Below are 72089 nucleotides of genomic sequence, written 5' to 3' on the forward strand. Positions count from 1 at the left end.
ACTCGTCCACTCTTGGCATTGGGTATGCATCAAATTTTGATACGTCATTTAACTTCTGGAAGTCATTACAGAAGTGCAGAGAGCCATCAGTTTTTGGTATCAGCATGATCGGGCTGGACCATTCACTTTTCGACTCTTCAATTACCCCGAGGTCTAGCATTTTCTTGACCTCCTCAGAAATGGCTCGTCTGTGGGCTTCTGGAATCCTGTACGGTTTCAAATGCACCTTTACCTCTGGCTCAGTTACAATGTTGAGTTTTATGACGCCAGTACGCCCTGGTATATCGCAGAACACGTCCGAATTATGTTGGATCAATTCCCTAGGCTCTTGCTGTTGAGATTTAGACAGGGACCCTGATACACACACCTCTGGGACCCCGCCATGGGGGGCGCTCACTGCAGTCAGGGTTTCTCTGTCCTTCCATGGCTTAATTAGATTTGCATGGTACAACTGTTCTGGCTTCCACCTGCCCGGCTGGTACACCTTATAGTTTACCTCTCCGACTTTCTCGATTATTTCATAGGGCCCTTGCCATTTCACTAGGAATTTACTTTCTAGGGTGAGCACCAACACTAGTACCCGATCCCCAGGGTTGAAGCTTCTCACCTTGGCGGACCTGTTATATACCCCGCTTTGGGCTTCTTGAGCCTGCTGTAAATGTAACAATGGGCATGACCGCCACAATTCGATGTTGCATGAGTGAGATGTGTTCAATAACACTCCAGTATGGAGTGGATTCGTGCTCCAAGGTCTCCTTGGCTATATCAAGGAGCCCCCGTGGATGTCTACCATAAACTAACTCAAAGGGAGAGAACCCAGTGGAGGATTGTGGGACTTCCCGGATTGAAAACATTAAATATGGCAGCAGACAGTCCCAATCCTTCCCATCCCTATTGACTACCCTTTTTAGCATGCTTTTTAGGGTCTTATTGAATCTCTCAACAAGACCATCTGTCTGTGGGTGGTACACAGATGTCCGTAAGTGCTTAATATTCAGCAGCTTACACAGTTCCTTCATGACCTTTGACATAAAGGGGGTTCCTTGGTCCGTCAGGATCTCTTTTGGTATACCCGTGCGGGAGAACATATGAAGTAGTTCCTTTGCAATACCCTTTGATGAAGTATTGCGCAAAGGAACTGCTTCGGGGTAGCGGGTGGCATAATCTACAACCACTAACATATGTTGGTGACCCCGGGCAGACCTCACCAAGGGACCGACTAGGTCCATAGAGATCTGCTCAGACGGCACCTTTATAATGGGCAGGGGCACTAAGGGACTCTGGTAATGGGGCATAGGAGCTGTTATTTGACACTCCTGGCATGACTCGCAGTAACATTTTACATCCCCATCTACCCCGGGCCAGTAAAACCGCTGAAGGACGCGTTCCCTAGTTTTTTCGCTCCCGAGATGACCTCCTAGCACATGCTTGTGCGCCAGGTCTAAGACCATCCTACGATAAGACTGAGGTACCACCAGCTGTTCTACCATCTCCCCACGGACCTTGTCAACCTGATACAACAAGTCTTGATTGACTGCAACGTGTGGGAACTCTGCCTCAGCCCCTGGGAATTGAGGCTCCCCATTGATCACTTTAACACTTTCCCTGGCTTTTACTAAGGTGGGGTCTCGGAGCTGCTCCGTTCCGAAATTGGCACGTGAGACCTCTAAGTCAGGCATGGCAACCACTTCGTCCTGCACCTCCGTCTCACCTGCCAGTACCGTTAAGGGAAAGTTATCCCCATTCTCTTGGGTTACCGCGACTGCCGGAACCGTACCCTCAGGGTCAAATGGTTCGGGACATACATCATACATATTTGCATCATCATGAACCTTACTTGTAGACGACCCTTGGCTTTGCCACAAGTCCCAAAATAGGGGAAAGTCTCTCCCGAGGATCACGGTGTGCATTAAGGACCTTACGACGCCCACCTCATGAGTGGCAAGTCCACACGGAATCTCAAGTCTTACAGGGGCAATAGGATACTCCTTGGTGTCCCAATGCACACACACAATGCCCATGCGATGGCCGGTGACGGTTGTGGGATCGACCAAGCTGGAGTGCACCAGCGTAACCAAGCTCCCCGAGTCCAGTAGAGTTGTTCACCTTTAAGTGGCATAAGGGGCGATCAATCTCTGACACCGTTCCTGCAGAGCATACTGGCCGTGCGAACATCGACCTCCGCCGGGCAGAGTCACAGTCCATTGGCTCCACGGTGAGTGGACAGTTGGCGGCAATATGCCCGGGCTCATGACAGCGCCAACACAGTATGGGGGCTCGGTCACCTTGGGGTTCTATCCGGGACCAGACTGTCCATTTGGGACTCCTCTTTTGTCCCAAACGATCCCCCCTCTGAGCCGCCTCCCCTGCGACACTTTTGACACCCTTTACATAGGGAACAGTCTTACCAGGTGCTCCGGTCGACTTGCTGTTCCCAGGGTTGGAGCTTCCAGGAGGCACGGCTTGCAATAAGTCCTCTGTGGCTTTATACCTCTCGATGAGGCTCACAAGTTGTTCCACGTCCTGGGGGCCCCCTTGTCCCACCCAGCGCTGAATGGCGGGGGGCAACGAGCGGATAAATTTGTCCAGAACCACTTTTTGCATGATCTCTGCCGGGGTCGACTCCTCCGGTTGCAGCCACTTTCTCACCAGGTGGAACAGGTTGTACATCTGGGAGCGAACTGGCAGGTTGTCAGCGAAAGTCCAGGCGTGTACGCGTCGGGCCCGCTCATTGGTGTCCACGCCCAAGCGTGCCAGGATCTCACCCTTGAGCTTAGTATAGTCCTTGGCATCCTGCTCACCGAGGTCAAAATAGGCCTTTTGGGGTTCCCCCGTCAGGAAAGGCGCTACTACCTCAGCCCACTGATGCGCCGGTAACTTCTCCCTTTCTGCCACTCTTTCAAGGACAGGCCTCAATGTCATCGGTGGGCGTCATCTTTTGTAAGGACGCCTGTACCACGGTACGGGTGGTGGAGAGTGAACCAGACGACCTCTGCACACTTTGTGCCACCGCCAGGACTTGCTCTTACAGCTGCTGGTTAACCCGCTGTTGCTCCTGCAAGGCTAAATGATTGGCTTCCGCCAGGAGAGCATTAGTTTCGGCCTGAGCTCTCATGGCCTCCTCATGGACCTTTTGCTGGGTCGCCGTCATCAGCGTCAACTGTTTCATTAGGTCCTCCATCTTGGCCGTATCTGCTTGCTGCACCATGCAGCTTTCACCCAGGACATGGGGGGTTACAGCACTCTCCAGTAAATCCCTTGGGCAGTTGCCCTTAGCAACGGTTCTCCAGCTGCTGCAGCATAACGTCCATTAATAGGTGTATGTCTCTTTAAGACCGTTTGTCCGCATCCAAACACCATATGTGAGGGCTTAGAATTAGGATAGGTAGCGATCTGGGCGTTGACAGTCAGAGACAGTGACACTCTGGATAAAGTTCGTAGTCCAGGCTTCGCCTGGGTTTATTTCAGCACAAAACAAAGAAAAACAGGCCTTACCACCAGGCCAACATAAAGTAACTCCTGCTCGTCTGAGCACTTACTAGACATAGACCGACCCTGACTACTCACTTGCAAAAACAAACGCTTGCTGCCCACAGCCAGCCTGGCTCTCAGAGCTGCAGAGGTCTCAGCACACCTCTCCTAGGACCGGCAGGTCCAGGCTTTATAAGGCCTGGTACTAGCCTCACCTGGTACATGGGAGTGGCCATCCCACCCTTCACTTTGACCACTCCAGGAAAAGCCGGCCAGGATTATGCGGCTTGGAGCCACTTACCAACTACAACGTGTCAGTAACTTAAAGGGGTTGTCCCGCGCCGAAACGGGTTTTTTTTTCTTCAACCCCCCCCCCGTTCGGCGCGAGACAACCCCGATGCAGGGGTTAAAAAAGAACACCGCACAGCGCTTACCTGAATCCCCGCGCTCCGGTGACTTCTTACTTACCTGCTGAAGATGGCCGCCGGGATCTTCTCCCTTGGTGGACCGCAGGGCTTCTGTGCGGTCCATTGCCGATTCCAGCCTCCTGATTGGCTGGAATCGGCATGTGACGGGGCGGAGCTACACGGAGCCGGCATCCTGCACGAGCGGCCCCATTGAGAAAAGAAGAAGACCCGGACTGCGCAAGCGCGTCTAATTTGGCCATTAGACGCCGAAAATTAGTCGGCTCCATGGAAACGAGGACGCTAGCAATGGAGCAGGTAAGTGAAAAACTTCTTATAACTTCTGTATGGCTCATAATTAATGCACAATGTACATTACAAAGTGCATTAATATGGCCATACAGAAGTGTATAGACCCACTTGCTGCCGCAGGACAACCCCTTTAATGCTACTGACACACAACTGCCGGCTTCCTACACTGAGCCCAGCCTGCTCGGTGGCACGTATCTGCCCACGTACTCCCTAAAACCTCAGGCCAGAACCACGGCCAGGGAGAGGAGACACAGTTCAGGTGCAGGTTGCCTTGTTAGAGTGCCCTGGGTGGCACCATTATGCCTGAGCTTTAATGAGGCACCCCCAGTGATGATGCAGGCAGTGATGCCCAGTAGTTTCAGCCCCAACGATAGGGGATGTGAAGAGGGCTACCCCTCTACTTGCCCAGAGAGCTTAGGAAATGATTCAGCGTGCCTAACATTCTTTCATGTGAACTTTTCTATAGGAACATATTGGTTCCTATTAGAAGACTAATAGCGCGAAAACAGCACTCGTCTGAACGAGTTCTAAGGGAAAAGTACCATGGCAGTTCGTTAGCTGTGATCAAGAAAGAAATGTCTTTTGAAACATGTATGAAGGTAGACATGGTGTTTCACGGTACCTACCATTTGTGATTTATAGATTTTTTAAGTCGGCTTTTCTTGTAGAACAGTCTTACGGTCTCATTCCCATAAACTTATAGCTTGGGTACCAGGTCTTTTTCAGAGTCTCTGATGGAAGGGTTTGGCCTACCTGCAATGGACAATCTTCCCCCCTGAACGATTAAGGGAAACTGGGGTGAACCTACGGAGTTGACCAACTCTGATCTTTATGCAGTAGTAGTACAGCAACAACTTCTGCTATGCCCGTAAGGCAATCGGACCTTCCTTGCAGAGCCGCTCCGCATACGTCTCACTCTCTCAACAACCTTGCTCACTCTGCCCACTTTCCAAATTCTGGTCCATGGTTGCAGGCCGGAACAGCCATTGCTTGGGTCTCCGTGACTCTTAAGGATACAGGAACAAACATAACATGTAAAAGCAAAAACATTGCCCTGACTGGCTACCCTTTACATGAATATTATTGCAGACCAAGTATGTGACCTCCATTTGCAACCTTTGGACTGCCTATGAATCCTGTACAGTTGCTTTTTTTAATGGACTACAAGTTTACTGAGGAACTACTCAGATAGTCATTGGTTGTGCCATGTAGATATACCCCTGTATGTTGTGTGGAACAGCAAGTTGGCTGGATGACAGGCCTAGTGCCCTGCATTGTCATAGTATATATTGTGCTTTAGCTGGACTAGGAATGAGAGCCTTCTGAGGACCAGTTACATGAGAGGCATGGAGGAATCACTAAGCTAGGGGATAAGTATCTGATTGGTGGGGGTCCGATCACTTGGACCCCCACCGATCATAAGAACAGTGATCCTATGTACCTACAAATGACTGTAGTGGCAGTCTAGTATATGTGCTGCCCCCTATTAATTTAAATTAGACTACTGGAGTTAGAATGGGCTGAATATGTCTAGAGATTTTAGCTCTTCCAGACACACCCATGCAGCTATCCCTGCTGATTAGCATTCAGTATACAGATGGCCTGTTTACAGCCCCCTTCAGGTCATTCTATGCACAATCTTGCCAATTTCTCTTCCCAAACTCTAAATGGATAAAAATGAGTTCATCATCTTTCCCTACATTGCTCCCTGTCCTTCAAACCATACTTACAAGCTATCACCACTTCCTGCCGCCTCCAACTCAAAAACATCTCTTGGATGTGATTAGAGATGAGCGAGCACACTCATCTGAGCTTGATGCTCGATCGAGTATTAGGCTACTCAAGATGCTCGCTACTCGAGTCAAGCACAACGCAGTACTCAAATACATTTCATTTCCCCTCCCAGCATGTTTACTGCCATTTTGTAGCCACTAAGCATGCAGGGAAGGCATTACCACTTCCTGCTGTGATGTGCCAACCCTGTGCACGTCTACAGCAGTGAGTGGCTAGCGAGATTAGGTGACCACGAAATACTTAAAATGGTGCCGCCAGCGGCTCGCCTCAGACGCATGCTCGCAGAGGTTAGGGAAAGAGCTGCTGAGATAGGGAAAGTGTTGGTGTAGTCCTTCTTAGGACTACTCCTCATTTAGTGAATTATCATTTTAGCTGGCTGGGACCAGTAGTGCATCAATTTTTTTTTCAAGCATCCCGGCTGTATTCTGCCCACTGGTAGAGGTTTTATGCAGTGTACTGCCAGGGGTGTACACACAGAACATAGGAATTTACCATTTTTAATTTACATTTTTTCTGGCCTTGCTCAGAGTCTATAAAAGCTAACAGTCTCTGTGTGCAGAGAATTAGCCATAGTTCTCATTGCTAAACAGTGGGTTCATTTTTCTGGCCTTGCTCACAGTCTGAAAAAGCTAACAGTCTCTGCATGCGGTGAATTAGCCGAAGTTCTCATCACTATACAGTGAGTTGATTTTTTCTGGCCTTGCTCACAGTCAATAAAAGCTAAGAGTCTCTGTGTGCGGTAAATTAGCCATAGTTCTCATCGCTATACAGTGGATTAATTTTTTCTGGCCCTGTGCAGAGTCTGTCACATGTACCATTCTCTGTATGCAGTGAATTAGCCGTAGTTTTCATCGCTATACAGTGGGTTAATTTTTTCTGGCCTTGCTCACAGTCTATAAAAGCTACCATTCCCTGTTTGCGGTAAATTAGCCGTAGTTCTCATCACTATACAGTGGGTTAAAGGAGATGTCTCGAGGAAGCAGTGAATTTTTTTTTTTGCCCAGTCCCCCCCATTAAGTACACATTACTAAGCCCTCCTGTAAATGACATTTCTAGCTGGTTCGTACTTACCGTTCCAGCAACTTATAAAAGTTTCCCCAAGATGTCCGCCAGCTCTTTTCCCGTCGCTCGCTGCAACCCGACGTGCGCGCTCCCGAGACGCTGCCAGCTGTGTCTCCATGGCAACCAGACGCCCCGCAGCCGCCGACCGGACCCACCGCAGCCGCCGACCAGTCACCCACCGCCAGGCAGCAGGTAACCGGCGCAGCCCCCCCGGCGCAGCGGCAGCCCCCCCGGCCCATGACTTACCAGGACAGCTGGGCGGATTCTCCGGACAGCTTGGCAGCTCTGCACCTTCCTCTAACAGAGGAAGGTAGAGAATGGCCGCTCCAGCGCGCTCCCGAGCAGTGACAGCTCGTCTGCGCATGCGCAGAAGAGCTGTAGCGGGGAGCACACTGAAGCGGCTCGTGCTGAATGGAGAAGACCGGACTGCGCAAGCGCGTCTAAAAAAGCAAGCTGCCGGCGAATTTAGACGGAACCATGGAGACAAGGACGCTAGCAACGGAGCAGGTAAGTGGAATAACTTCTGTATGGCTCATATTTAATGCACGATGTATATTACAAAGTGCATTAATATGGCCATACGGAAGTGTATAACCCCACTTTGTTTCGCGAGACCACCCCTTTAATTTTTTCTGGCCTTGCTCAGAGTCTATAAAAGCGACCATTTTCTCTGTGCGGTGAATTAGCCGTAGTTTTCATCACTATACAGTGGGTTAATTTTTTCTGGCCTTGCTCAGAGTCTATAAAAGCGACCATTTTCTCTGTGCGGTGAATTAGCCGTAGTTTTCATCACTATACAGTGGGTTAATTTTTTCTGGCCTTGCTCAGAGTCTATAAAAGCGACCATTTTCTCTGTGCGGTGAATTAGCCATAGTTCTCATCGCTATACAGTGGGTTAATTTTTTCTGGCCTTGCTCAGAGTCTCTCAAATCTACCAGTCTCTGTGGGCGGTGATTTAGGCCTAGGTCTCAGCGTTATACACTGGTTAAATTTATTCTGGCCCTGATCAGAGTCTCTCAAATCTACCAGTCTCTGTAGACGGTGAATTAGCCCCAGGGATCAGCGGTATCCACTGGTGAAATTTTTTCTGGCCCTGCTCTATGCTTTATCCTTCATGATGAAGAATAGGGGTAAGGGTCGAGGCCGAGGACGTGGGCCTCCCAATGAGCGTGTGGGCAGAGACCGAGGTCCTTGGCAGGGTGAAACAGTGCACTGCTGCAGAGAGATTAGTAGAGCACCGCGTATCTCCACTCCCCAGCTTCATGTCACATTTTGCAGGTCCGCGTGGTAGACCATTCATTATTAAAAGCAAACACAGCAGTGCAATCAGCTGCTGACGTGGATAGCGGATAACACCTCCACTACTTTATCCAACACCCAGTCTTCCACGCAGTCCACTCACGCCACCCAAGGGAATGCATCTCTGAATCCTCAGGCTGCTCCTTCTTCCGCCCAGCCTGGTCACTCTAGGAAAAGGAGAGATTATGATGAACAGGCATACACCCAAGAACTCTTCTCGGGTCCCTGCCCTGAGTGTAAAAAAATGGTTCAACAGCCACGTGAGGAGTTTTCCATGACCGATGCCGAAAATGTGGAACTTTCATAGACTCAGGGTGATGAGGGTGGGGACTTCGAATTACTTTCTCAAGATCTATTCGTGGATGATGAGGATGAGACACAGTTGTCTGTCAGCGAGGTGGTTGTTAGGGTAGTAAGTCTAAGGGAGGAGCAGACTGAGGAGTCAGAGGAAGAGCTGGTGGACGATGAGGTGACTGACCCCACCTGGCTTGCAAAGCTTCCTGAAGATAGGGCTTCAGAGGGGGAGGCAAGTGCTGCAACAGAACAGGTTGGAAGAGGCAGTGGGGTGGCCAGGGGGAGAAGCAGGGCCAGAGCAAATATTCCACCAACTGTTTCCCACAGCAATCCCTCGCGGCAAGCCTCCGTGCAGAGGGCTAGGTGTTCGAAGGTCTGGTGGTTTATTAGTGAGAACACGGAAGACCGACAAACAGTGTTGTGCAACTTGTGCCGCACCAAGATCAGCCGGGGAGCCACCACTACCAGCTTCACCACCACCAGCATGCACAGGCATATGATGGCTAAGCACCCCATGAGGTGGAACGAAAGCCATTCACCGCCTGCGGGTCACACCACTGCCTCTTCCCCCGTGTCACAACCTGGAACAGAGGTACATTCCCCCTCCCAGGATGCAGGCACGAGCGCCTCCCAGCCTACACCCACACCCTTACCTCTACGGTCCTCCACTGCCTCTACCAATGTGTCCCAGCACAGCGTTCCACTGTCGCTAACCCAATCGTTGGAACAAAAGCGGAAATACACGGCCACCAACCCGCAAGCACAATCTTTAAACGTGCATATCGCTAAACTACTCAGCCTGGAGATGCTGACATACAGGCTATTACAAATGGAGGCTTTCCGCAACATGATGGCGGCAGCTGTCCCTCGGTACTCGATCCCCAGTTGCCACTATTTTTCCCGGAGTACTGTCCCTGCCCTACACCAGCACGTCTCACGCAACATAAACCGTTTCATCACCTATGTGGTTACAGGGAAGGTCCACTTAACAATGGACACGTGGACAAGTGCTGGCGGGCAGGGACACTACATCTCCCTGACTGCACATTGGGTGAACTTGGTGGAGGCTGGGACCGAGTCTGACCCTGGGTCTGCTCACAAGCTACCCACACCGAGGATTGCGGGTTCTACCTCGGTGAAGGTTTCACCGGAGAATTATGCCACCTCCTCCAAACACCCTCCCTCCTCCTCCACACCCTCCACCTTTCTATTACCACGTGTGAGCACGTCGCCGGCAGTCGGTGTAGCACCACGTCGCCGGCTGTAGCACTGCGGTGGGCAAGCGTCAGCAGGCCATGCTGAAACTACTCAGCTTGGGAGAGAAGAGGCACACCGCCCAAGAGCTGTTGCAGGGTTTGACAGAGCAGACCGAGCAGTGGCTTTCGCCGCTGAACCTCCAACCAGGCATGGTCGTGTGTGATAATGGGCGTAACCTGGTGGCAGCTCTGCATCTTGGCAGGCTAACACACGTGCCATGCCTGGCCCACATGTTCTATCTGGTGGTTCACTTTCTGAAAAACTACCCCCATTTGTCTGACCTGCTCACCAAGGTGCGTTGTGTGTGCGCCCATTTCAGGAAGTCCACCACAGGTGCTGCCACCCTCAGGACACTGCAAAAGCGCTTCCAGCTGACAGTGCACTGACTGCTGTGCGACGTGCCCACGCACTGGAATTCTACATTGCACATGTTGGCCAGGCTGTACGAGCAGTGTAAAGCCATTGTAGAATACCAGCTGCAACATGGCCAGCGAAGTGGTAGTCAGCCTCCACAGTTCTTCACAGAGGAGTGAGTATAGATAGCAGACATCTGTCAGGTCCTAGGAAACTTTGAGGAGTCTACACAAATGGTGAGTGATGACGCGGCCATTATCTGCATAACCGTCCCGCTGCTTTGCCTGCTGAGAAGTTTGCTGCTAAGGATAAAGGCTGACGCTTTGCAGTTAGAATAGGAGATGGGGATGACAGTATGTCGCTTCATAGCCAGACCACCTCCACGCCTGTTTCTCAGTGTGTATGGGAAGAGGAGGAGGGGGATGAGGAGGAGGAGGGGGAAGAGACTGCTTCCCACACTGCAAAGGGTACCCATACTACTTCCCTCACATTTGTTTAGCGTGTATGGGCTGAAGAGGAGGAGGATTATGAAAGTCATCCTCCTAGTGAGGACAGCGATGTGTTGCATACTGGGACTCTGGCACACATTGCTAACTTCATGTTAAGCTGCCTTTCCCCTGACCCTCACGTTAGACGCATTCTGGTTAACAAGGATTACTGGGTGTTGATCCTTCTCAACCCATGGTATAAGGAGAACCTTTCCACTCTCATTCCCGAAGAGGAAAGGAGTATGAAAGTGATGCAATACCACAAGGCCCTGGTGGGAAAGCTGATGCTAAGGTTCCCATCTGACAACGCTGACAACGCTAGCGGTACAGGACGTACATCAGTGGGCCAACTAGCAGGGCACACGCAGGAATCAGGCAGCATGTCCAGCGCAGGCAAGGGAACACTCTCCAAGGCCTTTGCCAGTTTTATGGCTCCCCAGCCAGACTGTGTCATCACTCCCCAGTCTAGGCTGAGTCGGAGGGAACAGTGTAAAAAGATGGTGAGGGAGTATATAGCCTACCGTACCAACGTCCTCCGTAATCACTCTGCTCCGTACAATTATTGGGTGTCAAAGCTGGACACGTGGCACGAACTTGCGCTGTATGCCTTGGAGGTGCTAGCCTGCCCTGTCACTAGCGTCTTATCAGAGAGGGTGTTTAGTGCTGCTGGGGGGATCATCACGGATAAGCGTACCCGCCTGTCAACTGTCAGCGCCGACAGGCTTACACTTATTAAGATGAACAAAGGCTGGATTTCCCCAGACTTCTCTTCTCCACCGGTGGAATGCAGCGGAACATGAAGGTTCTTTCAGCTGGAACAAGAGAACCATTCATCCTATATCACCCAAAAAAGGGGAGAAGTTGCTTGGTCTATCCCTCTCTGATCTTCCTCCTCCTTTCTTAAACCAGCATGTCATCACGCTGAACAGCCAATTTTTCTGAGGGCCAAAAGGCTCCGTTAAAACAATTTTTTTTCCGAGGGCTGCCTCCAGGTATTGTTAGCAGATTAAGCAACTATGAGTTGTATCTTTAAAATATGTTTCTGGGTTTCACCTGCACCGTGGGTAAACCAATTTTTCAGGGGTACACCTGTACTCTTGGTACACACATTTTTACGTGCTTCGTCTATACTCAGAGCAAAACAATTTTTTCTGGGCTTTGTCCAAACTCATAGCAAACTAATTTTTCAGGCCTTCGCCTATACTCATAGCAAACCAACTTTTCCGGGCTTCGCCTATAATGTTAGTAAATAAATGTTGGAGGTGTTTGCCTATACTCTTGGTACAACAATTCTTCAGGGGTTCACCTATACTCTTGGTACAGGAATTTTTCCGGGCTTCGTCCAAACTCATAGCAAACTAATTGTTCTGGGCTTCGCCTATACTCACAGCAAACCAATTTTTTAGGCCTTCGCCTATACCCTTAGTAAATAAATGTTTGAGGCGTTTGCCTATACTCTTGGTACATCAATTTTAGAGGGGTTCACCTATACTCTTGCTACACCAATTTTTCCGGGAGTCAGCTATACTCTTTGTACAGAAATGTTTCAGGGGCTCGCCTATACTCTTGGTACAGAAAGGTTTCAGGGGTTTGCCTTTAATCTTGCTACTGAAAGGTTTCAGGGGTTCACCTATACTCTTGGTACAGAAATGTTTCAGAGGGTCACCTATACTCTTGCTATGGAAATGTTTCAAGGGTTCGCCTATCCTCTTGCAACAGAAAGGTTGCAGTGGTACGCCTACACTCTTTCTACAGAAATGTTTCAGGGGTTCGCCTATACTCTTGCTTCAGAAGGGTTTCAGGGGTTTGCCAATACTCTTGCTACAGAAAAGTTTCAGGGGTTTGCCTATACTCTTGCTACAGAAAGGTTTCAGGGGTTCGCCTATGCTCTTGCTACAGAAAGGTTTCAGGGGTTTGCCTATACTCTTGCTACAGAAAGGTTTCAGGGGTTCGCCTATACTCTTGCTACAGAAATATTTCAGGGGTTTGCCTATACTCTTGCTTCAGAAAGGTTCAGGGGTTCGCCTATACTCTTGCTACAGAAAGGTTTCAGGAGTTCGTCTATACTCTTGCTACAGAAATGTTTTAGGGGTTTGCCTATACTCTTGCTACAGAAAGGTTTCAGGGGTTCACCTATACTCTTGCTACAGAAAGGTTTCAGGGGTTCGCCTATACTCTTGCTACAGAAAGGTTTCAGGGGTTCGTCTATACTGTGGTTACACAAGGGTTTCCCATAGCAGTGTTCAACTATCTGACACATACACAGAATAAATTGTGTGGGTACACAAGGGTTTCCCATTGCTGTGTTCAGCTATCTGACACATACACAGAATGAATTGTGTGGGTGCACAAGGGTTTTCCACTGCAGTGTTCAGCTATCTGACGCACACACAGAGTGAATTGTGTGGGTACACAAGGGTTTCCCAGCGCGGTGTTCAGCTATCTGACACATACACAGAATTAATTGTGTGGGTACAGAAGGGTTTCCCATTGAGTGTTCAGCTATGGGACACATACACAGAATGAATTGTGTGGGTACACACGGGTTTTCCATTACAGTGTTCAGCTATCTGACACATACACAGAATGAATTGTGTGCGTACACAAGGGTTTTCCATAGTGGTGTTCAGCTATCTGACACATACACAGAATGAATTGTGTGGGTACACAAGGGTTTCCTAGCGCGGTGTTCAGCTATCTGACACATACACAGAATGAATTGCCCTGCTTTGTCCACGCCAACTTCTTCACGGTTCATACAGTCTTTGGAGCGATCAAAGGAACCCTAATTGATTTAATGAGACTTTTACAGGGTCACTGTATTGCTGTGGTGACAACTTTGGAATACCTCCTGCCTAAAAGAAATCTTCCATTTTCGAAAGGATTGCTGAATTTTGCTGATGCTTGGAAGTACTAGCATTCGAGTCAGCTTTATGTCCACGATTGTTGGAGATGTGGGCAGAGGCCGAGGTCCTGGGTGAGGTACAACTGTGCCAGGTGTGGCCAGTGGAATTTCTTTGTGGTTGATCCAGTCTTTGGAGCAATGAAAGGAACCGTAACTGATTTAATGAGACATTCACAGCAGTACTAGCATCCGAGTCCGCTTTATGCCCACGATTGTTGAGTATGTGGGCAGAGGCCGAGGTCCTGGGGCGGTGGGGGTGAAACTGTGCCAGGTTTGGCCAGTGGAATTTCTTGGTGGTTTATCCAGTCTTTGGAGCGATGAAAGGAACCGTAACTGACGGCACATTGGGTCAACCAGGTGGAGGCTGGGACCAAGTCTGACCCTGGGCCTGCTCACATGCTTCTCACACAGAGGATTGCGGGTCCTACCTCGGTCACAGTTTCTCGGGCTTATTATGCAACCTCCTCCTCCAGCTTGGGGTCTGGGGATTAGCGCTGGTCGACATGTATTTGCCCTCGTGTTACCACAGTTATCCGAGACACTGGTTTGGACCAATCAAAAGAAGCGTATCTGAATTAATGAGATGTTCACAGCAGTACTATCATCCGAGTTTGCTTCATGCCCACGCTTGTTGTGTCTAGTAGTGCGCACTAGGCTTTTGCAAGCATTCCGGCTGTTTAACAGGTCAACTCATTGTACATTGCCTGTCCCTGACAAGCCTGTTTTTGGGTGTCCGCTGACGTATAATGCCATGAGTTGTAAACTGCCGGATTGGTTTAGGTGTGATAAACGCACGCATCCCTAGGAGTCAGCATTGGTCGGCATGTATTATCTCTCGTGTTACAACTTACCACAGTTATCTGAGATACTGGATTGGAGCGTTCACAGGAAGCGTAACTGATTTAACCCTTTGCAATCCAATTTTGGATTCAGGGTTTCCTAGGGGGCTTTCTCTTTTTGCCATTATACAATGGCACCATCTGCTGGCTAAAGCCAGTACTGCGGTATGGGACATGCTGGAGAGGCCCCCGACAACAGAGTGGCCAGTAATATACAGTAAGAATACACTGCCGGATGTCTTTTGACATCGGAGCTGTACAGCCTTCAATCAGAATGTCTTCAGACATCAGACATTGGATTGGAAAGGGGTAATGAGACTTTCACAGGGTCACAGTATACCTGTGGTGGCTATTTTTGTGACACCTCCTGCTTCAAACCAATCTTTGGTCTTAGTATGCGCTGCTGCAGTGTGATGTGTAGAAGTACTGGCATCTGAGTCCCCTTTATGCCCACGTTTGCGGCTCCTGACAATTTTGTGATGGAGGTGGCACGGGATTGAAATTATGATTGTACGTTCATTTATTATCAGTTCTCATCAGCATTGTGGGCTATCGCCCACAATTTCAAAGAGGGTCGCTGCCAGGCACTGCCAACCCTCTGCAGTGTGTGTCTCCGGTTTCTCCTCATCCAAGACGCACTTATAAATAGACATGAGGGTAGTGTGGCTATCAAGCGAGCATGTGGCATGAGGCTGAGCCCTGGCTGTTGAAGGCAGGTGAGTATCATTTTTTTATTTTTTAAACTGTTCTTCATGGTTTTTCAGGGAAGGGCTTATATTTAAAACCCTTCACTGAAAAACCATCAACTGCCGGGGCTCAGCCACGTCTTAGCCGCGTTGACCCCAGCTCTGTAGCGCCGTTGATCTTTCAGCAGGTGGGGATTCAAAATCCCCGCCTGCTGATAGATCAGGACTACAGAGCTGGGGACAGGGTGGAGAAGATGTGGCTGAGCCCCAGCAGCTGAAGGGAGGTGAGTATCATTTAAAGCCCTTCCCTGAAATCCAATAACGGATGCAGGCAGCAGAATCCTCTACCGCAGCTGTCATGTGTGACAGCTGTGGTAGGGAATTGAAGAATTCATCTGCTGCATCTGTCACAGATGTGGCAGATATAGCAGCAGGGAATTGTTCTTACTAGCAGGGATGAAGGAAACATCTGATGCATGCGATAGATGTGTTCTTCATCCCAGCGGGGGACGCGGCGGCGGGTTCGTTTTTTAAATTTTTTTTCTCTTTTTACACTAAAACTATTGCTTTTCAGGGAAGGGCTTATATGAAAATCCCTTCCGTGAAAAACAATTTAGGGGTGCCAGCAGAGCATTGTTTTCAATGGAGCCACTGGCAGCAGCCGCGGCTCCATTGAAAACAATGCACGCTCCGCCCGGATCATCAGTCACCCTGAAAAGTGCTTGACTCTCTCATTGACTTCAATGGGGTTCGTTACTCGAAACGAGCTCTCGAGCATTACAAAAAGCTTGTCTCGAGTAACAAGCACCCGAGCATTTTGGTGCTCACTCATCTCTACCCAGGTGTAATAGCATCCAACACAGTAACTCAGTAGTAATAGTGACCCCCACAGTTTCCCCAGTAGTAATATTATCCCCCACAGTTGTCGCAGTACTAACAATGACCCCCTCATTAGACTCAATAGTAATAGTGTTCCTTCACAGTAGTATCAGTTGCAATAGTGACACCCACAGTGGCCCCAGTAGTAATAGTATCCCCTACAGTTGCATCAGTTGTAAGAATGACCCGCACATTGGCCTCAAAAGCAAAAGTGTCCCCCACAGTAGCCTCAGTAGCAATAATGACACCCACAGTGGCCCCAGTAGTAATAGTATCCCCAACAGTTCCCTTAGTAGTAATAGTGACCCCCACAGTGGCCTCAAAAGCAATAGTAACTCCCACAGTGGCCCCAGTAGCAATAGTGACCCGAAAGTAGACACAGTAGCGAGTGTCGCCCACAGTGGCCCCAGTAGCAATCGTGTCCCCCACAGTAGCCTCAGTAGCAATAATGACACCCACAGTGGCCCCAGTAGTAATAGTATCCCCAACAGTTCCCTTAGTAGTAATAGTGACCCCCACAGTGGCCTCAAAAGCAATAGTAACTCCCACAGTGGCCTCAGTAGCAATAGTGACCCCAAAGTAGACACAGTAGCAAGTGTCCCCCACAGTGGCCCCAGTAGCAATTGTGACCCACACAGTAGACCCAGTAGTAATAGTATCCCCCAGAGTTGCCTCAATAGTAATAGTGACCCCCACAATAGCCTCAGTAGTAATAGTGACACCACATATCAGCCCCAGTAGTAATAGTATCCCCTATATCAACCCCAGAAGTAATAGTGCCCCTACAGTGGCCTCATTAGCAATAGTGTCCCCCACAGTGGCCTCAGTAGTAATAGTGACCCCCACAGTAGCCTAAATAGTAGTAGTGACCTCCTATAATGGCTCTAGTAATAATAGTGTCCCTTATATCGACTGCAGTAGTAATAGTGACTCCCCACAGTTGCCTCAGCAATAGTGACTCCCACAGTGGCCTCAGTAATATTAGTGACTCCATATATCGACCCCAGTAGTAACAGTGACCCCCAAAGTGGCCATAGTAGCAATAGTGTCCCCCACAGTTGCATCAGTAGTAATCGTGACCCCCCCATAGTAGCCTCAGCAATAGTGACTCCCACAGTGGCCCTCAGTAGTAATAGTGACCTCCACAGTGGCCTCAGTAGTAATAGTTACCTCCACAGTACCCTCAGTAGTAATAATGAACCCCTATACCGATCCCAGTAGTAATAGTGAGCCTCACAGTGGCTACAGTAGCAATAGTGGCTCCCACAGTGGCCCCAGTAGTATTAGGGACCCCCACAGTGGCCTCAGTAGAAATAGTGACACCCACAGTAGCCTCAGTAGTAATAGTGACCCCCTATATTGACCATAGTAGTAATAGTGCCCCCTATATTGACCATAGTAGTAATAGTGACCTCCACAGTGGCCTTAGTAAAAATAGTGAGTCTCACGGTGGCCCTAATAGTGACTCCAACAGTGGCTCCAGTAGTAATAGTGTCCTGCAGTAGCCCCAGTAGCAATAGTGACCCCCGCAGTGGACCTAGTAATAATAGTGTCCCCTACAGTGGCCTCAGTAGTAATAGTGACCCCAACAGTTGCCTCAGTGGTAATAGTGACCCCCCACACTGGCCTCAGATGCAAAAGGGACTCACACAGTGGCCCCAGTAGCAATAGTGAGCCTCACAGTAGACCCAGTAGTCATAGTGCCCCCACAGTGGCCCCAGTAGTAATAGCAACCCACACAGTAGCGTTTCAGTAATAATATCTGCCACAGTGGTCTCATTAGCAATTGTGACCCTCACAGTTGCCACAGTAGTAATATTATCCCCCACAGTTGTTGCAGTAGTAATAATGACCTTCATGATAGCCTCAAAAGCAGTAGTGTCCCCACAGTGGCCCTAGTAGCAATAGTGACCCCTACAGTAGACCCAGTAGTAATAGTGTCCTCTACATTGGCCCCAGTAGTAATAGTGACCCCCGCAGTGGCCTCAAAAGCAAAAGCAACTCTCACAGTTGCCCCAGTAGTAATAGTGTCCCCCAGAGTGACTCTAGTATCAATCGTGTACCCCGTAGCAGACGCAGGTGTAATAGGGTCCACCACAGTGGCCCCAGTAGTAATAGTATCCCCCACAGTTGCCTCAATAATAATACTTACCTCCACAGTAGCCTCTGTAGTAATAGTGACCCCCTATATCAGCCCCAGTAGTAATAGTGTCCCTAATATTGACCCCAGTAGTAATAATGTTCCCCACAATGGCCCTAGTAGCAATAGTGACTCCCCCCCACAGTACACTCAGTAGCAAGTGTCCCCAACAGTGGCCCCAGTACTAATGGTGACCCCCACAGTAGACGCAGTAGTAATAGTGACCCCCACAGTGGCCTCAAAAGCAATAGTGACTCTTACAGTGGACCCAGTAGTAATAGTGTCCCCCGAAGTGACCCTAGAAGCAATAGTGATGCCCACAGTAGACCAAGGTGTAGTAGAGTCCACTACAGTGGCCTCAGCAGCAATAGTGATCCCCACATTGGCCCCAGTAATAATAATATGCCCACAGTTGCCTCAGCCTTAATAGTGACCCCATATATTGGCCTCAGTAGTAATAGTGTCCACTATATCGATCCCAGAAGTAATCGTGACCCCCACAGTGGCGTCAGTAGCAATAGTGTCCCCCACAGTGGCCTCAGTAGTAATAGTGACCCCCACAGTAGCCACGGTAGTAATAGTGACCTCCTATATCAGCCCCAGTAGTAATAGTGTCCCCTATATCAACCTCAGTAATAATAGTGACCCCCACAGTGGCCTCAGCAATAGTGACTCCTACAGTGATCCCAGTAGTAATAGTGTCTCTTACAGTGGCTTAGTAGTAATAGTGATCCACACATTAGCCCTAGTAATAACCTCCTCAGTAGCAATATTAACCCGAAAGTAGCCACAGTTATAAAAATAACCCCCTAAGTAGTATTAACTCCACGTTAGCATCAGTAGTAATATGAACCCCTCGCAGTAGCCCCCCCCCCAGTAATAGTAGTAACACCACAGTACATTGTTACGCCTGTCAGCTCATAGTTTATTTTGCCAGCACACCTCGTTCTGTCCAGACAAGCCAGGGTTAACATCTCCCGTGCCTCCCAGTCAGGTTAATTATCCTGCTATGTGTCTGAGAAGTGTGCTGGTGATTGACAGGTCTATTTACCTATCGGCTCCTCTCGCCTTCCTATAAGATCCAGCTCATGCTGCCTGGAAGTTGCCAATTATTGTTCTGTTGTTCTAATTTTCTTGTCTGTTGGACCTTGCTATTGTCTGCTTTACTTTCTGTTATCTGCCAGGCCTGTCTGCTAGACCTTGCTTTTATTTTCAGTTTTCAGTGTCTGCTGTGTAGTTCAGCTACTCTGACCTGCTGGTAATCTGGCCCTGGTACTTTGTGTCCTTCCCTCAGTCTGCTTGCTAGTCTGCCTCGTTTTGGTATCCTGCTTCCGTCACCTTGTCCGCTAGACCTCACTGTTATCAGCCACTGTTTTCCAGTCCACCTCTGTTTGTATCTTGCTTCTGTCAGTTTGTCTGCTAAGCCTCGCTGTTATCAGCCACACCTTACCATCTGCCTTTCCTGTCGGTGCTAGTGGGTAGTAGTCTCTTGCATAGGTACTGCGGTCCCTGTCTGTCCCCCCTAGTAAGCGTAGGGTTAGAGTTGGCGGCCTGGACGAGTTCACCATAAGGACTATCTCCAGGAAGGGACAGTGGCGTGAGTGTAGGTCAGGGAGCCCCGCGCCTTGCGTACCTAAGCACCCCACTAGTACCGTAACATACATTGAGTAATAGTAACCCCCTCAGCAACCCAAGTAATAATATTACCCCTTCCAGTAGCCCCAGTAATTAACTCCCTCAGTAGTAATATTATTTCCCACTGTAGCCCCAGTATTAATAGTACTCACCTAACCCATATACTTACCTCCTCCTTACAGTCAGCGCCGCTTCTTCTCTTCGAGAAGTAACAGCCGGCTCCCACTGTGGGATAGTGTTGGCTCAGCTTCTGAACCACGCCATGCACAGGACTTAATTTATGTCCTGTTCCGTTAAGTATATGACAGCTAGGACATAAACTTACGTACTCTAGAGTTAAGAGGTTAAAGGGCCATTCCAGTGATTTTTTTCCCATTCATTATATAGCTGTCTCTCCAGTATATAAAAGTGAGCTAGTGTAAGTTGATCAGATTTTTCCAAGGGTCAAACCAGGACAAAGGGGTGTGGTCAGGGGGTGGGGCTTATCCGATGTATGATTCTCATCACAATTGTTACAAAACGTACAGGGCCCCCACAGTAGCCCCAGTAGTAATAGCGACCCCCACAGTGGCCTCAAAATCAATAGTGACTCCCAAAGTGGCCCCAGTAGATAAAGTGTCCCCCACTGGCCCCAGTAGTAATAGTGACCCCCACAGCAGACCCAGTAGTAATAGTGACGCCAAAATCAATAGTAACTCCCACAGTGGCCCCAGTGGATAAAGTGTCCCCCACTGGCCCCAGTAATAATAGTGACCCCACAGTAGACCCAGTAGTAATAGCGACTCCCACAATGGCCCCAGTAGTAATGGGGTCCCCTATATCGGCCCCAGTAGTAATAGCGACCCACACAGTAGCCGTAGCAGTAATAGTGTCCCCCACAGTGGCCTCAGTAGTAATAGTGACCCCCACAGTTGCCCCAGTAGTAATATTATCCCCACAGTTGTCATAGTAGTAATCGTGACCCCCACAGTATCCTCAGTAGCAATAGTGACACCCATAGTGGCCCCAATAGTAATAGTATCCCCCACAGTGGCCTCAAATGCAATAGTGTCCCCACAGTAGCCTCAGTAGTAACAGTGACACCCATAGTGGTGCCAATAGTAATAGTATCCCCACAGTTGCCTAAGTAGTAATAATGTGCCCCACAGTGGCCTCCAAAGCAGTAGTGACTCCCACAGTGGCCATAGTAGTAGTAGTGTCTCCCACAGTGGCCCTAGTAGCAAGTGACCCCCACAGTGGCCCAAGTAGTAATAGTGACCCCCACAGTAGAACCAGTGGTAATAGTGACCCCCACACTTGCCTCAGTAGTAATAGTGACCCCCTATACCGATCCCAGTAGTAATAGTGAGCCTCACAGTGGCCTCAGTAGCAATAGTGGCTCCCACGGTGGCCCCAGTAGTATTAGGGACCCCCACAGTGGCCCCAGTGGTAATAGCATCCCCCACACTTGCCTCAGTAGTAATAGTTACCTCCACGGTAGCCTCAGTAGTAATAATGACCCCCTATACCGATCCCAGTAGTAATAATGACCCCCACAGTGGCCTCAGTAGCAATAGTGGCTCCCACGGTCGCCCCAGTAGTATTAGGGACCCCCACAGTGGCCCCAGTGGTAATAGTGTCCCCCACAGTTGCCTTAGTAGAAACAGTGACACCCACAGTAGCCTCAGTAGTAATAGTGACCCCCTATATTGACCATAGTAGTAATAGTGCCCCCTATATTGACCATAGTAGTAATAGTGACCTCCACAGTGGCCTTAGTAAAAATAGTGAGTCTCACAGTGGCCTTAGTAGAAATAGTGTCCACCTTAGTATCATCAGTAGTAATAGTGTCCCCTATATCGGCCCCGGTAGTAATGTCTCTGATATTGGCCCTAATAGTAATAATGTCTCCCACAGTGGCCCTTATAGCAATAGTGATCCCCACAGTACACCCAGTAGTAATAATGACCCCCCCACAGTGGCCTCAAAAGCAATAGTGACTCCCACAGTGGCCCCACTAGTAATAGTGTCCCCCACAGTGACCTGAGTAGCAATAGTGATTCCCAGAGTAGACCCATGTGTAATAGAGTCCACCACAGTGACCTCAGAAGCAATATTAACCCCCACAGTGGCCCAAGTAGTAATAGTATCGCGCACAGTTGCCTAAGTAGTAATAGTTACCTCTACAGTAGCCTCAGTAGTAATAGCGAACCCCTATATCGGTCCCAGTAGTTATAGTCCCCCCAACGCATATACTTACCTCCTCCTTGCAGTCAGCGCAGCTCCTCCTCTTCTTGGCGCTGATCCCGGGTACACACTGACAGCAGTGCAAGTGCCCGGAACATTTTTTCCCTTGTCCTCTCCTGCGGAATGAAGGAGAGGACTTAGGGGAGGAGGATCCCAGATGCACACGTTTACATCAGAACATGCGCCATGATCAGTGCTGCCAGCGGCACAACTATGAAGGGCTCTGCATGCCACCTCTAGCACGCGTGACCTACCCACTGACCTAGGTGTGTGTGAAGACTTATAAGACGATCGATACTCTTTTGGAAATATGCAAAAAGGGAACATGGAACAATACCTCTGCAGCACCACCTATTGGAAGACAACATTCATGCAAGTCATTGTTATAAAGACTTACATAAAGAGTCAGACAATGCCTTGCAGGAATGCTGGTCTCCTCACTGGCCTTCTAGGTTATAACTTATAACCTTAAGGAGAAACGATACACTTTCTGAGGGTGCCTTCCCACTTGCAAACGCGATATTGCTGCATTTTTTTAATGCGAATGTCAATGGGACTTTGTAATGTTAAAAATGCATCGCACAAAAATCCCAAGTTTATGCTTTGTGATTTTTGTGCAATGCCTTAACATTAGAAAGTCCCGTTGATATGCACGTTAAGAAAGCGCAGCTATATCGCGATCGCAAGTGTGAAGGCACCCTGACCGCCATTCCTATATAAAACACTGAGTGGGGAGTGTTTAAATCCACCGAGAAGTGAGCGAGCCAACGATGATTATTGTGCTGGCTGAAACTGAACAATGAACGATAGGTTAGTCGTTGGCTCGCATTTAAACTGAGCGATTTGTTCACTTTCATTAGGCTTAACAATTGTTTGAAGGATAATCGTTGCGTCTTAACGCACCTTTAAGCGTACAAGGAGAGCGGTGTGCAATGCATATTCTAACATTTCCTCCATTATGAAACAAAACTGCTAATATTCCTTGTTAATAGATTTTATTACTCTTTTGTATAGTTATAAAACACCTAGAAAAAAATTAAAGAAAGAAACCCCAATACATTTAGGTCAGTTTCACGCGACCAAGAAACTCACATGAGATTTGTGCGTTGCACACAAATCCCGCATGAATATGATCCCTATTCTTTGGAGTCATACGCATAAGCAATGTAAAACGCGCTGCATGTTCTATCTTTTCACGTTCCTTGGAACGCATTGCCATTGTTTCCAGTTGGACAGTAAACCACAGTGCACTTGTCGATCCTCCGACACGGCTGAAAGCTGCGCCGGAGGATCGCTTCTTTACTGAAGTGATTTGAGGCATTTTTGCCGTGGATATCGCGTTCGCCCCTGTGTATAGGTAGCCTCACTGATTAGCTATAAAATTAATTAAAATGAAAAGTCCACTGGAGCTCTGTTTAATAAATCTATCTATTTCACCACAGAGGGCTCTGTTACTTCCTAGTACATCCTACGGACCTCACCAGTCCACACACCTACACATGTCCATCCCTAGGCAGTCACATTTGGCACTATACGGGTCACCCTGAGCGCAGGAGTCATCCTCTTTTTCTCTTTACTTAACCCCTTAGTGACCAAGCCTGTTTGCGTCTTAATGACCAGGCCAAATTTTGCAAATCTGACATGTGTCACTTTAACATGGAAAAACACCAGAAAGGTTTTGCATATCCAAGCGATTCTGACATTGCTTTTTCGCCACATGTTGTACTTCATTTAGGCGGAAAAAAAAGACCGATAGAATTTGTGTTTATTTATTAAAAGCGCCAAAATTGGGAAAATTTTGAAAAAATCATCATTTTTTCAGATTTCCAACTGCAATATCTCAAATAATCTGCAAACATTATCCAGAAATTTTTGCTGAGATATATATTTCCACCCGTTTACTTTATTTTGAGCGCACATTGGAAAAACTTTTGTTTTTTTAACCATTTAGGAGACGTATAAATTTAACATTACTTTTCAGTATTTTGAGGAACACAAAGCCAAGATTGGAAAGGCTCATAGGAGTCAAAATGATAGATACCCCCACAAGTGACCCCATTTTAAAAACAACACCCCTTAACGTATTCACTGAGGGGTGTCATGAGTATTTTAACCCCACAGTTTTTTCTCACGAGTCAATGCAATTTAGAAGAGAAAAACTAAAATTTTTTATATTTTTGCAAATATGTTATTTTAAAGACAGGACTAAGGATGAGCGAGTATACTCGCTAAGGCACTACTCGTCCGAGTAATGTGCCTTAGACGAGTATCTCCCTGCTCGTCCATAAAGATTCGGGGACCACTGCGGCTGACAGGTGAGTCGCGGCGGGGAGCAGGGGAGAGCGGGCGGGAGAGAGAGATCTCCCCTTCGTTCCTCCCCGCTCTCCCCCGCAGCTCCCCGCTCCGCGGTGGCCCCCGAATCTTTAAGGACGAGCAGGGAGATACTCGTCTACGGCACATTACTCGGACGAGTAGTGCCTTAGCGAGTATACTCGCTCATCCTTAGACAGGACGTTTTTCTATAGTACACATGAAAATGAGGATTTGCACCCCAGAATGGATACCCCTGTTTGTCCCGTGCTCAGAAACATACCCATTGTGGCCCTAGTATTACGTCTGTATGCACAATGGGGCCCAAAATGAAAGGAGCAACCGGTGGCTTTCGGAACAGAAATTTTGCTTGAAGGAGATTTAGTCCCCATTGCACACTTGTAGAGCCCTTGATTGACCAAAACGTTGGAGAACCCGCACAAGTGACCCCATTTTGAAAAGTAGACCCCTTAACGAATTTATCTAGGGGTACGATGATTTTTTTGACTTCACAGTTTTTGAATGAATCTAAGCCAAGCAGAAGGAAAAAATTATGATTTTCATTTTTTTGGCAATTGTGTCAATTTAAAAACAGGTTTTTTTTGTACAGTGTACATAGGAATGAAGACGTTCACCCCAAAAATGGATACCCCTGTTTGTCCCGTGTTCAGAAATATACCCATTGTGGCCCTAATCTACTTAAAGGAAACATAGCTAGGCCTATAATGGAAGGAGCACCTGTTGGATTTCAGGGTACAACTGAATAAATTCCAGGCCCCATTGCCCACTTGTAGAGACATTGAGCGGCCAAAACATTAGAGAACCCCCACAAATGACCCCATTTTGAAAACTAGACCCCTTAACGAATTTATCTAGGGGTGTACTGCGTATTTTGACCCCACGGTATTTGAATGAATTTAAGCAAAGCAGAAGGAAAAAATTACGATTTTCATTTTTTTGGCAATTTAGTCAATTTAAAAATGGGGTTTTTTTGTACAGTGTACATAGGAATGAAGACGGTCACCCCAAAATGGATACCCCCATTTGTCCCGTGTTCAGAAACATACCCATTGTGGCCCTAATCTACTTACAGGACACATGGCTAGGCCCATAATGGAGGGAATGCCCGCTGGATTTCAGGGTACAACTGAATAAATTCAAGGCTCCATTGCCCACTTATACGGAAAAAAAATTGACTTCCTAAAAATAATCCCCCCCGCCATCGCCATTTTTTTGGCATTCCCTAAATATTAGATAAAAGTAATAATATAAACTGCGTTTTATGTCCAAAGACAGGGGTAATTACGGTGGCTGGTTGGGATGGGCACATGGGGCAAGAAAACCGGGTATCCCCCCTTCTCTCTCGGGGGTATTTCGTGACCTCAGCGGCAGGGATAGGGGTGTAAAAAGTGGCGCTCTGTGAAGCTTCGTAAGCTTGCTGCGGTGCGGCGGTCTCACACAGAAGGTGCTCAATAAGCTGCTCCTGGAACTGCAGGTAGGCGAGCGTTCCCGGGGCTTCTTGTAAATTACGGATTACAGGTAGCGATCTGAATAACGCCGGGCTCTCACGGCCATATGCAGAATCCGCTTGCGGAGGCCCGCAGCGGATCCCAGCTGTGCGCCCGGACGTGACCCTGCGTATGGCTGCGTAATGTACTGCGCATAACTGCCTACTCACACAGGCGGTCATGCGCAGTACACCGTTTTTTGTTTATATTTCCCGTGCTGTTGCTTAGAGATGACCCGGGTACCCGCAGCCCGTACACAATGTATTTGCACATGGGCTGCGAGTATATCCGCGGTCATAGAGCACAATGGGCTCTAGGTCACGGATATCCACGGTAAAATATAGCATGCAGTGTTCTGTTTCTGCGAGTGGATTACGTAATTCCGACCCGCTAATTGGGGGGAATTGTGTAGTCCAATGCATGTGATTCCTCTCCAGTCATGCGTGACCGGCCTGTTATATCGCTAATTTATCACGTGACCGGGGACCGCTCAACGAGGCCTCCGATCACTGCTGCAAGCACTCAGCGACCAACGCAAGGAGATTTAAAATTTCCTGGGCTCCCCGGCTCCTGTGAATGTGTCCGGCATTTTGCCGGCGGGTGCATACCCAGTAGCCGGCAGGATCCATGGAGGATAATCGCATCTGGATTCAAATGCGGAAGCCTCCGAGAAGATGTTTCATCTCCTCTCACCGATCGCATTGGTGAGGGAAGATGAAACTTCCACTTTAAGAACTTTTACGTGATCGCCATTATGCATTGGATAACGGCGATCACGTGATCAGTAACCGCATACCGCAGCTCCCCGTGACATCTCCAGGCTCTTGGCTACGTTTGGTAGCCAGGAGCAGGGAGATTTTAAATTTCTGGGGCAATCTTTCACTTTTGCGCATGCATCCGCCATCATGCTGACGGGCGCATGCGCCGAAGCGGGGGTAAGGTCCGCGGATCAACATCCCACCAGGGAACAAATCCGGGGATCTTGGGTACGTAATTTCATCCCCCCTTACAGCTATGATCCGTAAGCGGAGATGAAACTTTAACTTTATAAACTTTTAACTTTTTTTAAAAAACTTTTTAACGTTATATGATCACCGTTATACGATTGATAACGGTGATCATATGACTAGAAACCGCATACAGCGGTCCCCAGTCCTATCTCCCTGCACTCGGCTATCTGTGACAGCCGGGTGCAGGGAGATTTTGAATTTGACGGGCTCACCGGCCTTCTGCGCATGCGCGCCACATCGGCGCGTGCGCAGAAGCCAGCGGAGGGTCCCGAGACTGACCGGAGGACATGGAGAAAGCAGGGTGAGTATTTTCACCTTCCCTCATGGATCCGATCCATGAGGGGAGGTGAAGCTTTTCTTTTTTTTACATCTTACTTCACTTTTCCGCGATCGCCGTTATCCATTGGATAATGGCGATCGCGGTACCGGGGACCGCTCACCGCGGTCCCCGCAGACATCTCCTGCCTCCCGACGACCTACAAGAGTCGGGAGCCAGGAGATTTTAAATTTCCCGGGCCGCCGGGGCATGCGGCTGACGTAAAGCCGCCTGGCGCGCATGCGCAGAAGGCCGGCTTCAGGGCCCGGAGGACCAGGAGAGCGGGGAGCAGTGCGGCGGACTCAGGTGAGTAATTTCAGCTGCCCTAATAGATCCGATCCATCAGGGCAGCTGAATCTTTAACTTTTTAAAAACTTTTTTTTAACTTTAATGCCGATCGCATTGCCGGGGGGGAGGGGGGTCCCTGCAGCCCAGGATGACAGCTCCATGCTGTCGGCTACCTGCGGACACCGACAGCATGGAGCTGTCACGTCCAGAGCCCGAGGGGCTTTATTCTCTGCAGGACACGTTTTTACGTCCTCAGAGAATAAAGCCCACTTAGGCAGGACGTAAAAACACTATGGGCTGGTCGTTAAGGGGTTAAAATTAAAACCTGTCACACGTGAAGTGTGACGTGAAAAACATTTTCTTGTTATAATCTCACCTGTCAAGGGGTGGGATATATTAGCCCCTTAAGGACATGACCTATTTGGGGTTTAGAGACGCAACGATTTTCTGGGGATTTTCGTTTCTGCTTTTCAAGAGACATAATTTTTTTTATTTTTCCATCGACACGGCCAAATAAGGGCTTGTTTTTTGCATGGCGAACTGTAGTTTTTATTGGTATCTTTTTGGGTGCATATAATATATTGTAAAACTTTTATAATGTTTTTTGAGAGCAGGGAGAGAAAACATCAATTCTGCCATTCTTTTTTAATTCTCATCAAACAGCATAAATGACACAATATATATTTTTTGCGAAACAGTACGATTACAACAATACCGAAAACATAATTTTTTAATGTTTTCCACTTTTGCATAATAAAACCCTTTTTTGGAATTGATGATTATTTTTGCATAATTGCATTCAAAGTCGCATAACTTTTTTATTTTTCCATGGACGGAGCTCTGTGAGGGCTTGTTTTTTGCGTCACAAGCTGTAGTGCTTTATATACCATTTTGGGGTACATATGGCTTTTTTGGAGGTAAAGGCCGCCTGCAGACAGGCGGAAATTCTGCGGCGGGATTATTGCCGCTGGAAGCCTGCATAGGATTGCGTTAACAAACGCAATCCTATGCAGACGGCCGCAGTTAGGCTTTGTGAAATCTCGCGAGGCAAACAAACCGCGGCATGTTCTATTTCTGCGAGCCCCGCACAGAAACGTCACTCACCCGCTGCTGGCTCCGGTCTGCGCATGCGCCAGCTGCCGGTACATGAAAGATCCGGAGCTGCGGGGCATGGGTGAGTATGCGCTGCTCTCTGCAGGCGCTCGGGTCGGGTCCCGCGGCGAGAATTCTCACTGCCGGATCTGATCCAGCCGTCTGCAGGCGACCAAAATAAATAAAATAAGCATTTTGCCTCCATTTTTTTTACCATTTTTTGCTGTGCAGGATAATTAGTGTGCTCAAATTGGTGCTCAAACAGGTCATTAAAGACACGAGGATACCACATTTGCGTTTTTTTTTCTATAGAAATAGGGAAAAATGAGCAAGAAAGGGTTTTCTTTCTTTCTGTATTTTTTTACACCATGCCTTTTGTTTTTTACACTGTTTATGTCCCTGAAGGGGACCTCATTCATAACAGCTATGATAGGGCATTGCAGGACTGCTATGGCTTTTCGCTGGTTTTAGCGAACATAGGCAATGGCAAAGCAGGATGCCTGTATCTGGCGTCCTGTTGCCACGACAACCCGACGGTCCTCGCAATTACATTGCGTGGGTCCAGTAATGTCCAGAGGCAGCGCACTCCCTCTGTGAACCCTTTAAACGCAGCGATCTACATAGATTGCAGCATGTAAAGGGTTAACAGCGGGGATCACTGTCCCAATGCACCCCCGCTGTTGCAGGCTATCAGTATAAGCCAGCTCCTGCTGCCAGATGGCGCAGGATTGTTTTAGATCCCGCGAGATCCACATGACGTAAGGTCATGTAATGTTGCCTTAAGTACCACCCTGCCATGACATAACTCTATGTCCTATGGCGGGAAGGGGTTAAAGGTGTTGTACCAGGATATAAAGTTATTCCCCTATCCACAATATATGATTGGTTAGGGTCCTAGTGGTTGGACCCTGACCAATCGCAAAAATGGGGGTCCCAATGGTCTCCACGTGAATGGAGCAAAGGACACACGAGCATGCCACAGCTACGTTTATTTCAATGACAGTGCCTGAAATTGTCGAGTATGAGCGCCAGAGATTGCTGAGCGCTGTCACTGAAGTTAATGGAGCTGCAGCACGCATCACACTCATCCTCACATCCAGCCATGAGGGGTCCATCGGAACACCCATTATTGTAATCGGTGGTCGGATCATAATGTTATTCCCTATCCTGTAGGCAGGGGAATAACTTTATATCTTGGTACAACCCTTCAAGCATCAAGTGAAGAGTCAGCTCTTGGTGTGTTGGAAGCAGGTAAAATGGGCAAGTGTAGGAAACTGAGTAACTTTGGCGAAATAGTAATGACTAGACGACTGGAACAGAGCCCTCCAGAATACCAGGGAGGGCGGTTCCCAAGATGCAATGGTTAGTACCTACCAAAAGCGGTTCGAAGAAGGACAACTAGTGACAGGGTCATGGGCACCATAGGCTCATGTATGCATGTTGAGAGAGACTTTTGTTAAATGTAAATGAGCAAATTAAAGAAGTATAGGGATCATCGCACTGTAAGAGGTCATTAGATACCTCTACACCCTGGACAGTGGATTTCTAAATTACACTTTAGTTTTTTCTTGCTGGTACAACATTACATCTTTCCTCACAATTAAAACACTAATAAAAATGTAACTACAAAACTCATCTTTATTTTAGAAAATAAAAACATTTAGCAAAAATGTAACATTATACACAAGTTTTCACTGTATACAAATCTGAAAACAATCGTCCCTGTTCATTCCCAGTGAAGGTACAATGGTAAACGGCTTTATGGGTCGGGATAGTCACAAATGGTAGAAGACTTCAACGTGTAGCGATTTGTAGACTCATTCTATGGAGCGGCAACGACTGCAGTATAAGATGCTGGTTTTAGAAGAACAACTGAAGACATGGTAGAGGATGTTGAGCCCTGGTAGTACCTTCTCATGCTTGCACATAACAGTTTAATCGTTTAGTATGGTCCGGCTCAGGGGTGGAAGTGGGCTAGGGGTCATCTGCTTCCAACTCTTCCACTAATCCGGCCAACTTCTCCATCCGGGATACTTGTTGATCTGAAAAGATTAGACCTAAACAAATGTTACTGCAATTAGAACAGGATTCTCTCCAGTCTCTCCAGGTTGCTCCATGATGTCGGGTAATCACTGAGAAGGATCATAAGAAATCACTGCTTTTGACAGGAACATAGTCTTATCACAGTGTACATTGACACTTACAAGGTGCTCTCAAGCTGGTGACAGACTGTCTGAGCAGTTAGAAGACTTAGAAGGTTCTTTAGGGATGCTTCTTTACCCAATTAGTGTAGGCACAGGTTAGACTGTTCATATCTGTGCAAGCGTCTTCGGCACACAGCTGACATAGATTCCCGAGCAGCCTGGCGGAAGCCCGGAGGACACCATGCTAGTCAACTGGGTCCTATGGACATCATTCATGTCAGTTAAGCATGGGGTCCAGCACTTCCAATGTTTAGCTCCTATGATGGAGCCAAACAATGGAAATAATAGTGCAAATGTGAATCCAGCCTAGTTTTTGGCTGTGGATGGAGGGTTTATTATACTATCAGGATCAAATATGGCTGGATATTCAGAGGAAGTGGATAGTTTGATTGAGAAAAGAGGTCCATCCAAGTGTAAAATACCCCATTTTTAATTTTGCATAAAATGCCTTTATCAAAAATACAAATAGTGGGTGCCTTACTTGACTTATGGTCAGTAAATTACGGTGTAGCATAAGCAGAGGCAGTGAACGATAGCAAAGTACAACTCAAATGGTGCATTTCCTTGAAAGCCAACAAAATCTTGGAGATTTTCTACAGTATAATTGGCTGTGAAAATCAAGACTTCTAGACCAGCTTTTCTCAACTCCAGTCCTCAGAGACCCCCGACAGGTCATATAGGGGGGTCCCTGAGGACTAGAGTTGAGAAACACTGTTCTAGACCAGTCAACGCTTTGATGGGCTGCGCCAGCTGTCTTGGCAATGCTGATTGGAGGACCGTCTCTGACTGATGCATATCCCAAGATATGGTGCATATTTCAAAATGTTGGTGCAGAAAATGAACATGGCATGGGGTGGAGGGGGAAGGGGAAGGAAATATCATACTGCAAATGTGCTGATAATGTAAGCCTTTAAAAAGCTAAGTTGATATTTCTGTTGCCAAATTTTGTGCCTTCTGAAGTGTCTCTCGTTTTGATTGGAAAAATAGCTCTGCATACAACGCTGTTTTTCTAGTCAGAATTAGTGATGAAGGCTCCAAATGTAGCCCAACCTTTGCAGAAGTCCTTACCACCTCATGACATTAGCACAGTCTAGTCTTATAGTTTTCTTAAATCATAAGTCATAGGAGTACAAAAGTAACCAGTCATTTGTAGTAACTCATACCTCTTGTTATAGTTGTATATCTCAAGATCTGTAAGTTATAGCATTAACCTCTTCAGTGGCACGCCCGGAAATTTTCCAGGACTAGCTGCGCTGCCCATAGTGACATAGCCCAGAAGATTTCCTGGCTATGTTTCACTATAGGACCATGCAGAACACAATGCCATAAGCTGTGGCATTGTGCTCTGCCTGCATAGTCCCACAAAGAACCAGTGCAGGACTTTAAAAAAAGAAGCGGGAAGATATAACCGATCTACCGGCAACTTTCCGATTCTTCCCTGCACTGTTTACATCTGGCCACGGAAACCATCGGCTTTTCAGACGCCGGCTGATGGTCCGCGTGCAGGGAGAGCTGGTGACCAACTGTCAGATGATAGCCGGGCACCAGCTCTTACAGCAGAGAACAAAGAAAACCTCCAATCTCCGCTGTTTAACCCTTTACATACCGCAATCTCTGTGACCGCAGCATGTAAAGTGCTGACAGCTGAGAACGGAGAAAACCTCTGATCTCCGCTGTTTAACCCTTTAACATGTTGTGGTCTGTGCGACTGCAGCATGTAAAGGGCTGACAGAAGCAGAGGGCTCCCTCTGTCACCATTGGACAGCTCTCCCTGCCACGTGGACCATCGGCTCGTCAGAAGCCGGCCAATGGTCTCCATGGCAGGGAGAGCTGGTGATCGGCTGTCAAATGAAAGCCGTGTCACCATCAGAACCCTCGCAATGTGATCAGGCGGTTCTGAAGGGTCTCAGTTGCATCCGGAGGCTTGAATATAGCCTCCGGGTTTGCCAGCTAAATTAGGCTATGGCGCTAAGACTCTGAGCTTCATAGCCTGTCTAATACCCTACTATGCCTCAGCATTCCAGAGTATTAGAAGAATAAAAAAAAGGATTATGCAAGTTCCCTAAAAAAGACAAAAATGTAAAAAAAATGAAAAAGTTAAAAAATTATAAAAAAAAACAACAATAAAAATGCCAAAACCCCACCATTCTCCCTTTAGGGCTTATTTAGACGGGCATATATCGGTCAGGTTTTCACGCCCGGCTGATATACGCTGCCCCTTTCTGCAAGGGGAGGAGCTAGTGCATTGAACTCCCGCCCCCTCTCTGCCTCTTGCTACTGTTTGCAATGGAGGGTTGGGTCAGGGGCGGAGCTATGTTCCATCCTGTTATGCCCCCTCCATTGCAAGCAATGGCGAGGGTCAGAGAGGGGACGGGATCTCAGTTCACCAGCTCCCCGTCCCATCTCACCTGTTTCTGGGCTGGTGCACTGAGCTGATTTCTGCAGGAAGCAGACAGCTCCATAATCACTGCAGTGGCAGGGCTCGGTATTGCATCAAATTTTCCATTCATTTCAATGACTGCAATGCCAGGGCTGGCCACCGCACTGAGAAGGAAGCTGTCTGCTTCCTGCAGATTTAAACTTAGTGCATTGGCCCTACAAACAGCTGATCGGTGGGGTTCCTGGTAACGGACTTCCACCAAGCTACTATTGATGATCTATCTTCAGGATAGGTCACCAATAGTTTACAAACTCTTTAATTCACTTCCCTCAGCCATAAAACAGGCATGCATTACTTAATACAGTTTGATAGAAGAGAAATCTGTAGGATGAGTTTCTGTTTGCTGGTGTAGACTGGATTATGGTCATGATTTGCACTCGTTACTTACCATGTTTCACCTGCTTCAGCGCTGATGCGACTTGATAACTGAACACGGATTCACAAATGAAAAATCCCTCTGAGCCATCTGCAAACAGAAGGATAGAAAAACGCATGAGCAACGTTCTTGACCAGACTGCACTATTGTATGTCCTGCCTACAAGTTGTAGAACATCTACTGACACTGGCCAGGATTCCAATCATTTCCACCTACTTTTACTGACATGTGCATGTTATGGCCCCCCGTGCACGCTTATGGACTACTAGCGCCAAACACATGTCTAGGTTAAATGGCCGTTGATGAAACTGTCCCGCATCTGCAGGCGCATGTAGTGTGTGTTTGCGGTAGAAACATTACATTGTGAGCGTTACCGGCGACCATGACAGATATTAGGGACGACAATCTCTGTACATTGCTGCAGAATATGTTGGAGCTATAGAGGTAACAAGAAAATGAAGACCAGCACAAGTAACCATTTCTCCGCATTCACATGGGCGCTTGCGTATTTCGGTCTGTAAATACGCTGTTGCCTTGCGCTTTGCGGCGTATTGGTATTCTTTTACTTCACATAAATATGCAGCGTATTTCCGCATGTAATAGAAACGTGCAAAATCTTCTTGATTTTGTGGGTAAATACGTAGCGATTACGCAGGTTTCCTGTGTATTTTGTGTGCATTTGCGCATGCACATTGATTTCAATAGGCTTCTACAGTGCGTAATAGACGCTAAGATACCGTGCTTCCTTAAAAAGAAGACCCTGTCTTATATTAACCCCTTAAGGACACGGCCTATTTTGGGCTTAAGAATGCAGCTATTTTTGGCAGGGTTTTATATCCATTTTTCAAAAGCCACTTTTTGTCGCCACGGCCATATAAGGGCTTATTTTTTGCATGGCGAACTATAGTTTTTATCGGTGCCATTTTTTTTTACTCTAAATCATCACTGTTATCTATTGGATAACAGTGATCACGTCCCCGGTGACATCTCTCTGCACATGTTACCCAGGAGCAGAGGGATTTAAAATTTCCCGGGGCACGAGCCCCTCTGCGCAGAAGGATACTTCAGGTCCCAGAAGATTGGGACATCGCGGAGGACCCGAGTGAGTATTTTCACCTCTCCTTATGGATCCGATCCATGAGAGGAGATGGAACAAACTTCTTTCCAACCTTTTAAAACTTTTTCGTGATCGCCGCTTTCCATTGAATAGTGGCAATCACGTGCACAGGGGACCGGTCACCTCGGTCTCCAGTGACATCTCCTGGTTCCCGGCTACCTTCAGGAGTCGGCATCCAGGAGACTTTAAATTTGCCGGGGCTCCTGGCCTTCTGCGCATGCGCATGACGTCATACATCTGGCACACATATGCAGAAGAGCGGTGACGGGTCCCAGAGAACCAATTCCCCGTGGGAGACCACGGACAAGGCGGTGAGTAATCTCAGCTGCCCTGATGGATCGGATCCATCAGGGCAGCTGAATCTTAATCTTTTTTTAACTATTTATTCATTTAATTGCGATCGGCGCTATACACCGGATCACATTGCCGGGGGGGGGGGGGGGGCAATAGGGCTTTAATTCTAAGAGGATGCATGTTTTTATGTCCTCCAGGATTAAAGCCTGCTTAGCTAGGACGTAAAAAGGCAATGGGGCCGTCACTAAGAGGTTAAAGTTGAAAGTGTAAATTGTTACAGATGCCCATAATCCCACTGACAGATGATGTCACAGGAAATCAGGTGACCGCTGCAGCCAATGAGAAGCTGCAGTGTCACCATCCATTCTCCTGGCATCGGCGCTCAGACCCTGATAGCCGCGATGCCAGGAGTTCAAGAACATGATGCTGCATTTATCATTGGCTACAGAGGTCATGTGACTTCCTATGCCCCTCCCCCTGAGTCTGCAGCAGGCTGCAGTGCTGAGTCCTGGGGTACGCGTGTATCTCTGTATATTATTTTCACACAGGGCGTCCTACTGAAAAGGGGTTGTCCGGTAACCGGAGAGTCCTTAAACATAGACATATACCTTATATTTACCATCTACAATGCAGTAACAATAAAGCAATATGACCGTTGTTCTCAAACAGCTGAGCGATCTCTCCGAATATAAGTGCGAGATTTACTAAACTGAATAAGGCAAAATTCTGGCTCAATCTTAGGCTGAAGCGGTGCGCCCCCTGTGTACGTATGATGTAACTACACGCTATGCCTCACACTCACTCATCATCACCATAGCATCTGCAGGGTGGTCCACGGAAAAGAAGGACGGCAGCCCACACTGTCTATAAGAAAGTCTATCAATGTTGTCCATAGCAACCAATCACAGCGCAGCTTTCATTTCTTATACTGCTGAGGTAAATGAAAGCTGCGCTGTGATTGGTTGCTATGGCAACAAAGATTTTCTTTTAGACAGCTTTGATGAGAGTGTGGTGACGGGCTAATATTCCGTGGCCCATCCTGTACAAGAAGCTTCATTAGAATATTGCTTACTGGGAAATATTGTAATTAGATGCGCCAAGAATATAACAAAAGTCTGGAAGCTGCTGAACAGTTCCGCCCGTGGCTACAGAAATATGGCGGAGGGGGCATGCAGAGGGACCTCCATGTTGGTTCACCCCGAGTACTTTGTGGATTAGGAACAGAGGACGCCTTTACATTATAACTATTATTCCTAAGGGCTCGTGTCCTCGGGTGGTCTTTCACCGCCTATTACACATGCGTTGCACGGCCACGTAAAGCGTGCTGAATGGAGCTAATGAGAGTAAATGGACCTTCATTAGTCCTTGCACATGAGCGTATAGACACTGCATGTAGATACCAGCGAGAACTAGATCGCAGCATGCTCTATTCTCCGGCGTACCACGCAGAGTGAGCCGTATACGTTTGTATAAGCAGCGTATGCAAACCTGTCCATACACAATACATTATGTACGGGCGGCGATTCATACGCAACGCAGATACGACACAGCGGGGGATTAAAAAAAAGACAGCCACACTGCGCATGACCGCCGCCGTGAGATACGCAGATATGCGCAGTACACTCGCTGCCCGTACGCGGTATCACAAACACTGGTAAAACGCTGCGAGGGCACCTGTGGACATGAGCCCTAAGGCCGCTGAGTAATTCTCCTGAGCATGGAGATATGTATATAGATTGCAGTCGCCGTCGGGACGGGCTTCCCAATAATACACCATATCCCTGCAGCACATCATATATTCTGTCACACAAGTACCACGTCCGCTGCCGGATATCCATACTAATACCGTGTTTCCCCGAAAGTAAGACAGTGTCTTACTTTCTTTTTATTCCCAAAAGCCAGACTATGTCTTACTTTCGGGGTATGTCTTATAATAAAAAAAAATCATTACTCACCTCCCCCGGCGTTCTGTCGCGCTCCGGCAGGATGTCGCTCGCTCCTCGTCCTCGGCGCAGCATTGCTTTCTGAATGCGGGGGCTTGAAATCCCCGCCTCCAGAAAGCTAATACACACGCCGTCAGCCAGTTACAGAATGGCTGTGATTGGCTGAAGGCGCACGTGGCTTCAGCCAATCACACTATTCAATGACATCATTGAATGGGTGTGATTGGCTGAAGCAACGTGCGCCTTCAGCCAATCACAGCCATTCAATGATGTCATTGAATAGTGTGATTGGCTGAAGCCACGTGCGCCTTCAGCCAATCACAGCCATTCTGTAACTGGCTGACGGCGTGTGTATTAGCTTTCTGGAGGCGGGGATTTCAAGCCCCCGCATTCAGAAAGCAATGCTGCGCCGGGGAGCGAGCGACATCCTGCCGGAGCGCGACAGAACGCCGGGGGAGGTGAGTAATGATTTTTTTTTTTCTACGGTATGTCTTACTTTCGGGGTACGGCTTACATTGGCCGACCCCCCTGACACCCCCGATACGTCTTACAATCGGGGGTGTCTTACTATCGGGGAAACACGGTAGTATACATGCTAAAGTAAGGCCCAATGTCCACAGGCGGATTCGATTTGTGGAACCAGCGCTGGAGAACCGCAAATCAAGCCGTCCATAGGGATGCATGGATGTCCGCAAAGCAATGACAAGCATGCAGATGTGATTTTTCCCACACACCGCATACAGGGCTCAGGCAGGCAGATCAGCCGGAAGGTCAGTTTCTTACTTTGATATCTGATGTTCAAAGCAGCTTTCAAAGATGGCGCCGTTGTGCTGACTTCCCACAATGCCCTGCGCTCTCCCCCCTCTGTGTGCGAGCTCCCAATGACTGGCCTCGCTCAGCTCCCGTCCTGGCCACGCCCACCTCTAGTGAACTCATCTAAGTCTCTTCCTGCCCAGGCCCCGCCCCCTCTAGGTCCCTCCACAGGACAGCATGTTCTCCTGCTGTACAGTGTACTTAGAGGGGGCGGGGTCAGGAGAGACTGTCTATACTCACAGGATAAAATCCTGAACGACGAGAGTTCAGTGTAAACAGCAGCCGTTCAGTACTGAACGTCCGCTGTGCAAAGTGAATGGAGAGGGGCGGGGAGAGAAATCTCCTGCAGCCGCCCACTGTGAAACAAGGATACCCGCTTGACAGGCACCTCCCCCCCCGACCGTGACAAGTTACGGTGACAGCCCCCTCCCACCGTGCAACAAGTTATAGCAATAGCCCCTTCCCCCCTGCGACAAGTTATGGTGAGAACACCCCTCCGCCTCTCCCAGTGCGACAAGTTATAGCGACAGCTCCCCTCCTCCCGACAAGTTATGGTGACAGCCCCCCTCCCGTGCGACAAGTTACGGAGACAGTCCTCCCGCGCGACAAGTACACTGACAGCCCCCTTTCCCCCCACATGACAAGTAACACTGACAGCCCCCCCTCTTCCCCGCGGCGACAAGTTGTCAGCACCCCAACTCCCGCGGCGACTAGTTGTCAGCACCCGAACCCCCGCGGCGACAAGATGTCAGCACCCAAACCCCGCGGCGACAAGATGTCAGCACCCAAACCCCATGGCGACAAGTTGTCAGCACCCCAACCCTCGAGGCAACTAGTTGTCAGCATCCCAACCCCCGCGGCGACAAGTTATCAGCACCCCAACCCCCGCGGCGACTAGTTGTCAGCACCCCAACCCCCGCGGCAACAAGATGTCAGCACCCAAACCCCCATGGCGATAAGTTTTCAGCACCCCAAACCCCACAGCGACTAGTTGTCAGCATCCCAACCCCCGCGGCAACTAGTTGTCAGCACCCCAACCCCCGCGTCGACAAGTTGTCAGCCTTCCAACTCCCGCGGCGACTAGTTGTCAACACCCCAACCCCCGCGGCAACAAGATGTCAGCACCCAAACCCCCATGGCGATAAGTTGTCAGCACCCCAAACCGACTAGTTGTCAGCATCCCAACCCCCGCGGCAACTAGTTGTCAGCACCCCAACCCCTGTGTCGACAAGTTGTCAGCCCCCCAACTCCCGCGGCGACTAGTTGTCAGCACCCCAACCCCCGCGGCAACAAGATGTCAGCACCCAAACCCCCACGGCGACTAGTTGTCAGCACCCCAACCCCCGAGGCAACTAGTTGTCAGCATCCCAACCCCCGCGGCAACTAGTTGTCAGCACCCCAACCCCCGCGTCGACAAGTTGTCAGCCCCCCAACTCCGGCGGCGACAAGATGTCAGCACCCAAACCCCATGGCGACAAGTTGTCAGCACCCCAACCCCTGCGGCGACTAGTTGTCAGCACCCAAACCCCTGAGGCAACTAGTTGTCAGCACCCCAACCCCCGCGGCGACTAGTTGTCAGCACCCTAACTCCTGCGGCGACTAGTTGTCAGCTTTTAACCCGCGCGGGGACTAGTTGTCACCCCCCAACTCCTGCGTCCACTATTTGTCACCACCCCAACTCCTGTGTCGAAAAGTTGTCAGCACCTGAACCCCCGCGGCGACAAGTTGTCAGCACCCCAACTCTTGCGGCAACTAGTTGTCAGCACCCCAACTCCCGCGTCGACAAGTTGTCAGCACCCTAACCCACACAGCAACTAGTTGTCCGCACCTCAACCATTCAAAATAGTCATGGCTCTCCTCCCTGCACAAACAGGATTACACTGAGATGAGACACATCTGTATAGATAACACAGGACCACTATTCACAATACTCACAGCTCACCTCCTCTCCTCCCTGCACATACAGGATTACAGTGAGAGGTGACACCTATTTGTAGAGAACACAGGACCCACCATTAACAATAGTCACAGCTCACCTCTCCTCTCCTCCCTGCACAGACAGGATTACACTGAGAGGTGGCACCTATATATAGATAACACAGGACCACCATTCACAATAGTCACAGCTCACCTCCTCTCCTCCCTGCACAGACAGGATTATACTGAGAGGTGACACCTATATATAGATAACACAGGACCACCATTCACAATAGTCACAGCTCACCTCTCCTCTCCCTGCACAGACAGGATTATACTGAGAGGTGACACCTATATATAGATAACACAGGACCACCATTCACAATAGTCACAGCTCACCTCTCCTCTCCCTGCACAGACAGGATTACACTGAGAGGTGGCACCTACATATAGATAACACAGGACCACCATTCACAATAGTCACAGCTCACCTCCTCTCCTCCCTGCACAGGCAGGATTATAGTGGGTGGGTTGGTGGCTCGCTGGGCAGGTCGGTGGCAGGGGCAGTTATACAACCCACTCCCCTCCCCCCCTGCAATAAGTTATGGCAGCCCCCTCCCCCACTCCCATGAGAGAAGTTATGACAGCCCCCGCTCCCAGTAGTAATACTTACCCTTCAGCTGATGACCGGTGGACACTCCTGTCCGTCTCTAGTACGGACTGCGCATGCGCGAATAATCTGACGCGTGTTCCTGAGCCGGTAGGCGCTGCTGCGCATGCGCAAAAAAACAGGCGCGCACCCCTGGCCCGAGGACGTGTGTTTACGGCCCGACAAGAGGAGAAGACTGAAGATAGGGAGCACTCCTGTAGGTAAGTATATATCTTCTGTATGGCTGATTTACAAAGCACAAAGTATATTACAAAGTGCTTTGTAATGGCCATACAGAAGTGCATACATACATTTGTCAGGGCCAGACAACGCCATAAAGTGCGGTGGAGCGGAGTGCACATCATAAGCTAGGCCTCCACAAACGGGCAGACACCTGAGGGCAGACGTCGTTGCTGCACGTATGTGATTATTAGGCTAGCAGGGGTACCAGCGTTGCCCCGGATTAAGGGTGGGTTCACACAGGGCGGATTCCCGTCGGAAATCTCGCGGTTTGGCCACAGCAAAAACCGCGAGATTTCCGCCGGGAGAACCGCCGCGGTTTAAGCTGCGGCGGCTTTGAAGCAGCTCGGCGGCATGCTTTTCCGTTGCAGCTGGTGCTCCCATAGAGGAGAGCGCGGCCGCGGTTTCAACCGGATTTACTGCAGCGGATTAGCCGTCCCGTGTGGACGAGGTTTCTGAGAAATCTCATCCACATGGCTGGCTAATCCCGAGATTAGCGGCCGCGGGCGGATCTGCTGCGGCAAATCCGCCCTGTGTGAACCCAGCCTAAAACTTGAATGAATGCCACATTAACATGGATTGAGATTTTAAAGAAAATCTGGGTTTCCCATAGCAACCAATCACAGCGCAGCTTTTATTTTACCTCAGTAGTATAAGAAATACCAACCAATCACAGCGCAGCTTTTATTTTACCTCAGTAGTATAATATATACCAACCAATCACAGCACAGCTTTTACTTTACGTCAGTAGTATAATACATACCAACCAATCACAGCACAGCTTTTACTTTACGTCAGTAGTATAATACATACCAACCAATCACAGCACAGCTTTTACTTTACGTCAGTAGTATAATACATACCAACCAATCACAGCACAGCTTTTATTTTACCCTAGCTGTGTAAGAAATGATTTTGACAATTGTATTTCCCATCCATTTTTTGCTCTTCCTGTAATTCGCCTCACAAGGACAAGTCAATCACAGAACATGGCCGTTACTTACTGAGTGAGGAGTGCATATAGACAAGTCAGCTCTAGCGCATCTGATGACCAGAGCATTTGTAATGACCATCAATAAGGCTCAAGGGCAAACACTGAGGCCCAATGTCCCCAACCGAAAGATACACAAAGGGAAACATGGCCGTCCGCAATGAAATAAAGCATGTGGATTTGATTTGCGGACCTTTCGGTCTAGAAACAAGTTGCAGCATGCTCCATTTCAGTGCGGATCCCTCATGGACGACTTCCATTGCAGTCAATGGAAGCAGTCTGACCCGCGGCCCACGCGTATCTAACTGTGCCGCCGGGCAGCGGATCCCGCGGGAAAGCAAGAGACTTGAAAAAAATCCTCCACTGCGCATGTACGGCGGCACGCCAGCCGGCACTGCCGCACACATACGTAGTGAAGAAAATAGAAGACCCGGACGGGTAAGCAGTGTCCTCGGCCACGGACAGAGTGGGAATCCACTGCGGGCTACTGCCACGGAATCCGACCCGCCCGTGGACATGAGACCTTATGGTAGGTGGTGTACATTTTCTCATGGGCACCTATGCGCCGCGCTCACATGTATACAGGCCACAAAACCTTTATATCCTAGCAAAAGATGACAAGACCAGAAACGTACAGAACTGCGCTGACAGCAGATCGCGGCTACATTCCTTTCACTATTTCATAAAAAACACAAATTCCACGCAGATGGAAATATGCTATAGCCCCCCCTTGGCTCATGTGCTGGGATAGCGCTGCCGCCGCACACGGCTGGGGTCAGGGGTTGGCCACGGCAGTCATGTGTGTATATGAAAATGTCACCCCAGCAGCATGTCAACAAAAGCCAGCGAAGAAGCCTGGAGCAGTGGAGAAGACTAACCACTTTACCCCTCATCCGCTCCATCCATGGCAGGGCGGCTGTCTCTGACAGCTGACACCCGCCTGTAACAGCCGCCATCAGCGTTCACATTGATCGCAGCTGTTAATCCTTTAAATCGATCTGACAGCGGCATTTAAATGCCCCAATCGGCATTTAGTGGTCCAAAACAGCCCCCTCGCGATGAGATTGCAAGGTGCGGTTTGGTTGTCATGACACCCTGGGCCTCCTGAAGATTCCCAAGGCTACCATGAAGAGACTGACTGTCAGCATACAGCATAATGCAATACTATGGTACTGCATTACACAGTATGGCCTCATGCCCATGGCCGGGTCCATTTCCACCTGTGAAATATCGCAGCAGAATCAGACCTGGCGTCCCCCAGACACCCTATAGCAGTGATGACGAACCTTTTAGAGACCGAGTGCCCAAACTGAAACCCAAAACCCACTTATTTATCGCCCCAGCGGTAATAGTGACTGCGCACAGCGACCTCAGTGTTCATAGTGACATCCCACAGCGGATTTATTTAGCTTCACAATACATTATATGGTGCATTAAAGAGAACCATAAAAAACTACAATTCGCCCCACAAGAAGCAACAAGCCCTCAGACAGCTGCGTTATCGGAAAAATAAAACGGTTCGGATTTTCTGAATGTGGGGAAGAGAAACGAATCTTATATAAAACCGCCTGCAGGCTTTTCTTGCACCGCACTTTGACCCCTTTGTGTGACCTTGGGTGGATGATTTTGGTGTCATTAGATTTGTGACATCGTCACCACCGCCGTAAAATCATGAAATTAGAGTTTGATGCATTGAGTGACTCTCAGGCCGGGTCAAAGATCTTATGTTAAGTCTAGCGGCGCTGTTGTGCTTCACCCATTGATTATGAGCGCTATAACCAGCGATAAGGTATTGCTGTACAGAAGTCATGCAATGCCTTACCATAGCAATCACTGCTGCTATGGAGCAGGTCCGCTTCAGGGCTTATTCACACCTGTCCGATATACGGTGTCCCTTTCTGCAGGTGGAGGAGGTGGGCTGGTCCAGGAGCAGTGCACTGAGCTCCCGCCCCATCTCTGCCCCTCGCCACTATATGCAAGCGGAGGGGGCAGGATGAGGCGGAACTTATCTCTGCCATCCCCACCCTCCTGCCCCTCCCATTGTAAACAGTGGTGAAGGGCGTAGAGGGGGCATGAGCTCAGTGCACTGCTCCCGGCCCGCCTCCTCCCCCTGCAGAAAGGGACACCGTATATTGGGCGGGTGTAAAAACCAGGACAATATACGGACGTCTGAATAAGCCCTCAGGGAAATAAACAGTGTAAATAAACTAAAGAAATAATGTAAAGAAATAAAATAAAATACCTTGGTTTTTTACTTGTTTACCGCTATTTGCAAGAAAAAAAATTACTAATTTCAGAAAAACCTCACATATGTGGTATCATTGTGTCCGTAATGAGCACACGAATTATCCTGCGCAGCAAATATCTCCTAAAAAGAGCAATAAAGGCAATCCAAAGAGCCATATGTACCCCGAAATGGTACAAATAAAAACTACAGTTCGTGACGCAAAAAACAAGCCCTGACAAAGCTCTGTCCATGAAAAAATCAAAAACGTTATGTGACTTTGAATGTGATGAAGTGGAAAAACCTAAAAAAAATTATGTTTTTGGCATTGTTGTAAACGTATCGAACCGCAGAAAAAATGAATTGCGTCATTTATACTGTTAGGCCTCATGTCCACGCGCTTAGAATCCGCAGCGTTTCTCCTGCACGCGGATCCGCGCCTCATAGGGATGCATTGCACACCCGCAGGTAGTTAAATACCTTTGGATGTCATTTCCCGCGTCAGGCGCGGATCCGCGTGCGGGAAACAAAATGGACATGCTCCATTTTCGTGCGGGTCTCCCGCGGGGACGGCTCCCGCAGGCTTCTATTGAGGCCTATCGAAGCCGTCCGGATCCGCGGGAGACCCGTACCAGAATTAAACTCACCTGCTCCGGACGATGCGGTTCTTCCCTTCTTCGCGGCCGGATCTTCTTTCTTTGGCCCGGCAGATGTGCCCGGCACGCCGCCGGCGTGTCGAGCACATCCGCCGGGTCGGAGAATGAAGATCCGTCCGCGAAGGAAGGAAGATCCGCATCCTCCGGAGCAGGTGAGTTTATTCTGATTTTTAGGCATCATGTCCGCGAGGCAGGAGGGACCCGCTGCGGGATTCTACATGAAGAATCCGCGGCGGGCCTGATTTTCCCCGTGGACATGAGGCCTTAGATTGTCGCTGTAAAAAAAAAAAAAAATTAAAAACAATGGCAGAGTTAATTAATAAAAACTATAGTTGACCACGCAAAACATAAGACCTTATACGACTGTCGACTGGAAAATTAAAAGTTGTGGCTCTTGAAAACTGTAAATGAAAATCCCTCAGAAATCGTTGCGTTCTTAAGCCCAAAATAGGCCATGTCCATAAGGAGTTAACCGCTTAACATCACAGGACCACAGATCGCGGTATGATGTAATGCTATACATTAGATCATACTGTAGGAGCGATCAACGCATCACAAGTTGTTGTCCCCTCTGGGGACTAACAAAAAAGGTAAAATTGCATTTTTACTGATTATTAAATTAAAAAAGCTAATAAAAGTAAAACAAAACCCTTTTGCCATATTTATAATAAAGGGATCTAAATAGTAATACAAAAATACATATTTAGTATCGCAGCGTCCGTAAAAGTCTGATCTATCAAAGTAATGCATTATTTACCCTGCATGGCGAACATCATCAGAACTAGAGATGAGCGAGCCTACTCGGCCAAGCCCCTTTTTTGCCTGAGTACCGCGATTTTCGAGTACTTCCGTACTCGGGCGAAAAGATACGGGGGGCGCCGTGGGTGAGTGGGGGGTTGCAGCGGGGAGTGGGGGGGAGAGGGAGAGAGAGAGGGCTCCCCCCTGTTCCCCGCTGCTACCCCCGCTCCGCCACGCCGCCCCCCCCGAATCTTTTCACCCGAGTACAGAAGTACTCGAAAATCGCGGTGCTCGATTGAGTAATTACTCGAAACGAGTAGGTTCGCTCATCTCAGAACATAAAAATAAAGAACACCAGAATTGTGCTTTTTTGGTCACCCCTATATCCAAGAAAAAATGTAATAAAAAATGATCAAAAAGCCGTATGTACGCCAGAATGGTAGCAATGGAAACAATGGGGCGTCCCGCACAAAATGAGATGTCGTACAACTATGTCGAAAAAATGAAAAAGTTATAGTCGTCAGACGATGGAAGCAGGAAATAATTTTTAAAAATTACATATCTTCGAAAAACAAAAAAAGGAGTACAGCCCCAAAAAAACCTATATAACTTTGGTATTATAAGTATTCGTACTGACCCATAGAATAAAGTGATCAGGTCATTCTTGTTGCAGTCTGTACGCCGTAAAAACAAGACACACCCAAGATGGTGGAATTTAGTTTTTTTCCCATTTCACTCCACTGAGAAGTTTTTCCTTACATTATATAGTACATTATATAGTACCACTGAAAAACACAACTCGGCCCGCAAAATACAAGCCCTCATAGAGCGACGTCGATGAATAAATGAAGGAGTTATGATTTTTTTAAAAGGGGAGAGGAAAAAGCGAAAATGGAAAAACAAGGGCCGTGTCATTAAGGGGTTAAAACACATATATACCGAGCAAAAAATATATAACCATCACTTGCATCATATATACACTTCTGTACATCCCATATGCCCCCTGTATATACAGATAACGACAGTTATCACACATTTTATATATAATGTGAGCCCTCACTGACCGACTCTGAGGCTGACTTCACACTGCGCTCGTCAACGTGCGATTTCACCGCGGATGCGAGGCGTCTTTTGTATTAAAAACATCTGGCATCACTTCGGAGAAGTAGCGATCCTCCGCCGCGGCTGATCACGGAGTTTCTCCCATTGTTCTCATTGGTGAGACGCCTCATTGCATCGCGTGCATCTAGCACATGGAGCGATGCTGCCGCCGGCCCCACTGACAACAATGGCCGCTGCGATGTGAAGGCGCGCCCAAAGACGGTACGTGTCGCGATTCTTTTCCTGTATCGCTTTGTGGTGCAATGTGGGTAAACAATCGCTCATGCGTATGACCCCGTTCAAAAGAATGGGGATCATATTCACATCCCGCAAGGCACAAGACTCGTGGGAGAATCTTGCCCGTGTGAAGCCGGCCTGACTCATCACTAATTCCCTAAGGCCGCTCTCACGCACGCATTAGCACATCATGGCGTTTTACTGCGATTTCGCGCGGCCTTTTCTAAGGCATTCCACTATTTGTCAGCGTTTTTTGAAGCGCCCCACTATGGGTGATGAGGTGCGTTAAAAAGTGCTAAAATGCACGAAAATAGAGCAGACAGCGCTTGAAAATCACAGCGTTAGACATGCTGCGTCCGAGCGCTAGTCGGCAGAACATCACTGAAATCAATGGAGGCGCTGTGCCGCGATTAAGCATCGCAGTAAATAGCGGGCTGTGTGAGAGCGGCCTTACTCCCCATGGAGGACAAACATGACATTTGGCGCAAATGTTCCTTAGATCCTAAGTAGGAAAAGTAACGGGGTCACAACTGGATCATACAATTCTAGCCAAGGAAGCACGCGGTCACCTCCACGCGGTGTTTCCTGGGTAACGTGAAGAACCAGGCAAAGTGGGGAACATACTATAATCCTCGGTTCCTGTTCTCTGTACCAAACTAACTGGGGCGAAGCCGAGTATATCAGCCAGTATATATATATATATATATATATACACACAACACCCGTATGCGCATAGCGCTCACACCATACATACAGCACCATCATCCACCGGCCATACACGCCTTCTACACAGGAATATGGGGTCGGACACATATACTCTATCTTATATATATATACAGAACAGAGATCAGAAGGCAGCGCCCCAGAGTGGGGGGGGGGGGATTTATATTTACCAATTTAATAAATATAATATTTTTATCTCACCCTGCGGTAGCCGGGTTTCCCTGGGGAGCGCCGGTGGGTCAAAGATCCAGGCCGGCAGGAAGAACCAGATAATCGGGTGGTTGAGGTGATAGATATGCTGGTCGCCGGTCCTTACGACATCACATCATGGAGAGCATCGGAGGGAAATTAGAATATATAAGTATAAACCGGAGAGAGATAGACAATAGCAGAAACTAAATAAAAATCCCCAGCGAGCGGTCCGGACCATGCGGAACGGGCGGGCCCAGGGGATTATACAACGCTTCTTTAGATGAGGGGTGCACTCGGTGTGAGGCACCCTGTGAAGTAGGTCCGGCACATTTATATGTCTGTTGGAGTCCGTTCACTGCAGCGCTGGGAATATTTATATAGAACACACATATACAAACGTTATACAACATCCAGAGCATCATATACAGACAGTATGCACACAAGGTATAATGTGCATTCACAGCATGCACACGGTGTATTATTTAGGCCGCCTGCAGACGGCTGAGTCGGAGAATTCTGGCAGCAGGATCCGACCCGCGCCCCGGCAGTGAGCAGTGCGGCTCACCTTCTTCCGCGTCTTCTCCTCTCTGTGATGTGCAGGCTGCCACCCAGCGGGCACATGCGCAGAGCGGAGGCGGCGTGCCAGGGGTGACATCTCTGTGTGGGCCTCTGTGAGACCCGCACAGAAATAGAACATGTCATGATTTGTTTACCGCGTGTGATTTCACACGGACAAATCACGGCCGTCTGCATAGGATTGCGTTTTGCAAAGCAATCCTATGCAGGCGGGCACGGGCGGAAATTCTGCGAGAAATCCCGCCGTGGAATTTCCGCCCGTGTGCAGGGGACCATAGTCATATACAATGTATACCAACTATACAGTGTAGTATACAGGCATATCTATATACAGTGTACTACATATAGAATATACACACTATGCCCACAGTGTATTATACTACCATATACACACACTGCACACTGTAGTATACAGCCATATATACACACTATACATACCGGTAGTATACAGCCATATAGACACACTATACATAGCATACAGCCATATACACACACATACATAGTATACAGCATATATACACACACTACACATAGCATACAGCCATATATACATACATACATAGTATACAGCCATATATACACACTATACATAGTATACAGCATATATACACGCACTATACATAGTATACAGGCATATCTATATACAGTGTACTACATATAGAATATACACACTATGCCCACAGTGTATTATACTACCATATATACACACACTGCACACTGTAGTATACAGCCATATATACACACTATACATACCGGTAGTATATAGCCATATACACACACACATACATAGTATACAGCCATATACACACATACAGACTATACAGCCATATATACACACTATACATACCAGTAGTATACAGCCATATACACACACACATACATAGTATACAGCATATATACACACACTATACATACTATACATAGTATACAGCATATATACACACTATACATACCAGTAGTATACAGCCATATACACACACATACATAGTATACAGCATATATACACACACACTATACATACTATACATAGTATACAGCATATTAACACATACATAGTATACAGCAAATATACACACATATGAGCAGACTACATACACCAGACGTGCAGCAGAGTGAAGCTTCTCTCCTTCGGCAGTAGGAGCTCCGAGGCTCCGCAGAGCCGCTCACCATGATGTAATCCTGCGGAGGGCATATTAACTTTTTCTTCCCCAGTTCTGCCTAAACTCAGCAATTCAAGCAACCTTAGGGTTAGGGTTTAGGCTTGGGCTTAGTTGCCGACCCTCCTACGGCCGTGCTGCTGCTTGTTTAACTACCCGGCCACACGTGCACATCTCCAAAGGGGGTGTGTCTCCAACAACCAATCAGGTCGCTGGAATCGCTCACTGCTACTGAACTGCGGCTGAAATCCCAAATATGCCTCCCGGCTACTCTGTGTTGCAGTTCTGCAGGAAGAAGAGACAGGAGTCACGTGAGCTGTCAAACCCCGCTCGAGCTCCGCGGGTCACGTGTCCTCCCGCGCGCACCTGATGTCACAACAGACTGCACACGGCTCAACTGACAGTTGAGAGTCGCGCTCAACCCGTATGGACGACGCGATGGACGCAGCCAAGAAGAGGATCCAGCGCCTGCTGCACGAGGCCTCAGCCTACAGGGACTTGTCATCCGCCCTGGACCTTCGGGACAGCCCTGCTCTGTCAGGTAACTCCCCTGCTGATTACCCTCTGCAGGCCCCTCATCTGCTCGGTGTCGCCCCCACACTCCCGGTGGTCAGCGCTGTGCACACAGTGCCGCTTCCCCCGGAGATGTTAGATTATTTTAACCCTATGAAGAACACTCATTGCATGATGGGAGTGTTCCCTGAGATCAGCCAGGCTTGGCTGGCCATTAGCAGTGACCTCTTCCTGTGGGACTTCCGCACCGGCCGGAATGTCACTCGCTTTGGTGGCCTCAGGGACACAATAGTGTGTGCTGGACTGGTGAGACCTCAAGAAGGTGTCGTCCAGCCACAGACATCCCATCTGCTGATCATTGCCACTCCGGTCACACTTGTTGTATTAGGAGTGAGCTGTCTGCAGCCTGAAGATCCCCATGACAACCCTTCTGGGCAGATCCAGCTGCTAGAAGAGCCCTTGTATTCAGCCGCTGCAGAAGATACCTACGTATCTGTCGCCGGCACACACAATGGGCGCATCTTTCTGTCTGGTACATCCGGCTGCTTGTATGAAGTGGTCTACCGGGCTGAAGCCGGCTGGCTTAGCCCCAAGTGGCAGATTATTAACTGTACGCGGAGCGCGGCCGGCGTGCTGCTCGCCTCCTGGCTTCTAAGCAGCCATGACCCCGTCGTTCAGATCGCTGTGGATGACAGCCGAAACATCTTGTATACCCGCTCTGAGAGCGGCGTACTACAGGTCTATGACTTGGGTCCAGATGGCAGCGGAATAACCAAAAAGGCGTCAGTATTCCAGGACGCCATCGTATCCGCTGCTGTAGGGATCGCCAAGACAGCCGACCCGTCACTCTTCAGGCCCATCATTCAGATTGCTGTCATTGAAGATTCAGAATCTGTGAATTGTGACTTGGTGGCTATTACTGGCGCCGGCGTCCGCCTTTACTTTACATCCGCCCCGTCAAAGCGGCCCGCAGCTCAGCCCTGGCGATTGGATTTAGTCCATATTCGCCTACCGCCCGGATTTATAGACTCTGCCACCGTGGACAAGCCATCAAACGTCCATCAAGTGCTTTATAGCGATGGCGTTTTCCTTATGGCAGCTGCTGAAAACGCCGTCTATGACCAACTATGGTGCATCAACCATAACTGCGTCCCATTTCAGAACCAATTAATGGAAACACATGCCGTAAAACATCTGCGGGGTCATTCCTGTGTAATTGCGTCTGTCAAGGACTCTTCCATCCAACAACATATGGTTCCAGCCAAGACGTTTGTTGTGCTCTCCGCACATGGAAGCCATATCTTCTCTCTGGTCAGACCGGTGGAGCAGCTTCAGGATCCTCTCATCGACGCTTATGAAGATGAAGATGAGCAGAAGACTGAACAACTTTTTAAGGTGTATCACCCGGACCAGGCCTGTGCAGCTAGTTTACACCTTGCGTGTTCTACTGCTGCCTCCGATCAGAAGCTGTCTACCTGGGCTACTGAGGTATTTTTCAGATATGGAGGAATAGCGCAGGTGAAGAATAACTCTTCACTTCCCGCACCCAATAACACCAGGGCAAATAACACCATATCTGTTGGGTCACCCTTACCCACATGTAGCCAGATACCAAATAAACGCTTCCAGGGTTCAACTCAACAACATTTTTCTGGAGGACACAATGGGATTTACATCTATTTTACCAGCATTATTCACCTCATCTGGGATAAAGACCTCATAGTCGAAAGAACATGCAAGAATGACAACGGTGACTTCATAAAAATGGATAGTGGCATCTCCGGAGAACTTCTGCAATCAGCTCTACGAGACCTCAGAGACTTACAAGGATTTCTGGAGAGAAATTTTAATTTTGGAACGGGCACCCTCAGAGATCTAAAGTCTAAATATGAGAGCACGATCCCTCGTGGCAACAGAGCGACCACCGGCACAAGGCAGAAGCTGAAGAACAGTTCTGGAAAAGCCTTCAGTTTCCTAAAGCGTGATACCAACACCTGCCATCACCAAGAGGTACATGACGAGTGTCACACTGAGGCCCCGCTAACGGAGAAGACCTCCCTTCAAGGAATTCACCAGTTGGTGAAGAAGACCTGCCAAACCTTAGCGGTGTGGAACCAGTTCTGTGAGCCCCACTTTCACCAGGTAGTGTCTGGGCTTCGCAAGGAGTTGCAGAAGCAGCTGAAAAACATGACCTTTAAAGATCTAGTCATCCGGGGGAAGAAGCTGACCAAGACTCTCATCGCATCATTGATCGACTGCCATATCCGTCACAATGTAAATACGGATGAGGTGATCTCTTACCTGCAGCACATGTGCCCGATATTTTACAGCAGTGAAGATGCCATATTGTCCAAGGCTTATGTACTTATACAACGATCCCTTCAAGTCAACAACAAGTATGATAAAGAACAATTGCTGCGCGCGTCACTGCAGGAGTACCAGAAAGTATGTCACCTTCTTGACTTGGCTAGTGTTTGTGGCAAGTACAGACAGCAGTGTTTTTATGAGGGTGTAGTACAGCTGTGCCTTACATATGCTGGAAACAAGGATCCGCAAGGCCTTGGTTTGCGCTATCTGAAGAACGGTGAGCCCGAAGGCGATGAGTTGGGCTTACAAGCATTTGAAACCAAGATGCACAGCTACAAAATCATCATTGATTTACTGCAAGAGCTGGTCAACCAAAGGAAATCTGCTCCCCGAAGAGTAACCACAAAGCACGGCCCCTCTGGACTTCTTTTTCACCAGATACTGGAATTGCTTCCGCGCTCTGCAGATGAATTCTTCCATATTGTGTTATTCAACTGGCTCATCAAGGTTGATCTCACAGACGTCCTGCTGGAGCTGAAGTCACCTTTTCTGGAGTCTTATTTGGTGCGCATGTCCAACCATGAGGACAACGAAGTGCGCTACATGAATTTATTGTTCTGTTACTACCAGAAGAAGGGAAGTCCCATCAAAGCTGCCAGGGTGATGGCCAAACTAGCGGACTACGAGAGCCCCAACATCTCTCTGAAAGGAAGGATTGAATACTTATCTAGAGCCATCTTGTGTGCCAGAACCACCAATGGCCAGTATGGACGTGCTGAAGATTCAGAACTCATACATGAGCTGGAAGACTTAATGGATGTCGCTAAAGTACAGCTTGAAATCCAGAAAGTGCTACTCAGGAAATACTCCCAACATCCTCCAGCACAGACTTCTGCGGCGCAGCTTGATTCACAGGTAATGGACCTTACAGTTCTGTATGAGAAATTTGCAGACCCATTCCAGCTTTCAGAGTGCAAGCTTGCAATCCTTAGATGTGCTTCTTTTTCTAATGCTTTCTTGGTGCAGCAGATATGGAAGGAAATCATACAAACAGAGTTGAAGGACAGCGTAGAGATGGATGCTGCCGACAGGATGCAACTGCTGAACCTGAAGTTGGTCTCACTGGGCAAGATCTATGCCAGCACTCCCATGTATCTTCCTCTTCAGTTTTTGGCTCAGTACCTGGAACAACAAGTCTGCTCCTTGGATTGGCCGGCAGACTTTGGGTTAAAGACAATATTGGAGATGAATGTGCCGTTTCCCACGTGATTTCAGAATTGGAAATCCCTTCTGGACGGAGGTGAAGAAGCCTTTCCTTCTGCCGCAATGTATTCATGGGCTGCTCCCCGCATATGGAAATGACCATAATATCGTCCAGAGCCTTGACAGACAGCAATTTAACACAACCTGTGTTCCAATGCATCAGATCACACGGGCGTATTTCCAAGCCAATATAGCTCCGGGCGTTTTTACATTGGGCCCAAAAGATAGTCCAAGAACATCGGCCGCTGCATGGGCTCCTATGCTTAGCTCCGCCCCTTCCATTGCACAGTATCAGCGGGGAGGAACAAGAGGTAAGCCTGCGATTGGAAGGGAGGGGAATGGAGAAGTTGAGAAAACATCAATCTATTTTACCACCTTTTCTCAACAACCACTCATTCCACATTCCCCATTGGCTTATCAGTTCCGCCGACATTCTCCATGCTCCACATCTTACTCTACTGCTAGAAATATTGGGCATCTTGTCCTCCTGCATAGATAACATCGATCTGCTGTACCAACTTTCAAAATGTTGATCCAGGGATTATTCTGACTGCCATTATGGAGTCAGGAAGGAATTTTTTCCCCCAATGGGCTAAATTGGCTTCTGCCTCATTGGGGGTTTTTTGCCTTCCTCTGGATTAACAAGATAAGGTGGTACAGCAGAATGATGGTATTCATGCATCAGGACAACATGTGCCACATTTAGAGCAGTAGAGAAAGATTTTAATCATGGGGACTGTGGACTTAAACGACAAGCCGAGGGAAATTGTGTAGAAGTGGAAAAAACATCAATCTATTTTACCACCTTTTGTCCACTTCCACTAATTCCACATTCCCCATTGGCTTATCAGTTCAGCCGCCATGATCCATGCTCCACATCTTACTCTACTGCTTGAAATATTGGGCATCTTGTCCTCCTGCATAGATAACATCAATCTGCTATACCAACTTTCAAAATGTTGATCCAGGGATTATTCTGACTGCCATTATGGAGTCGGGAAGGAATTTTTCCCCCCAATGGGCTAAATTGGCTTCTGCCTCATTGGGGGTTTTTTGCCTTCCTCTGGATTAACAAGATACGGTGGTACAGCAGAATGATGGTATTCATGCATCAGGACATGTGCCTCATTTAGAGCAGTAGAGAAAGATTTTAATCATGGGGACTGTGGACTTAAATGAGAAGTAAAGGAAAATTGTGTAGAAGTTGAGAAAACATCAATCTAATTTACTACCTTTTCTCAACAACCACTCATTCCACATTCCCCATTGGCTTATCAGTTCCGCCGACATTCTCCATGCTCCACATCTTACTCTACTGCTAGAAATATTGGGCATCTTGTCCTCCTGCATAGATAACATCGATCTGCCGTACCAACTTTCAAAATGTTGATCCAGGGATTATTCTGACTGCCATTATGGAGTCAGGAAGGAATTTTTTCCCCCAATGGGCTAAATTGGCTTCTGCCTCATTGGGTTTTTTTTGCCTTCCTCTGGATCAACAAGATAAGGTGGTACAGCAGAATGATGGTATTTATGCATCAGGACAACATGTGCCACATTTAGAGCAGTAGAGAAAGATTTTAATCATGGGGACTGTGGACTTAAATGATAAGCCAAGGGAGAATGTGTAGAAGTTGGGAAAACATCAATCTATTTTACCACCTTTTCTCCACTTCCACTAATTCCACATTCTACATCGGCTTATCAGTTCAGCTGACATTCTCCATGCTCCACATCTTACTCTACTGCTAGAAATATTGGGCATCTTGTCCTCCTGCATAGATAACATCGATCTGCTATACCAACTTTCAAAATGTTGATCCAGGGATTATTCTGACTGCCATTATGGAGTCAGGAAGGAATTTTTCCCCCCAATGGGCTAAATTGGCTTCTGCCTCATTGGGGGTTTTTTGCCTTCCTCTGGATCAACAAGATAAGGTGGTACAGCAGAATGATGGTATTTATGCATCAGGACAACATGTGCCTCATTTAGAGCAGTAGAGAAAGATTTTAATCATGGGGACTGTGGACTTAAATGAGAAGTAAAGGAAAATTGTGTAGAAGTTGAGAAAACATCAATCTAATTTACTACCTTTTCTCAACAACCACTCATTCCACATTCCCCATTGGGTTATCAGTTCCGCCGACATTCTCCATGCTCCACATCTTACTCTACTGCTAGAAATATTGGGCATCTTGTCTTGCTGCATAGATAACATCGATCTGCCGTACCAACTTTCAAAATGTTGATCCAGGGATTTTTCTGACTGCCATTATGGAGTCAGGAAGGAATTTTTTCCCCCAATGGGCTAAATTGGCTTCTGCCTCATTGGGGGTTTTTTGCCTTCCTCTGGATCAACAAGATAAGGTGGTACAGCAGAATGATGGTATTTATGCATCAGGACAACATGTGCCTCATTTAGAGCAGTAGAGAAAGATTTTAATCATGGGGACTGTGGACTTAAATGATAAGCCAAGGGAGAATGTGTAGAAGTTGGGAAAACATCAATCTATTTTACCACCTTTTCTCCACTTCCACTAATTCCACATTCTACATCGGCTTATCAGTTCAGCTGACATTCTCCATGCTCCACATCTTACTCTACTGCTAGAAATATTGGGCATCTTGTCCTCCTGCATAGATAACATCGATCTGCTATACCAACTTTCAAAATGTTGATCCAGGGATTATTCTGACTGCCATTATGGAGTCAGGAAGGAATTTTTCCCCCCAATGGGCTAAATTGGCTTCTGCCTCATTGGGGTTTTTTTGCCTTCCTCTGGATTAACATGATAAGGTGGTACAGCAGAATGATGGTATTCATGCATCAGGACATGTGCCTCATTTAGAGCAGTAGAGAATGATTTTGAGCATATAGAACATGGACTTAAATGACAAGCCGAGGGAGAATGTAGAATGTGTGGAAAGTGACAAAAGGTGGTTCAGCACATTGATGTTTTCTATACAGCAGGAGAAGATGCCCCATGTTGGGAGCAGAAGGGAAAGATATTGACCGTGGAGAATGTGGGCTTAATTGATAAGTCGATGGAGAATGTGTAGAAGTTGAGAAAACATCAATCTAATTTACTACCTTTTCTCAACAACCACTCATTCCACATTCCCCATTGGCTTATCAGTTCAGCTGACATTCTCCATGCTTCAACTCTTACTCTACTGCTAGAAATATTGGGCATCTTGTCTTGCTGCATAGATAACATCGATCTGCTGTACCAACTTTCAAACTGTTGATCCAGGGATTATTCTGACTGTCATTATGGAGTCGGGAAGGAATTTTTTCCTCCAATGGGCTAAATTGGCTTCTGCTTCATTGGGGTTTTTTTGCCTTCCTCTGGATCAACAGGGGGGGGGGGGGGGGACAGGCTGAACTAGATGGACATTGTCTCTCTTCAGCCTGTGTTATTATGTATTTGTGGGCAGCATGGTGTCTTAGAGATTATCACTGCTGCCTTGTAGGGCCATAATTAAAAGGGGTTGTCCATTTGCAAATGATTGATAGCCTATCTTTAGAATAGGCCATCGCTAGCATATCCGCCAGGGTGTATTCACAGACATAGGTTAATGTAGTCAAGCACTCAGCTGATTTCTGCAGAAAGAAGACAGCTCTATTCCTAGGGCAGTTTTCAAAGGGAATTTGGACTGCACCACAAAGCAAGGCCGCTACAATGCGAAAGGAGCTATATGCTTCCTACAGAAATCAGCTCAGTGTACAATCACCCTGGCCTGGTAAACAGCTAATTGGTGAGGGTATTGTGTGATGGATCCACATCACTCTACTATTGATGACCTAAACTGATGATAGGCCACCAAAAGTTTACAACTAAACAACCCCTAGAAATTTGGCTATGGCAACATCTGCTGTGCATGGAGCTTGTTTTCCGTGTGTTTGCCTGGTTTTTTTTTGTTGTTTTTTTTTAGGATAGGGAACTCGCAAGGTAATGAGGACCCTTGACGTGGGTTGCGAGCTTACATATCTTGGCCAAAAGCGGTGGAAACGAACACCTCTGTATTGCATTCTACTTTGTCCATACACTTTGATTTTATATTGGCATAGCGTGGTGTTAGTACGTTTGGTGCACTTGGGGTGTTGGAGTATCTGCCAGGTCATATATTCATGCCACTGCATTGTCAGTACATGACTTTGTTTTACTGGCAGACCATACCCAGTGCATATATAAACACACTGAGCAGTCACTGGCATCTCCTCAATATATTATTTATTGTTCATTTGGATCCACACAATGAAGAATAAGTTTTCAGTGATGAAAAAACGTGCACAAACACGGCCATGTGAAGAAGCCCTAAGACCTGGATAAGTTAACACAATGGTGGAACTTGACATGTTTGCGTATTTTGGCCAAGATATAAACCAATACCTCATGTTATTTAATGAAGGAAGATAGAACAATTACGAGATTGATATTTTCTTTATTTAAATAAGTAAAAAGGTTATGAGTTCATGGGTAAAATGAAAAGAGGAGCTTCTACATGAAGGTATTGTGAGGTGCAGATGGGTTCACATGGCAGCCCAGAATCAAGGGAAGGTTCCTGGGTCTGCCATGTATTGCAGTCTATTAAGCTCTGTCACAGTCAGCTCTCAATAAAGCATCGTTAATAATACTATATGCTACTGTAGAAGTGACCAAACTGTTGCAAGGTCAAATCACCAATGGGGACCAAAAAAATTAAGATTATTAATTTTTAAAAAAAATATTTCAAAAATAAAATCTATTTAAATAAAAAAAAAAACCTTAAAGGGGTTGTCTGGCCAAGACAAGTGTATGTATGCACTTCTGTATGGCAATTACAAAGCACTTTGTAATATACATTGTGCATTGTTAATGAGCCATACAGAAGATATATACTTACAGGAGTGCCCCCTTCTTGTGTTGACGGTCCTGTTGTCCCTGGTTCCGACAAATTTCTTTCTTCTGTCTTCTCCTCTAGTCGAACTGTGGACTCGCGTCCCGTTTGTTTGCACATGCGCAGTAGCGCTCCTTGGGCTGTGAGTGCGTGCCTGTGTCTTCGCGCATGCGCAGTAGCGCTTGCTGTCTCGGGTACGCGCGGCAGTTCGCAGTGAGGGTCCGCCGGTCTCAGCTGGAGGGTAAGTATTATTACTAGGGGCGGGGGCTGTGTCGGTGTGGGGTCTGTCACCATAACTTGTCACACAGGGGGGTGGGCTGTCACCATAACTTGTCGCACGGGGGAAAGTGGGTGGTGGGATGGGGGGCTGTCACAATTACTTGTTGCACAGGGGGTGTGTAGGGGGAGGTGGGCTGTCACCATTACTTGTCGTTTCGGGGGTGGGGGTGTCACCATTACCCGTCGCACGGGGGTTGGGTGGGGGAAAGGGGTCTGTCACCATTACTTGTTACATGGGGGGGATGTCACCATTTCTTGTCGCATGGGGCGTGGGTGAGTGTGGGGAGGGGGGCTGTCACTATTACTTGTCACACGGGGGAGGGGGGCCTGTTACCCTAACTTGTCGCACGGGGTGTGGGGAGGGAGGGCTGTTACTATTACTTGTCGCACAGGGGGTGGGGGGACTTTCACATAAACTTGTCGCACGGGGGAGGGGGGCCTGTTACCCTAACTTGTCGCACGGGGTGTGGGTAGGGAGGGCTGTTACCATTACTTGTTGCACAGGGGCGGGTTGGTGGCCGTAGGGGGGGCTGTTGCTATAACTTGTTGTGCCGAGGGCGGGGTGGTCGCTGTCGGGCTGTCACTGTTCGGTTCGGGTGCGGTACTGGGACAGGTTTGTAATTGCCCAAGCAGTGATAGTAATCCCCAATAATTGCTACAGCAGTGATGATCACTTGGTGTCATTATCACTGCTGGGTAATTACTGTGTGTCACAATTACTGCTGGAGCAATTATTAAGGGGTAACTGTCCCAGCAGTGATAGTGATCCCCAATGATTGCCCCAGCAGTGATAGTGAAGCCCCATATTATTACTGCTGGGGCAATTATTGGGGGTCACTATCACTTCTGGGGCAATTATTGGGGGTCACTATTATTGCTAGGGCAGTTGCCCCAGCAAAAATAGTGACTCCCCTAGCAGTGATAGTGACCCCCAATAATTGCCCCAGCAGTGAGTGACCCCTCAATAATTGTCCCAGCAGTGCTAATTACTGGGGGTCACTATCACTTCTGCAATTATTGGGGGGCACTGTTACCGCTGGGGCAATTATTGGGGGGCACTATTAGTGCTGAGGTAATTGCTGGGGGTCACTATTAGTGCTGGAGCAACTATTGGGGGTCACTATTACCGCTGGGGCAATTATTGAGGGTTACTATTACTGCTGGAGCAACTATTGGGGAAGCACTGATGCTGCTGCGGCTGCTATTGTCGGGGCAGTGATGTTGCTGAGGCTAATATGGAGGGAGCGCTGATGCTGCTGTGGCTATTATGGAGTGTTTCACTATGCTATGTGGGGGCACTATGTTAGTTGGGGGCACACTGCACGATCACCATGTTGGGGCACTGTGGGGGGGGGGGCACTGGTAGCACCATGTGGGGGCACTATGTGGGAGCACTATGGGGGCTCTATGTTATGTGGAGGCACTAGGTGAAGTCACTGTGGTAGCACCATGTGGGAGCACAATAAGAGTTGTGAGGGGTAGTATTACTGGCGCTGCCAATGACTGACCCAGCCAGCCTCCCATCCAGTGTAATCCTGCCTGTGCAGGAGGGATGGGAGGAGGTGAGCAGTGACTATTGTGAATGTTGGGTGCTGTGTTATCTATATATAGGTGTCTCCTCTCAGTGTAATCCTGCCTGTGCAGGGAGGCGAGCACTGTGGGGATACTATGTTATGTGGGGGTGCACTGTGGGGGTACACTGTGGGAGCACTATGTGGGAGCAATATGGCAGCACTATGATATGTGGGCAGGCTCTATGGGAGCACCATGTGGCGGCACTGTATGGACGGGCACTATATAGGTGCACCATGTAGAGGCACTGTGGGGGCACTATGTAGGTTCACCATGTGGGGGCCCTGTGGGTACGCCGTGTGGGGGCACTATGTGGGAGCACCATGTTATGTGGGGGCACTGTGGTAGCACCATGTGGGAACACTATGTGGGAGCGCTATGGGGCTCCATGTTATGTGGGGGCGCACTATGCGGGAGCAGTATAGGGGTACTATGTTATGTGGGGGGTGCATTATGGGGGTACTATTTGGGAGCACCTCAGTGTAATCCTACCTGTGCAGGGAGGGGAGGAGGTGAGCTGTGAATATTGTAAATGGTAGGTCCTGTGTTATCTATATATAGGTGTTCACGCTTAGTGTAATCCTGCCTGTGCAGGGAGGGGAGCTGTGATTATTGTGAATAGTGGGTCTTGTGTTATCTATATCTAGATGTCAGCTCTCAGTGTAATCCTGTCTGTGCAGGGAGGAGAGGAGGTGAGCTGTGATTATTGTGAATGGTGGCTCCTGTGTTATCTATATATAGATGTCACCTCTCAGTGTAATCCTGTCTGTGCAGGGATGGCAGGAGGTGAGCTGTGACTATTGTGAATGGTGCCTCCTGTGTTTTTTACATATGGGTGTCTCCTCTCAGTGTAATCCTGTCTGTGCAGTGATGGGAGGAGGTGAGCAGTGACTATTGTGAATGTTGGGTCCTGTTTTATCTATATATAGGTGTCTCCTCTCAGTGTAATCCTGCCTGTGCAGGGAGGCGAGCACTGTGGGGATACTATGTTATGTGGGGGCGCACTGTGCGAACAGCATGGGGGCACCGTGTTGTGCACCATATGGGGGCACCATGTGGGGGCACCATATAGGGGCACTGTGTGGGGGCACTATAAAGGTGCACCTTGTAGGGGCACTGTGTGTGCACCATGTGGGGGCACTGTGCAGGTGCACCTTGTGGGGCCACTATCTAAGTGCACCATGGGGGGCACTAACTAGGTGCACCATGTGGTGGCACTGTGGGTACACCTTGTAGGAGCACTGTGGGGGCACTATGTAGGTGCATCGTGGGGGCCACTGTGTGTTTGTGTGGGCCACTGTGGGAATACTCTCACTTTTAAATAGTTTCAATGGGAGAGCATTGCGATCTCCTGCTCCTGCTGGTGACAACTGTAGCAGGAGATTCCTTCATCTCCCCAGCATGTCTCCATATCACTGGACACTGTGACAATGATGTGACAATGATGTGATAATGATGTGACAATGATGTCACAGTGTTCAGTGATGAGGGGACATGCCGGGGAGTTGAAGGAATCTCCTGTCAGAGCTATCACCAGCAGTGGTAAGTGATCGCAATGCTCTCCCATTGAGGGCGGACACCCACTGGTGACATTTTCTATCTTGCGCTGCGAGAGCAAGTGAAAACGCTTGCCTCACAGCGCAAGAAAGAAGCCGCAATGAAACTGGGATATCGCCAGTCTTTTCAATGGGGCAAACGGCAGCTACGCTAGCCTCATTAAAAAGATAAGGAGAATACCGTGGACTTCTGCCACAGCTGTGGCAGAAGTGCAGCATGCTATCCCATTGCTTTCAAGGGGATCGGCGCTGCTGCCGGTCCAATTGAAAGCAGTGGTTTTTGGCAAACCCTGCAGCATGATTTTCGGGGAAGGGCTTGAAATATAAGCCCTTCCTTCCCTGAAAATCATCAATAAGTGGTAAAAAAATGTAAAAAAAAAAAAAAAGTACTCACCTATCCGCCGCTCACACGCGTCCTCTGGCTGGCTCCCCAACACTGCTATCCAGCACTTTCAGCAGGCGGGGATTTAAAAATCCCTGCCTCCTGAAAGGGCTGTGCTGCTTGGCTGAGCGATTAGCCAATAGCAGCTAGTGCTTAGCTATTGGCTGAGCGCTCAGCCAATTACAAATAGTGCTTAGCTATTCATTCATAAATAGCACTATCCTAGCTATTCATGAATGAATAGCTAAGAACTATCTGTAATTGGCTGAGCGCTCAGCCAATAGCAGTTTCGGGGAGCCAGCTGGAGGACGCGTGTGAGCAGCGGATAGGTGAGTACTTTTAAAAAAAAAAATTTTACCACTTATTGATGATTTTCAGGGAAGGGCTTATATTTCAAGCCCTTCCCCGAAAATCATGCTGCAGGGTTTTCCAAAAACCACTGCTTTTAATGGGATCGGCAGCAACGCCGATCCCATTTAAAGCAATGGGATAGCATGCTGCACTTCTGCCACAGCTGTCACAGCTGTGGCAGAGGATTCCTTCATCCCCGCCGTACCCGGGGCTGCCGCTGGCCGCATTGAAAAGACAGGCGATGTCCCGCGCGGCTGCCGGCCCCGTTGAAAGCAGTAAAGGGATTCCCCGCAGGGGTACGTGGCTGTTTTCACATGAAACGCCGTGCATCCAGGAGACTCACATGGATCGAGAGAGCGATATCAGGCCGTCACTCACAGCTTGATATTGCTTTTCCCATCACAGCACGCGCCTCTCTTAATGACGCCAGTCTTTCAGTCATGTGACCGGCGTCGTCAGGAGCGCGCACGCTCAAGAGGAGAGAGAGCAGCGCATCATGGGAAGTACCCTGGTGGCGCCATCTTTAGGTCAGCTTTACAAGGAGAAGATAAGGAATAAAAAGGTTAGCAGAATATCGTTTTTATGTGTAATGCTGCATAGTATGATCCTTTTAATCTACAGGGCATTAACCTCTTGAGTGGCGGGTTTCCTACCACCCTGTCGTGCCCACCAGGGCAGGTTTTTTAAAATGCTCTAATCATTGAATTTCAACTAATTTTGCAGCTGCGTCTCAAGAGCCATAACTTTTTCATTTTTCCATTGACATGGCCATATAAGGGCTTGTTTTTTGCAGGACAAGTTGTGATTTTTTAAACAGGGGGGAGGAAAGAAAGAAAAAAAGGGGCCATGTCATTAAGGGGTTAAATAATGTATTAACTTCCTTCTCTGGGTCATTATGACGCATGGATACCACATGTGTGATTGTATTTTTGATTTTTTACAAAGTAAAGGGAGACAAGTGCTTTTATAATTTTTTAAATAATTTTTAACCTTTTTTATTTTTATTTTTTTAATTTTTTTTTTTTTTGTCCCTTTAGGGGACTTCCACAGGGACCCATCAGGACCCCTGATCACATTCTGGGGGGCCGATGGTAATAGCCCTTTACATGATGCAGTGACAGCCCTTTACATGCTGCAGTCACATAGACTGCAGCATGTAAAGGGTTAACACAGCAGAGATCGGAGGTTTTCTATGATCTCTTCTGTAAGAGCTAGTACCTAGCTGTCCTCTCACAGCCAAGCGCTAGCTCTCCCTGCCACAGAGACCATCGGCTTGCTTCTGACAAGCCGATGGTCTCTATGGCAACCTGTAAACAAAGCAGGAGATTGTTGACAGGACTGTCACAGTGTTCAGTGATGAGGGGGCTGCAGCTGGGACGAAAGAATCCTGTCACTGCTATCCCATTACTTTCAATGGGGCCAGCGCTGCTGCCACCCCGTTGAAAGCAATGGGATGAAGGCAACCCCTGCAGTGATGATGTTCAGAAGGGGTGCTAGACATATAAGCCCTACCCTGAAAATCATCCCTAGCTGTGAAAAAAGAAAAAAAAATGTTCCCCCCCTTCCTGAACCGCTATTCGGCTCTTCTCCCCATCCCTATCAGTCTGCATCTGTATCTGGGGGTCGGGGATTGAAAAGTCCTTGCCTCCTGAAAGCGCAGCCTCTGATTAGCTGAGCGCTGTGTCCAATCAGAGTGAGCGATCAGCTATTCATTGAATGACAGCTGAGCGCTGCCTCTGATTGGTCAGAGAACTCAGCCAATCAGAGGCAGTAATCAGCCATTCATTAAATTCGTCTGAATGAGCCCCAGACCATGTGATTTGTAGCAGTGCTGCCGTGCGCTACCGACTGCTGGCAACGTGCTCACACTTCTTAATTGAGAGGTAGAGGTGGCGGAGGAGAAGGAGGGGGGGGTTTTGGAGGAGGTGGGATAATACGCCGCAGATACCAGCACCAAGGTAGGACCCGCTATTCTTGGTGTGAGTAGCACGTGAGGGGTCCCATGCTCTGACTCTGTCCCAGCCTCCACCAAATTCAACCAATGTGCCGACAGGGAGATATTGTGTCTCTGCCCGCCAGTACTTGTCCACGTGTCCATTGTTAAGTGGATCTTTCCAGTAACTGCGTTGGTGAGGGCACGATTAATGTTGCGGGAGACGTGCTGGTGTGGGGCGGGGAAAAATAGTGGCGACTGGGGACCGAGTAGAGCGGGACTGCCGCCGCCATCATGTTTTTGAAAGCCTCCGTTTCCACAAGCCTGCACAGCAGCATCTCCAGGCTAATTAATTTGGCAATCTGCACGTTTAAAGGGGTTGTCTCGCGAAATCAAGTGGGGTTATACACTTCTGTATGGCCATATTAATGCAGTTTGTAATATACATCGTGCATTAATTATGAGCCATACAGAAGTTATTCACTTACCTGCTCCGTTGCTAGCGTACTCATCTCCATGGTTCCGTCTAAATTCGCTGGCGGCTTGCTTTTTTAGACGCGCTTGCGCAGTCCGGTCTTCTCCTTTCAGCACGAGCCGCTTCAGTGTGCTCCCCGCTACAGCTCTTCTGCGCATGCGCAGACGAGCTGTCACTGCTCGGGAGCGCGCTGGAGCGGCCATTCTGTACCATCCTCTGTTTGAGGAAGGTGCAGAGCCACCCAGTCGAGAAGCCCAGCAGCCCAGCCGAGAAGCCGCCCAGGTAAGTGATGGGCCGGGGGAACTGTCGCTGGGCCGGGGGAAAGGAACTGTCGCTGGGCCGGGGGGGGGGGGCTGCCGCTGGGCTGGGGGAACTGTCGCTGGGCCGGGGGGGGGCTGTCGCTGTGTCGGGGGGAACTGTCGCTGGGCCGGGGGGGCTGTCGCTGGGCCGGGGGGGCTGTCGCTGTGCTGGGGGAACTGTCGCTGGGCCGGGGGGGGCTGCCGCTGGGCCGGGGGGGGGCTGTTGCTGGGCCGGGGGGGGCTGTCGCTGGGCCGGGGGAACTGTCGCTGGGGCGGGGGAACTGTCGCTGGGCCGGGGGGGCTGCCGCTCAGCCGGGGGGGGCTGCGCCGGTTACCTGCTGCCTGGCGGTGGGTGACTGTGTGCCGTGGTCGGCCGCGTTGAATCCAGGGGTCCGGTCGGCGGCTGCATGGCGTCTGGTTGTCAGGGAGACACAGCTGGTAGCGTCTCGGGAGCGCGCACGTCGGGCTACAGCAAGCGAAGGGAAAAGAGCCGGCGGCCATCTTGGGAAAATTTTTATAAGTTGCTGAAACGCTGGAACTGTAAGTGGAAACCAGCTAGAAAAGTCATTTACAGGGGGGCTTAGTAATGTATGCTTAATTAGGGGGACTGGGCAAAAAAAAATTTCACTGCTTCCTCGAGACATCTCCTTTAAAGCTTGTGCATGCGGGTGGGTGGCGGCGTATTTCCGCTTTCACTCCAACGCTTGTGTTAGCGACAGCTGAACGCTGCACTGAGAGACATTGCTGAATGGAGTGAAGGACTGTGGAGGTGAGGGTGTGGGTGCAGGCCAGGAAGCGCTCGTGCCTGCATCCTGGGAGGTGAATTAGATCAGTGTGGCAGGTTGTGGCATAGGGGAAGAGGCAGTGGTGTGACCCAGAGGCGGTGAATGGCCTTCGTCCCAACTTGTGGGATTTTTGGCCATCATATGCCTGCGCATGCTGGTGGTGGTCAGGCTGGTAGTGGTGGCTCCCCGGCTGATTTTGGTACGGAACAGGTTGCACACCACTGTTCGTTAGTCGTCCGCGCTCTTACTTAAAAACATCCACACATTTGAACACCTAGCCGTCTGCATGGAGGCTTGCCGCGAGAGGGTGCTGTGGGAAACAGTTGGCGGATTCTTGGCTCTGGGCCTGCTTCTCCCCCTGGCCACCCCACTGCCTCTTCCAACCTGTCCTGCTGCTGCACAAATTACCCCACCGTACAGCGCTGAGAACTGGGGCTAATTCACCGCGCACAGAGACTTGTAGATACCGGAGGCTCTATGCTGTGACTGGGAAAAATTAGACCGCTATCTTGCGCTGATACCTAGGGATCATTGACCACTCATAGAGACTTGTAGAGAAGAGAGGCTCTATGGAGTGGGAGAAAACTAGAAAGCCAGTGGATAGTGCTGGTAACTGAGGCTACCTCAACCCCCCCCCCCCCCCCCCCCAAGAAAAGGGTTTTGTGAGATGCTCTGCACAGGGGCAGAAAGCTATATAGCCAGTGGATAGTGCTGCTAACTGCGGCTACTTCACCACACCCAAGGAAAGGGTATTGGGAGATGCTCTGCACAGGGGCAGAAAACTATACAGCCAGTGGATAGTGCTGCTAACTGCGGCTACTTCACCGCACCCAAGAAAAACGTATTGCGAGACGCTCTGCACAGGGGCAGAAAACTCTAAAGCCAGTGGATAGTGCGAATAAATGCGGCTACTTCCCCGCACCCAAGGAAAGGGTATTGGGAGATGCTCTGCACAGGGGCAGAAAACTATACAGCCAGTGGATAGTGCTGCTAACTGCGGCTACTTCCCTGCACCCAAGGAAAGGGTATTTTGAGATGCTCTGCACAGGGGCAGAAAGCTATACAGCCAGTGGATAGTGCTGCTAACTGCGGCTACTTCACCGAACCCAAGAAAAGCGTATTACGAGACGCTCTGCACAGGGGCAGAAAACTCTAAAGCCAGTGGATAGTGCGAATAACTGCGGCTACTTCCCCGCACCCAAGGAAAGGGTATTGGGAGATGCTCTGCACAGGGGCAGAAAACTATACAGCCAGTGGATAGTGCTGCTAACTGCGGCTACTTCCCTGCACCCAAGGAAAGGGTATTTTGAGATGCTCTGCACAGGGGCAGAAAGCTATACAGCCAGTGGATAGTGCTGCTAACTGCGGCTACTTCACCGAACCCAAGAAAAGCGTATTGCGAGACGCTCTGCACAGGGGCAGAAAACTCTAAAGCCAGTGGATAGTGCGAATAACTGCTGCTACTTCACCGCACCCAAGGAAAGAGTATTGTGAGATGCTCTGCACAGGGGCAGAAAGCTTTACAGCCAGTGGATAGTGCTGCGAACTGCGGCTACTTCACCACACCCAAGGAAAGGGTATTTTGAGATGCTCTGCACAGGGGCAGAAAGCTATAGAGCCAGTGGATAGTGCTGCTAACTGCGGCTACTTCCCCGCACCCAAGGAAAGGGTATTTTGAGATGCTCTGCACAGGGGCAGAAAGCTATACAGCCAGTGGATAGTGCTGCTAACTGCGGCTACTTCACCGCATCCAAGAAAAACATATTGCGAGACGCTCTGCACAGGGGCAGAAAACTCTAAAGCCAGTGGATAGTGCGAATAACTGCGGCTACTTCACCGCACCCAAGGAAAGGGTATTGTGAGATGCTCTTCACAGGGGCAGAAAGCTATACAGCCAGTGGATAGTGCTGCTAACTGGGGCTACTTCACCACACCCAAGAAAAAGTTATTGTGACACGCTCTGCACAGGGTCAGAAAGCTATACAGCCAGCGGAAAGTGTGAATAACCGTGGCTACTTCACCCAACACAGAGAATAGTATCTGTGAAATGCTGTTCTGCAGTGGCCCAGGAAATATTTGCATACTATTCAGCGATGACAATGAGACCTCTGCCTAAGGCACTGCACACATAGTATGGTATGGCTGCAATGATCTACAGTGCCCCATGAAATATTTGCGTACTATTTAGCGATGAGAGTGAGACCTCTGCCTAGGGCATTGCACACATAGAATGGTATAGCTGCAATGATCTGCAGTGGCCCAGGAAATATTTGCGTACTATTTAGCGATGAGACTTCTGCCTAAGGCACTGCACACATATATAACGGTATAGCTAAAATGATCTGCAGTGGCACAGGAAATATTTGCTTACTATTTAGCGATGAGAGTGAGACCTCTGCCTAAGGCACTGCACACATGGAACGGTATAGCTGAAATGATCTGCAGTGGTCCAGGAAATGTTTGCGTACTATTTAGCGATGAGACCTCTGCCCAATGCACAGCACACACACTACAGTATAGCTGTAATGGCCTAGATGCTTAAAAAAAAAAATCGGTGCGCTACTGCTCCCCGCCGGCCCCAACAGTAATGCACACAATGAGGAGTAGCCCTAAGAAGCACCGTTGGGGTTCTTGAAGAGAGGATCCTACTCTAACACTTTCCCTATATTAGCATCAGCTCTTTCCCTAACCTCTGCCAGCATGCGTCTGAGGCGAGCTGCGGGCGGGACCAGTTTAAGTACTCAGCGGTCACCTGATCCCGCCAGCCACTCATTGCTGTTGGCGGGCAGAGGGCTGGTACATCACAGCAGGAAGTGGTAATGCCGTCCCCGCATGTTTATTGGCTAGAAAATGGCACTAAACATGCGGGGAAGGGAGATGAAATTGACTTGAATACCCCGTGGTGTTCGTCTTGAGTAACGAGCATCTCGAGCACCCTAATACTCTAATGAGTATCAAGCTCGGATGAGTGTCTTCGCTCATCTCTAATAGAAGCCTGTCCGGTGTCTGCACAGTATGATGTAATGCCATAGCATTACATTATGCTGTGCAGGACAGATAGTTCTTATCTTACAAAGTTCGTAACTCGAACGTTCGCAAGTAGAAGACTATCTGTACGTTTTTTTTCCCAGTGGAATTACGCAGTGTTTCATGCATCTCCTTGTGTATTGCGCATGCATTTGCAGACACCCCATGTTTTTTTGAGCAACCAAAATGTATGCGCAAAATACAGAAATATGAATGATGCAATTGAAATCAATAGGTTCTATTCTCTGCATATTGTGCGCGCAAATAGGCCCCTGTGAAGCCAGCCTTAGGGCTTATTCACACGAACATATGCATAAATACGTTCGCTCGTACGGAATGTATTAACACATGAATGAATTACAAAGCTCATCTCTTGATCTTAATTGGCGTATTTAAAGCCACTCAAACCGTGCGCTGCAGCGCATATGTAAAAAAACACGCTGAACCATCGCAAGCAACGACCGGAAAGAAAGGCTTGGAATGGAAATTAAATGCCTAATCATGGCGAGTTGTCTTATTTTTCCTATGTTGTAGGCATGTTAAATTCCTCCCCCTCCCTTTTTTTCAGCTGCCATAGAGGTCTGCATAATCCGGACAAAGACAGGGCAAGACGTACCTTTTCACGGCCCGTATAAAAGATGCATCCTACAAAGATAGAGCAGGTCCTATCTTTGCTCGCACAAATATTTTCCTTGGAAGAAAAGGTAAGTCTGAATGACGCCATTGAAAGCAAAGGCATTGCTTGGTCGCGTTATACTGGCGAATTGTTCACGTGCGGAAAAGCCTCCGCAAATATGTTTGTGTGAAATTAGCCTTATACTTCCCTGTTGTTCCCTCGGTGTCAGTGCTCAGACAAGCTGCTGCAGTACATTGAGCACCTCACTAAGTAGTCCTCCCAATCTAATGTTACTACTCAATGCACTGGCGAACGGCGGAGAAAGTGAGCTTAAAACTTACATTCCTGGACTCAGAGGGGAACTACTGTGAGGCCATAAGATTAGTTTACGGGGCTAAAAGGTGCCCACAGATTCCCTTTAATATTTTTTATATTTTTTTTAAATGAAGAACAATTCCTCAGAAGTCCCATTGTTTATTACATAAGAGCCAAAATATAGATTACGTGGCTAAGTGGGCAGCGCAGTTCCAGTACCAATATAATAGTGTAAGATGGTAGCGTTCTGCTTAACCCCTTGAGGACAGGGCCTATTTTGGCCCAAAGGACGACAGCGATTTTCTGGTATTTTCATCTCCACTTTTCAAAAGCCATAGCTTTCTAATTTTTCCGTCAACATGGCCGTATGTGCGCTTGTTTTTTGAGTGGTGAACTGTAGTTTTCGTTGGTACCGTTTTGGGTGCAAAAATTGTATTTATTTTTTAGAAAGCAAGGAGAGAAAGGTTTTTTAGGTTTTTCTACACAATAATAAAAAACATTTTTTGACAATTATTAATTTTTCTATATCATTGCATTCGAGGTCCCATAACTTTTTTACTTTTCAATGGACAAAGCTCTTTGACTGCTTGTTTTTTGAATGATGGGCTTTTGTTTTTATTTGTACCATTTTGGTACAACTCATGGCGAGTTGGCTTTTTCAATGTTTTTTGTGTTTTTTTGGGAGGCAAAATGAACAAAGTAAACATTTTGCCAAAATTTTTAAGGGTTTTTATCACAGTTTTTTTGTGCAGTTCAATTTATTGTACAGGTCGTGACTCGTTACAAATACGATGATACCAAATATTTGAAATTTTTTTAACATTTTTCATTTTTTTACAAGTACGGGAAAATGCACAAAAAAAGTAGTTTTTTTAATTTTGTTTGATATTTTTCATGTCCTTGTACGTGAATTGAACCATGACAGCTGGGATCACTATGATTATGCATTGCAGTACTTCTGTACTGCAATACCTCATTGCTTACAATAGCGATCATAGGCAATGGCAAGCTGGGAAACAAGTATCTTGCTTCCTCTTGGCCCAGTGATGCTCCCTCTGTGAACCCTTTATCTGCCACAATGTACATAGATCGTGGCACGTAGGGATTAGCAACAGGGATCACCGTTATTACCTGTTATTGCAGCGGGAGGCCAGCTATCAGTCATAGCTGGCTTCTGCTGTGGGATGGCGTGGGTTCAGCTTCTGAACCTGTGCCATCCACAGGACGCAATTTATGTCCTGCTCCATTAAGTATACCACCACTAGGACATAAACTTATGTCCAGTAGAGTTAAGGGGTTATAGGGCCATTGCAGTGATTTTTTAAGTTTATTATGTAGCTCTCCTTCCAGTATATATAAGTGAGCTAGTGTAAGGTGACCAGATTTTCCAAAGGTCAAAGCAGTACAAACGGGTGTGGTCAGGGGGAAGGGCTTATCACGATGTATGATTTTTACTCTGGGTTTAGTAGCAATACTGTGACCTCAAAAGTAATAGTGACTCCCACAGTGGCCCCAGGAGCAATAGTGACTCTCACAGTGGTCTCAGTAGTAATAGTGACTCCCACAGTGGCATCAATAGCAATATTGACCCCCTATATCAACCCTTGTAGTAATAGTGTCCCCTATATTGGCCTCAGTAGTAATAGTGACCACCACAGTGGCCCCAGTAATAATAGTGTCACCCACAATGGCCTCAGTAGTAATAGTGAACCCACACTAGTCTCTGTAGTAATAGTGACCCCCACAGTGGCCTCACTAGCAATAGTGTCCCCTATATCAGCCCCAGTCATAATATTGTCTCTGTATATTGCCCCTAATAGTAATAGTGACCCCCACATTAGCCCCAGTAGTACCAGTGATCCCCACAGTAGCCTGAAAAGCAATAGTGTCCCCCCACAGTAGCCTCAGTAGCAATAATGACACCCACAGTGGCCTCAGAAATAATAGTAGCCCCCATAGTGGCCCCAGTAGAAACTGCCGAGATGGGGATGCAACATTCCTATCACAGTTACTGATGATGATTAGAGGTGCCTGACACATAGTTATAACAAAGGAGATCACACCCATCCTCCTCACTGTATAATTCAGGACTGTAGCTTATTTAGCTGAATATAGAATAAGGCCTAGTGCCCAGGGCCGTGACGGGCTCCGCAAGCGGAATTACGCCCCCCTCCCCAGAGACCCCATACTCACCTTCGGATCCGCTGCCCAACGTCCCGCAACCCGTGCAGTGCAGCGCATGACACACCGGACGCATCATATGATGCGGGCGTCGGTGGGCAGAGAAGCGTTTTCACGCTATCTTCTGCTGTGCTACAGCGGAAGATACCGTGACAGACGGCTTCCATTGACTGCAATGGAAGCCATCCGCGCGTAC

The 72089-nt window shown here is 48.3% G+C and overlaps 1 protein-coding gene and 1 pseudogene across 2 annotated transcripts; one reads left to right on the plus strand and one right to left on the minus strand.

Moving 5' to 3' along the window:
- Positions 1-30189: 30189 nt before the first annotated feature.
- On the minus strand, positions 30190-49676 carry LOC136626036 (anaphase-promoting complex subunit 16-like). Of its 2 annotated transcripts, none has more exons than XM_066600745.1 (3): positions 49096-49676; positions 33602-33679; positions 30190-30611 (listed from the first exon to the last, which is right to left on the minus strand). In XM_066600745.1, exons 1-3 carry the CDS (start codon positions 49190-49192, stop codon positions 30544-30546), a joined length of 243 nt encoding a protein of 80 aa, XP_066456842.1. In that variant the 5' UTR covers positions 49193-49676; the 3' UTR covers positions 30190-30543. The 2 variants fall into 2 exon arrangements, with proteins under 2 accessions (XP_066456842.1, XP_066456841.1); XM_066600744.1 differs by having other exon boundaries at positions 30190-30626.
- Positions 49375-57211, plus strand: LOC136626605 (nuclear pore complex protein Nup155 pseudogene; annotated as a pseudogene).
- Positions 57212-72089: the final 14878 nt, after the last annotated feature.

This window comes from Eleutherodactylus coqui, chromosome 4, assembly GCF_035609145.1.
Source record: "Eleutherodactylus coqui strain aEleCoq1 chromosome 4, aEleCoq1.hap1, whole genome shotgun sequence".
NCBI lineage: Eukaryota > Metazoa > Chordata > Amphibia > Anura > Eleutherodactylidae > Eleutherodactylus > Eleutherodactylus coqui.

What these genes read in the sequence shown, in the direction of transcription:
- LOC136626036 (XM_066600744.1), bottom strand. Translation starts at nt 49,192, where the DNA reads ATGCCCTCCGCAGGATTACATCATGGTGAGCGGCTCTGCGGAGCCTCG. An exon ending in CACTCTGCTGCACGTCTGGT is followed by an intron (nt 33,680 to 49,095) that starts GTATGTAGTCTG and finishes TTCTGTTTGCAG; the next exon opens with ATGGCTCAGAGGGATTTTTC. An exon ending in GCTGAAGCAGGTGAAACATG is followed by an intron (nt 30,627 to 33,601) that starts GTAAGTAACGAG and finishes ACATTTGTTTAG; the next exon opens with GTCTAATCTTTTCAGATCAA.